The sequence below is a fragment of the Sturnira hondurensis genome, unplaced genomic scaffold (assembly GCF_014824575.4).
Source record: "Sturnira hondurensis isolate 20B ecotype Veracruz unplaced genomic scaffold, ASM1482457v3 Scaffold0013559, whole genome shotgun sequence".
Classification (NCBI taxonomy): Eukaryota; Metazoa; Chordata; class Mammalia; order Chiroptera; family Phyllostomidae; genus Sturnira; species Sturnira hondurensis.
In genome coordinates this window covers 7027334-7099422 of record NW_028086190.1, presented here as the reverse complement: position 1 = coordinate 7099422, position 72089 = coordinate 7027334, and the positions used below count along the sequence as shown (strand labels likewise).

At 37.5% G+C, this 72089-nt stretch overlaps 1 pseudogene; it reads right to left on the bottom strand.

Moving 5' to 3' along the window:
• Positions 1-56695: 56695 nt before the first annotated feature.
• Positions 56696-56828, bottom strand: LOC118998045 (uncharacterized; annotated as a pseudogene).
• Between the last annotated feature and the right edge of the window lie 15261 nt (positions 56829-72089).

The window sequence follows — 72089 nt, the reverse complement described above, 5'->3', positions numbered from 1 at the left end:
AAAATAATCCACTGACAAACTATTATACTGAATAAAAAATTTTCCATAGCTCCTGGATATAACATCAATATAAAAGATAAATAATATTTAATATACCATCAATAATTTAAAATACATAAGTCATTTCAAATGTAGTTAAATATTCAATTCAAAAGAGCAGTGAATATAATAAAATATATACAAGTCCTTCTGTTTGGAAAACTTAAAATTTTGCGAGGATCTAAAATAACACTAATATAGATACACTATTTCCACAAATGGAAGACATGCACGTTGAAAAGAAATTCAGTTTCCTTATTCTGATGGTGTTTTCATAGGACAGTGATGTCAATATTAAAATTTATATAAAATATTAAAGGACCTGGAAGAAAATTGAGAAGGAAACATTTCCTCCAATAGATTTAGAGATTTAGCATAAATTATTGCTTATCTAGTGATATGCCTTCTATTCTGTGAATGTTTCCCAGCCTGCAGCGGTCTCTTCCCATGTGATTCCAATGCATTCTATGCTTATCTCTGCACAGTATTTATCATAGAGTGTATCATAAGCACACTGAGATTTGTGTTGACTCCTTTACCTCTTACCTCCTTTACAAGGCTGTGATCTGACTATGTAGTGCATCTTTGTAGACCCAGAGTGCCACAGGGTCCCTGAATTATAGAAAAGAGCTAAGAAACATCCACTCCTTGCTCTCTTGTGTTGCCATTATTATTCCTTGGTAAAATGAGCTTATTGTTTCCATTAAGGTCTCATCTAGTCCCAGGCTTTGGCAGAGGACTTTAAGGTTTAGTCATTGTCCATACTCTACTACCAGGAGCTTGATTTCAAAGTCATTTCTGAAAGTAGCTACTTGTTACCACCATCATTTTTTCCCTTTTAACTTGAGTGTAGTCATGCAAAAGCATGAATTATAAAATTTCTTCACCTAAAAGGGACCTTAGGTTATATTCTCTCGCCCCGTCTTTTATAGATGAGGGAAAAAGGTCCCAGGGTGCTCAGGCAGATATTTCATTTAAAAAGGCTTCAAGTTATATTAAATCTATTGCACAATATTTCTACTTCCTGACATGTGTGAAATTAAATGAATTGAAATCTTATAAAGTGATGTATAATTCTGACAATAAAAAGAGCCAGGAAATTGATAATGCACAAAAGTATGTAGAAGCTAAAGAAATAATCAAGTACAAAACATGGTTTAAATATTTTTACCAACTATATTCTCTTCATTCTGCTTTACAGAGTATACTCACCTCAATAAAAGTTATTGGGAAATTGATTAATATACTTTGGGGACAGGTGAAGGAATTTTTCATCATGTACTCACAAAGCTTAAATAAAAATATTCTAAATTTGTGTGCAAGCAATCCTAAGGCAGTTGTTTACATTAAACAAAAAATTATGTAAACTTTTCACTTTAATTTTAGTTGCCTCTTTTATTAAAGACATAATTCTGAATGCCACTATTTATTTCCTTTTGGAATCTTACCAGGTGAAAAGAGAATTCAATTTCTATGTGTCTTGGCTAGCAGAAAACTTTGGCATTGGCTTTGAAATTTATACATCCTGTTTGTGTTCTTTCACACTGTGAGCAGATTTCCTATTTGCTTATACAATAATTCCTTCCACACCTACACCCCTCCTTGTTTTTCTTACGTAATTACAGTTTGCCTATTAAAAAATTCAGTTAATTGGCCACAGCCAGTACATTTTCCATTTCAACAGTAACATAATCCACTATTAATTTGATCAGAAAAAGGAATAACTATTTGATTTTTTTCAGACATGTTTAATAAATGAAAGCATTTACAGCCATAAGGTAGTTTGGGCATATTTATATCTGAGAAATCAACTTCAATGAAAAGAGAAAGTACAAGTTTTAGAGTACAGCTTCATTGAAATCAAAAGATCTTGCTATTGGAAATTAAGGTATAGATCTTCAAAGCATATGGTCAAAGGAGTTTGTGGAGTAAGAATGCAATGCTCAATATCATCATTCTGGATCAAACTAAGTGTGGACTACTATGGCATTGATGTGAGTAGTTACAGTTTGGGGAAAATTTGAATGATACAACAGGAAGTGACTTTCTTCCTCTAACAAACAGGATACATGAATGTTTCCCATATTAATTGAGTTCACGGGCAGATTGTCACTGGGAAATGTCCAGTCATTTTCCCTGTGGGAGGATTCATGCTTCTGCTCCTCACTCCTTTGTGAAGCAATGCAGAAGTTTAGAGACATGTTTAGCTTTGAAGAACGAATCTGTATTACATTAGAAAGATGATTTAATGAGAATATCTGTATCTGCCATATAAATTTAAGTAGCTGAGGGTGATATGAAATTAAAAATACAAGAACTCAAAAACATAGGGACAGGCATAAACTATGTTCCATTATGCCTCAGGTTTTCTAAAGGTCTGCAAAGGATATATGATAATATGCATGCATAAATAATTCACAGCAATCTATCTTCCTTACCTCTCCTCAGTAGGCAAAAATTATTCCTGTAACTGATTAACATAACACTAAACACATAAAAGAGCCTTTTTTAAAAAGCCAAATCTTGTTGCTCCAATTATGCTTGAAATTTTCCATTTCCATCTTTACTTTTGGTATTGTCATGTAAAGTCAGGGGGTCCAGTGAAAAAAGAACTGTTAGAATCATGCTCTTGCCAAACATTAAAGTTCTATAAAATGAGAGGATTTAACAGCAAAACCAAAAGAAAAAAGGGGGCATGTTCTGCAAAGGATGTGACACAGTCCTGATACACTTACGGAAGGAAGAGAATGCCTTTGGTCAGATGATTGCAGTAGGAAGACTACTTCTCTGCTCTCTCCCTTTCACAGGACTTCGAGAGGGTTAATATTTTTGGATGATGTTCAAAATGCACAAATTTAAAAGACTGATGATATAATTCCCATCACCTATAGTTTCATTTCATAAGCCTTGCCCAAATCAATGATTTTGAAAATGTACTTCTGCTGACCTATCAGTTTTTTTGCTCATCAGTTTAGATCATAACAAATGCATGAGTAGTGTATTCTTATTATTCATAGTAAATTTTACATTTATTGCAAAGGCCAATCTTATTCACATTTTAGAGTTGTTTAAAGGTTTTAAATTATTCTCTAAATACCATGAAATATACATAAATTTCAGGTATTTTTTATGTTCTAAATAGAGGGACATATTATTTCTTACCAGCCTGTCCCAAAGGCATGGCATTCTCTGCTCTGTTTGTCATAAGATCAACAACCAAAGGGGAGATCACAGATTTGCCTTATGGAGCTGACAGGCACTGCTGTTTGTTATTTTTTCCATACTCTTCCCCACTTCCTTCGAGCTTCTTTAAATTTTTTTCTACTTTTCTTACATGTTACGCTATCTGTATCAGTCTGAAGAATCACTGTGCAATTGTTTGTTTTGTGTGTGTGTGTTTTTTTTTTCTTTTTGGAAACTACCTTGCCCCGTTCAGCTGGCTTTTAAAAGTGTTTTAACTCCCTTAAGAAAAAAGTTGATCTTACTCAAATATTAAAGTCTGGTTTACATTGCTGAACAAATCATTTCAGTATAAATGGAGACCTGATGATGGGGTTATGCGTGAGCCAGACAGTGGCTTCTTGTATTTTCCTTCTTTTTCTGTTCTAGCCACAAAAGTAACACATGGTCTTAAAGAGGTTCTCTCTATGGTTGTGCTACAAGCGCTCCGAGGCTTTTTGATCCAGGAGGACACATGAACAGATAAGTTTCTATTTAGAATAATTAGAATAAGTAGCTAATTAAAGGCTTCCTGGCACCTAAGTACAGAGAGACCGGGCTGAAATGCTCTGCTCCAAGCTCTGTCATCGAGCTTGAAGTACTGCCAATGTGAACAGTCCAGACAAATTTGGATGCTAGGAAAGTGGTCACATTGGGTTCTATATAGGTCTGGGAAATAAGACTACCTTGCTTAGTAGGCTAAGCAAGAATAAATAGCAGTGTTTCATCTCTCTTGAGTGCGTGTAGTGTGCATCTAGGTATTTAAATTTCTATCTTTCTCTAAATTGTGTTTGTTTAAATAATATTAAATAAGTTGGTAATTCAACAGAGTTTTGTTTATACATGATACTTTATACCCCAAATGGATGAGATCATTCTTTTTTTTAATTTGTATGTATTTATCCTTTAGAGGGGAAGGGAAGGAGAGAGGGAGAGAAATATCAATGTATGGTTGCCTCTCATGCATCCCCTGCTGGGAACTGGCCTGCAACCCAGGCATGTGCCCTGACTGGGAATTGAACCATGATCCTCTGATTTGCAGGCCCGTGCTCAAGAGATCAGTCTTTTTAGCTTTAAATTCTTCAAGATCCCTGGCCTTTGATTGGTCTTCTAGGTACACTAGATAGACTTTGCTATGAACTAGTCACTGAGCTATTCAGGGTGGCTGATAATCCACATAAGCGGTGATGAAGTTGTGAGGGCTATAGAACCCTTCCAAACAAAAGCCTTAGTGGGGAAATCTGTGCGTTCACTCTGATTCTGAGGGTAGCACTGTTTGCAAAGGGAAGGAATCAAACCACAAGTAGCAGGTCCTTCCTCTTTTTGGCTGAAATCTCATCTGCAAGTTTGTGATTATCAGTGGATTATTCGTGTCTGCCTGATGTTATTTTCACTTACTCTGCCCCTTGCTCCAGTGTCCATTCCTGTCTTGTCCAGGGCTGGTTCTGCAGAGGTGGGCTGGAGAGAGAGCATTACATCTGATTCTACTTTAATATTTCCAGTTAATAGGGAAAGTCAGAGTTTTTCACAGAGGATGGCAAGTCTCCTGATTGTCGATGGCCTGCCTTTCTAGGTGATGCCCAGTAGTACTGAAAGAGAGAAGACCTGGCTTCTGCACCTTGGGGAAGCAGACTTTCCTTGCTCCTGGAACAAAGAAGAAATGCTTTTTCTGGTCCAGATTGGCACACACTACCAGAGGAAAAATCCAGCCCTGAGCAGGAACCTATAATTTTGGTGTGAAGCCGTCTTATCGCACTTATTAAAGGAAGTGTATACCTCTGTCAGGCACTACGGCCAGAGAAGGTTCTAGTGGTAGGAAGCCTAGCACTGACTACATTCATTGAATGCATAAAAAGTTAGTGATGACACCACTTAAAAAGTGAGACCAAAAGCTGGCAGTCATATCAGCAACAATATGGCAGGAGGCATTATTACTTCTTGGGACCAAAGACATCATGTGAGCAGCACCAACTGTAATGACCGGAGGGGTTGTCAAGGCAACAGTGAAGCAATAACACCATTATTTTGACGAGGAGAGACTGGTTGTTAATCAGGTTAATGCATGCAGTAATGAGAGTTTGTGAGTACCCCCAGCTCCATTCCAACCTGATCTGCTGCCCTGTTCAAACTTTTAAACCTAATTAGATGCCAGGGAACAGAAGAAACTGAGAAGAATGAGGGTTTCAGAATTTATTCTAAAGGGAATTTATCTGCAGCAATCTTTGTATGCCTTACCTTCGTTCTATTAACCACACCTATTCCATTTTCCTGCTCAGCGCTGTTGGCTTTCAATTACCTAATTTGCTTAGAGGAAAGTAGCTCAGTGTCTTGGACATGTGCACGGGTGCTCAAGTCTGAGAGGTCTGAGTTTGTATAAAAAAATTCTTGTTAATGCTCTCAAGCCTTGGTTTTGTCATCCATTAAATTAGAGTAATAAATGATCATAATAATAATATTCCAGCCTCACAGAAGGATTGTTAAAGTGAGATGTAATAATAGACACAGGAGGCTCAATACAACAGATGCTAGCTAACAAAATTGATTAGGTCTTTTATGTGTTATCAAACTCATGTTATTCCACGTGTGTCATTTCTCGTTACCTCCTGGCTGCAAGGAGAAACGAGGGGCAGGGTGTGCTGAGGTGGGGCGAGAGCGATGATTTATTGATTACCTACTCTGTGCTAGGCACTGCTGGAGGTCCGGGACCTGGCAGGAAAGAAAACCTCGTGCCTTCAGAGTTCTAATTTAAAGAAGGCCACCACTAAGAATATGACTGTGTGTATAATTCTTGCAAACCAATGATCAGCAAAAATATAATGGAATGGAAATATATTTGGCACTAATAGAAAATGAATACATAAAACCAAATTCAAATCATATTTAACAAGTAATAAAATAAATTTACATTATGGAAATGTATAATGCAGTGATTCCAAGCATTATATTGGGTGTTTTTAAAAAGGAGAAGAAAAAACATGTGCAAAGAGCAATGGTAGAAGCTGTGACCAAAAATCTTTTTTTCTATCAGGTACAAACCAGGTATTAAAAATCTTCTGACAACTAGAGAGCAGTTCCAGTTTGACTGAAGGTACATTTGATGATGTAAAGACATAGAGGAATAGATGAATCTTCTACTGCCGAGTGCACTCTAACAGCCTTTATTGCACCTAATGATAGATACGGAAGGCTGTGGGCACTGGTGCCAAGGCATACCTGTTTTGTATCCTGTATGACTTCAAGGAAATTAGGTCTCTGAAACCTAGTTATATAATCTGAAAAATGGGATAATAATAAGTAACAGGAGAAATGCCAAGAGTTTTAAATATGTATAGCTTGGTACAGTGCAAAGTATTGTACCCGATAGAGTCAATAAATAATAGAATTCTTTCTTCTCCTTCCATCTTTCTCTACCTGCTCTACTCACTCCCCCTACTTTTGCCATACCCCCGATAAGATGAAACAGCTGCCTCCTTACTCAATAGGAACTAAAGCCAAATCCTCCTAGGATCTGATCAAAGTAACACTTCCACTCACATTTAATGATACTCATGCTTTAGGATAATTGTTACAATACATTCGCGGAGAAATACCCATTGGCACATGGGCTGATCAGACTGGCTCAAGCTCGGGGAAAGAAATCTCTTTGTATTCAGTAGGCTAATCTATGAATATACAAAAGTGAGCGTTTAAAAAAGACACATTTCTATGTTTCCTTAGGACTAGCTTCACTATGTAAAATGATACTCTTTTAAAGTTTAATACAAATAGTCAACACATGTATGTAAATTGCTCAAGGGACTTTTAGTTCTACACAGTATTATAGCACTGAGTATGCTTCCTCTAATCAACAAGCATATAGTTTGAAGTGTGCAGTATTTGCTGTAGGAACATGGTTACTTCCCGAAGGGTGCAGATAGAATTATAAGGAAAAGTGGTAGAGGGGTGTGTGTGTGTGTGTGTGTGTGTGTAGAAAGAGAGAGAAATAAACAGACTGAAAGAGTCTCCTTTTTCCCCTTTCTCTTCCTACTAGGGATGGCAGAGCCTTTCATTTTTCTCCTCCTCCCATATTTCTTGGATAACCACATCCATTCTGTATTTGCACTACAATGCTAACAAATTCCCAGCTGTAACACCAACTGAATCCCGTCATCTCTATTTGCCGGCCATGTTTTTACCTCAAACTCTACATGCCTAAAGTAGAACCTTTGTGTTTTCCCCCAAACAACTCTTTCTGACATTAAAAATTGAAAGGGAAGTTCAAGTAATATATCCCAAACGCTCAGAAACTACAATGAAATGCCACCCACAGCAGTCTCAGAATTGGTCATATATGTACATTTTCAAACCTGAGGAGCCTATTACATTAAAAAAAATAATAACAAAGGGCAAGTTAGCACCTCACACAACAACCCTTTTTTTATCTCTAAGTGGTTAAGAGCATAGCACAGAGGTCAGTGCCTAACCTCAAATCTCAGCTCAGCCCCTTAGTAGATGTGATCTTAGACTGCTCAACCAACTTCCTTGTACTGTGGTTTGCTTATTTGTAAAACTTGTCTAATAACAGTGTCCATCTAATAGGGCTTTTGTGAGGAAGAAACAGATTAATACATGTAAAATCCTTGGCATAGTGACTGGCCTACAGTAAGTAGTAACTAAATGTTACTATTATTGGTATTATTCTAATTGTTATATAAAATTTTATACATGAAGATATAAAGAATTACGTGGTTAGCAGTCATGTACCCACCATCTAGCATAAGAACAAGCATGATAATATAATTCAAGTCCCTAACCTACTTTTCTTTTTTCTTGAAAGCTAAACTCTATCTTAAATTTGGTATTCAATATTTCTACACATTTCTTAGTAATTTTGTTATGTAAATATGTATATATTCATAAACAATGCAGAAAGTTCAAATACCCATTTCTTAACTTCATATAAATGCCATCATATGTTATGTATTTTTTGGAACTTGCTCATATTGCTCAGTAATTTGATGTGAGATTTATCAATGTGAATAAAATTAGCTTTACATCACTCATTATCACAGCTGTATTTTATTCCATTGTACAGATATATCACCCTTCATTCATTCAGTTTCCTATTGCAAAACTCTTAGGTTGATTTCAATATATATTTCTAACCAATATAAACAATGCTGCTAAGCTATTTAATCTCTGAATGTCAAAGAAGTGACTTCTTATCCTGATCCAAAATTTGCCTCCACAGAATGTCTATGTTTGTAGTTCTTCCCTATGCACACACATAGGATTCTTATATATCTTGTATTGTGAGGTCTTGCAACTGTGATTTTAAAATGAGTTTATATTATACCACAGTAAAAATTCTCACTTATTGACTTCCCTTTTGTTTATTAAATTATAAAAGTGATACATTCTTGTCATAAGAAGCAATAGGGCATAACTATAGGAAGTGGAAATGACATCCTCCATTTGCTAGTGGTTACTCCCTGTTAGAGTTTGATGAGCATTTTTTGCAGTCTTTTCACAGGCCTATACCCATGCATTAAATCATGTGTTCATATAGACTTCTTTCTGTGTCTGTCCATGCTCTAATCCCTTCTTAGAGAATGCCAGTCATATTGCATTTGGGCTCACACTGATGACCTCATTTATATTTAATTTAATTACCTCTTTAAAGACCTAATACAGTCATATTCTAAGGTAACAGGAGTTAGGGATCCAACATAGCATTTGGGGAATTATTGTTGAGTTTTAATACTATGTACACAAGTTTTAAATGAACACATGCTCATTAATTATTCCTTTGTAAACATTGTATTCTACATGGAAATTAATTATACAGCAGGCCATGGCACAAGCTGACTCATTTGGGTAATGGTTTGGAAGCGTTAGAGCTCGAATTCACAGAGTTCATTCCCTCAGTCCCTCAGATACTATATTTTTGTGCATTTAAAAAACAGATGTGAAACAAAAAATAAAAGCCCAGTGATTATAATCATACAGTTCAAACTTAAATTACTTCAATTCTAGTAGTTAGGGAATTTCTTATAAGGATAAGAATGTGAATTTAAAATTATTTGACCTGAGATATTTGAAAGTTGCCAGAATCAGTCCCAAAGAGATGAAGAGTATTGCAATTCTGAAATTTTATGCTACTTCATGCAGCTTAGTGTGAAAGAAATTTTTGGAAATCAAAATTTAATCAAATGTTTAATCAAATGTTGACCAACTATTCACCAAAATAAATAGAAAATTTTGCTTATTCTGTATATTGAACATGAATCAGTGAAGGGCATTTTTGACAAAGTCATCAATTCATTTACATAAATTAAAGCTTGAGGGAAAATATAATATTATTATTCATTCCTACAGCATGCCAATACATAGGTGTAAGTTTTACTCTTTTAAAATATTTGTTAATGCAACCCTGACTGGTGTAGCTCAGTGGATTGAACACGGGCCTGTGAACCAATTCCCAGTAAGGGCACATGCCTGCAGTCCCAGGGTTCAATTCCCAGTAGCTGGTGTTGCTCAGTGGATTGAATGCGGGCCCGGCAAACCAATTCCCAGTCAGGGCACATGCCTGGGTTGCAGATGAGTTCCCAGCAGGGGACGCACAAGAGGCAACCATACATTGATATTTCTCTCCCTCTTTCCTTCCCTTCCCCTCTAAAGGTAAATAAAATTAAAAAAATTATTTGTTAATGCAATAAGATCCAAATCACTTCTTTTTCTTATTTTGCACTGAAATATTTCTTTTACATTTAATTTTATTTTTCTCTCTACAGGTATGTTTTGACAATTACCATATTTCGCCATGTACAATGTACACCCACAGTTTTGTGCACACTATACATGGAATTAGTATACCCATGGTATGAAATCATTATACCCATGTGTAATGTGCATCTTTATTTTTCCCCAACAATTTGGGCAAAAAAGTGTACATTATACATGGCAAATTTGGTATTTGATTAATTTCATTTCATAATTATTACATAAAATAATTCTATCCCATGACAATTATTTTAATTCATTTCATTTTATGATTACAATATACAATAATTCTGTCCTATGATGTTTAAAAGATGATTCATTGTTTATGTCAAATATACTAGGTATCCTGCTGTACCTGGCTCACCTCACCCATTTTTTTACTTAGATTTTGGCCACGCCAGTGAGTAAACCCATGTCCTCTAGATAATGATTAGAATCAGAATTTCAGTTTCTGATGGTAGACACCACTGTAGGACATTATGATACGGTTTCACTGAAGAAAAATATTTATAATGAGTGCTGTGGTAGTAGAAAAATCAAATAAAAAAGCATCATATTTATGCTTATTAACCAAACACTGTATTTGTACAATGTGCTAAGAAGGGAAATCCATAGAAAAGTAAATGTTTGGGTTTTTTTTTAACTCTCCAATACTTCCTAACCCAGTGAGGAGGTAAAAGATGAGCAAATGAGAGAAAGAGGTACAGTGGAGAGACCATCTGGTACCGTGTGCAAGGACCTGGGTAGAGATTCAGTTCTAGTCCCTTCTAGTTTTATGACCTAGAGGAAATCACTGACCTTCTCCGTGAAACAGGGATAATGTACCTTACATGAACAGTGTATCTGCCACAAAGAAGAAGTCCAATGGCTGGTAGTTAAACATGAACAAGACATGACAAAGTAATCACGCAGCACATTAAATGTTTGATGCGACAACAGGTGACATGATGGTGTGGTGATTTCCTAATGGAAGGCACACATGGTATAAGAATTCAGAAAAGGTAAGAACATTTGCCACTGGGCGATCTCTACAGTTTTAGGCGCAATACGGGATTCAGAGCACACGCTGCAGAGCGAGGTAGGAATGCGGCCTGGAGGCATCGAAAGCAGCTTTGACCCAACAAACGGCCCTGCCTGAATGGGTTTAATTTCCCATTGGTTCCTCCTGCCTTAAAACAATATATTTTCAAAGCTGAATGAAAGCAACTGGGCACAAAAGATCATATACTGTTGGTCACCTTCATTTAAAGCACACAAAAAGTAATGCATTGTTACGACACAATTGAATCATTGTATTGTCACTTCACCTGCTTAAAGCAGTTGACACATTACTATCTCTGTCTAGCACAATTCCACAGGAAGACGGAGACACTTGGTCTCAAACATGTTTTTTTCTTTTTCTTTTTTTTATGAAAAAAATACACAAAGAGCAAAACTGATGTCTTCTACTATTACAGGTGGAGGGAGAGTACATGCCCTTGTGAGATAGACAGGTAGAGAACAGAAAGGGGTGGAGGGGATGTCCCTGGAGCTAGTAATGTCCTGTTTCTTGGTGAGGGTGCTGGTCACATGGAGGTCTTCATTTTTTAAAATCCATTCATTTGTATTTGTATTTGCATATTTTTCTTTATACATGGAATAATCTTCAATAAAAAAGTTTATATTATATAAATTTTCACTTTAAAATTTTTGAAAAAAACTAATGCAATCTATAGAAAAATAATTAGAAAAATGATCACCTATAATCAGAATTCGGAATAACTACTGCTAATATTTTGAAGTAGATGCTTCAAATATAATTGAGATCATCCTGTATATGCTACTTATAAACTTCTTTTTTCACTAAGCAATCATAAGGCAAGAAGGTTCCTATGTCAAAAAAATATTTCTCCAAAATATAATTTATGTATACACCATAATTTCCTTAGCCAATTTATTTACATTTTGATAATTAGCATATTTATATTTTTAAATATTTAAATATGATGATGAAGTCTTTTGTAATAAATATATTATATCTCATAGAATTTGACCATTAAAATAAATTCTATAAGTGAGAAACTTTAAACTTTTTGATATACACTTTTTCAATTTCCCTTCAATATTTAAATTCATTTCAAATTGTCAACAATATTAAGAATATATATTTTTATCTGCATATTTTGTAGTTGAGCATATTTTTTCTTTCAAATGGTATTTTTCTTTGTCCTCAGCTTGATCCTTGTTTTATGTTATTAGCTGTCTGTTTCTTTTATTGGAATGCCTCTCCCTAGCCTTGGCCAATTTTTTTATTTTATTATTATTATTTTTTATTATAGTATTTCACTTCTCTCAGACTTCCCAGCTTTGCAGCCTACTGTTGTCCCAACTCATTATTTTATTCAGACTAAAATTCCGGCTCTTCTTGCTATACAAACTAAGTTTGTTTTCATCCACTGGCTTGATTTTTCTCATCTGATCTTTATGTTTCTTTTTTGTTAAACTTTCTTCTGGGTTTTAGAAGCTTATAGTAACCATCCCCACCGTGGATAAGACAATTGCACTTGGTTGTAGAAACAATGGAGGCTATTTATTCAAAAGTCTTCCCAAGTGTAAGGTCACCGAACAGACCTAATTCCCGGTATTCTTCCCCAAGGGTTGCCGTACTTATCTATCTTAAATTATAATTAAAATTGTCTGACCCCAATGTTGTGGCATCATAGTTTTAATGGACTAAACTCTTTCTACTTTTTACAGAGCACCTGGCTTTGTAGATGAACTTTGCCATTTCTATTTTTTCTACAAGCCTGTTAAAACAAAAAACACATTTTAGATTTCCCTCATTGCATTAACACCCATTAGAAAAAAACAAAGTGTATCTTCAACCAAGCACAGATTGCCTGTAGTTTCCTCTTGTCAGGATTTGCTCTCCCTCTTATACAGTTGTGAGAAGTCAGCCAGTGGTCTGTGTTTTCGTCCTGTCTCTCTGGAAGATGACTTGGACCCTCTGCGGTGGGAGGATGCTCACTGGCGAAGTCCACGCTGGGAATGGCTCAGCAGGGCAGAGCAACCAGGGGACAGATGCCTTTCCTCTTTGATTCTCCATTTTTAGTGTGCCCTGTGGCAAGCCTCAGTTCTTTTCCTCTGTGGGTCCCAAGCATTTACCTTTATTCCTTTTGCTTACCCCTATTGTTTTTTTCCTGCTCTCCCTTGTGGTGGGCTTGGGGAATAATGTTGCAGGAGCATAGAGCTTTTGAGGGAAATGTAAATTGCAGGCGGCACTGAGTCCCGTCTGTTTTCTCATCGGAAAGCAGCATTTCAGAGAGTTCAACTGGCAACAGGGCTCTCTGCGAAGACGTGCAGAGTTGAGGGATAGTCCCTGTTCCCAGGCCCTGCCTGTGTAGAAGTGGGACTTTCTGAAGAGGGGGCGCTTTGGGAGAGCAGAGGAAAGGGGCATTTTGCGGAGCAGATGCTGCGTCTTCCTGTCCTCGGAAGGAAAGCTGCTGTACTCTGAGTTCGGCAGTCGCATAGACAATCCGCAGCTTTAGAGAGACAAACAAAACACAGAGACCCTCAGTCCAATGCTTAAATGTAGGAAGCCTGCCTTAAGTGGGTGTGCAGGATGCTAACAGCTAAAAATGTGATGCAGAGTTAAAGTGAGACATTGTTTAGGTTTTAATGAAGGCAACCAATTTCTAACAACAGAAGTTCTGTTGCTGAATATCCCCCTCCAACCCATCCACCCTACCCCTACATTCAGTTCCTCTGCCCCTGCACCTGCTTTCATTTTTGGCTTCTTGGCACTGATGTTCACAGAGACATCAGCTGGCAGCGGCAAACTGCTGAAAGCTCCCCTGCAATGCAGCTCTGCAAATGCCAGCCATTTACCCACTGGTGCGTGCCAGCTTCACGCAATGTCGCCCTTTCTCCCTCCAACCCCAGTCCCGGTAGCCCCCAAGTTTTACTTCCAAATGACAGTAAACGATTCAAGCCAAGCAGTGGTCTGGCCCTTTGAGTATCCATTAAGTGTGGCCGCATCTATTTGCTGCATTTACTTGCCGTGATTATAATATTTTGATCCAAAGAGTGTTGCAGAAATTTTAGACGACAATACTATTTATTCTATTCAATAGAGAGCTATTGGCCCACAGGCTCATTTCCCTCTCCTCAGCAGATGGTGGAATAGTTTCTTGAGGTCTCTTTGACTTGAAACAGCCTTTTTGTTTTTGTTGCTTATTGAGAGCCAGTTGCCCCAAATTCATTGAATAAAGACATCCACTTTTCAGTGTAAGCTAATCTCCAAGAGATAAATACTGACTTAGACTTGGGGGCTGATGGACAAGCTGGAAAGGCAAAGGGGCTGTTGGAAGTTAAGTATTCAGTACAAGGCTTCGCTGTTTCAGAAAGGATGGCTTTAAGTTCTCCATTCAGCACAGCAATTCAGGCTGTATACTGAGAAAGTGTGAGAAATCTGTGAGAAATTCGACATATATTTATTTTTCTTGGAAATTAGAGAATATCTTCACAGTGTACACTCTGAGGGCTTTTGTTTTGTTTTGTTGTGTTTTTAATGATCTAAACCATCTGGGGAGTTGATAAAGAATGTGATTTTCACAAGCTGAGCTAGCAAAGCCTATTGCTATATCCCAAACCTTTATCCAGTCTACAGATAAACCCGGGTGGGAGAGCTTCCCTTCCAGCTCTAAAGCACTAGGATCCCACGTACGCCAAATGCTTCAGTCTCTGGGTGGTAAGAAAAATAGAGAACCAACTAAGGGAGCCTGGCCCGAGCATTCGAAATGTATGGAACTCCTTTATTTTTAAGATTGGTGGAGGTCATAGATTTCCAGAAAATCTGTCTGAAAACACAGTCGCCATTCTATTTTATCTCGTGTCTCTATGGTCTTTCTGATTCAGGGATAAGAAGTAGCACTTGCAAGCATTTCTTAATCACACATTTCTCAAATCTGGAGTCCAAAACTCAGATGTGCTTTCTACGTGCTGCTAGAGGGAGCACTTTGATTGTGGTGGCCATCTTGCAGTAATCATAATCTTACATCAGACACCGTGTGACAAATGACCAGTTGGGCTCCTCAGGGTTTGCGGTCAGCATTTGATCTGACAAGGTGGGTAAGACAGAGGAGTCAGGAAATGTCCTTCCCGTGAATAGGCAGCACACTGGAGGTACAATCACATCATGGGATTCAACTCAACCCCCTCTTTCCCCTCAATTCAATTTCTTCTCTTCTGGTTATCTACTACAAAGGAACACAAGATCAAACTGGGACGTTATCCCAATACATTCAAACACATGCTATAAGTTATAACCTGCTTATGTGTGCACAAACATCTTTGACCAGAAGTCTGACAATATTCCCAGGGTATGGCCATCAATTTTTATTCTCTATAACACATGTTAATCAATTGACTAGTCAATCAATCAGTATTTAATAGCTGACACATGCCACTCATACTTATTCACAGTTAGGCAAATGTTGTCGGAAAAGGCATTTTAACACTTCTGTCTAAAATGCTTTCAGAATCAAGGATCCAGTTAAACATTCAGGGGTATCACACATCCCCTGAAAGGTGCCCATTCCCAGAAGATGGGGAACAGTGACACCGCACAAACCCGGGCAGCTGAAGCTGCAGGCCACTGTTGTAAGCAGTTCGCAGGAAACAAACACTGGGTAATACAAGTTTAAGTAATGGGGAAGAGTTTTAGTAATGATGCTTACTTCAGCAGTTGTTTTCTTCTTTCGTGAAGCCCGAGAGCTTCATCACCCCTATAACCCTCAGTTTAGCGACCATGCGATTTCAGTCCTAGAAGTGCCAGGATAATGGGAGTGGGGCAGGAGGGGGAACATAGGACAGGAAGTCAACCCCCCCCACCTAAGGCCTCCCTCGGACAATTCCTTCTAAATCCTCTAGCCCCTCTGAAAAAGATAAATCTATGGAATGCAAATCAGTCTCTTTTACTAAGATAACTTCAGGAAGAAAAGTGGGAGTGTATGGTGAAGTGAGGCCCAGTAGACCAAGTCCTGCTGAGTAGACCAAGGGAGGCTTCTAGGAAGAGACAGCGTCTGATCTCCTGTGTTTATTCAAGAAACAGGTCAATTGCCAAGTAAGTGGTATGCCAACTAATAGGCCCTACAGTTTCGATGCTGAGAAGCACCATGTCTTTGTCTTTAAAAGTAGGTAAGCCTTGAACATCATTTCAGTGAGAAAAACTCTCACTCGCTCCTCAATCATTGGTGCCATCCCATAACTATGAACCTTTCACAACAGACAGATCCCTTGCCTTCCCCTGCTGTCTGAAAAGGAATGTGGAACACTATCAGGGGCTGCATGAAGAGCTCCAGGCGCTGCACAGAGCTGCCGAGACCTTGGGAGAGGAGGCAGATAAGAATTACATTTCCAGGAATCCATGGGGAAGCCTCAAGTTTGGACGGAGGGAGCAGTGACCTGATTAGGACAAAACAAAGACCAAGGAGTTTGGCATCCAGGAAGGCCAGGAAATATTTCTGAATGACAATCGAAATCACATGCTGGCCACTAGACCTGAAGCATTTCTTTTTACAGGAAAAGAAAGAATATGCAACTTGGTCCCTTTATGTCTGAATAACTGAGATGAGCCAAGTGAATTCTAATGTCAAAGGTAGATATGTTGATTTTTCCAGTGATCAAGCTTGTGAGGTTCTTTTCACAGGTACTAGAATGTTAGGTCCAAAGACTCACCATTAGCAGAAAGGAATCCTTTGTTTCTGCCTAAATCCTTTTTATTCTGCCTAAATGATGCTCTGATACACTTCCTTTTACATTATCATGCATAGTTATTTACTGTATATCACAACAGTACTCCTCAAACAGCCGTTCTCCAGGGATGATAGCTCATGCTACTTTCAAGGCACTGCTAGGCATGGAGGAGGAAGCACAGAAATACTCCATAGAAACACCACTAGTGTGACACTTAAAAGAATTAAGGAGGTAAGATACACTCCTAAAATGATGACGCAACATATTAAAATAGGACACAGCATTTAAAAGTTATTGTACATGATAGACAATAACCCATAAACAAAGTGAAATGAAAACATTATGGGGGCAGGAAGAAGTGGGGTGGGGGCAGACTTTATGAAAATTGGGACTCAAATAATGGAAAGAATTTAGATAAAAAAGAACCTCAGGCAGGGGTACTCTAGGTCAGAAGAGAAAATCTGATAAAGATATAAAACATTAGCCCTGACTGGTGTAACTCAGTAGATTAATCACAGGTTGCAAATCAGGGGGTCACCAGTTTGATTCCCAGTCAAGGCACCTGCCTGGGTTGCAGGCCAGGTCCCCAGTAGGGGGCACGTGAGAGGCAACCACACACTGATGTTTCTCTCCCTCTCTTCCTCCTTCCCTTCTCCTATGTCTGAAAAATAAATAAATAAAATATTTAAAAGAAGATATAAAATTATTTTTAAAACTATTCTGTTGAAATTGGGGAACCTGAAGATTAACTACTAATGCAATTGCCAGAACATCTCAGTCTCTATGTCTCTGTTTTGGTCTGTCTGTATGTCTCTCTCTCTCTCTAGAAAACAGAAAAGCATGTTCTTGGGAAGGGTGAAGCATTTAAGAACATAAATGGAGGTAGCTCCAGATGAAAATAAAATCTTATTGCCAAAATGTCAGGGCTGGAGGGCTGACCCTAGGGAAACAGGATATAAAACAGTGATTATCAGGGAGCTGAACCTGGACCAACCACATTCGTTTGTTAATTCCAAAACTGATTAGTCATGTTGCATATCACACCAAACCAACATTTTGGTTATAAATAAAATAGCCGTGTGTCAACTGTAGCTCAGTAAAAGTGAAACCCTAGCACCGTTCTCAGATGTGTGCTTGAAACATGAATTGGAGTATATTCTCGGAAACAAATCGGTATTTCTACCTGTTATCATCGCAGATGAAGATTCTACCTTCATGGTTATAAATGTAAGATTATATAACATATATAATTTAGATAACTTGCCCGAGGTCACACTCAAGTCTGGGCCTCCAGAGCCCTGTGCTTGAAGTCACAAGGAGTTCCCATCCAACCTGTGGTATGCGCCAGCCCACAGGGAGTCTCTGTATGTAGCCTCCCGAGGCAGCCCTGACTGTTTAATCAGGATCACCACCGTGGGCTCAGGTATCTTGATTTTACAAATGTATTTGGTGATTTTGACACAAATCCCTGGTTAAGGTGTTCCTATCAACACTACAAGATATTACTATTATTAATAATACTACACTAACGCCCAAGTCTGTCACTGAAATGTAGCAAGAAAGAGAAATACTAATCTTTGTACTTTTCTTACTTTCTCAACCTTCCTTTAATTAGTGAGAAATGTTCACATTGCCTAAAGGAGAACTTGGATTGTAAAAGCAGGCATGTAGGAAAAAGACACAATTCACGTTCAGTTTTGGTTTCCCACACTCTCCAGAGGCTCTGGAGAGTCATAAGGAGTGACCTGGAGGAGAACAAAGCAGTGACCGGGAAAAGTCAGAAAGGGAGGGCCAATTGCTGCCCTTCCTCAGGTGTTTACACAAGTTGCAAGAAGGGGCACAAGTGAGACAGGTATCCAAAGAGCTCCTGCTAACGTGAAGCAGAATGAAACAAAACGCAGAGAAATGGGGGTAACATGCTGTCAGCCTGTGGAGGAAAAGAAGGTTAACTCTGCCTGGGGACATTTGAGAGAAGACTTGAAGTGAGCCTTGGATTTGAACATGATGGATACGGTTTTCCACAGATGGAGAGTGTGGGGAAAAGCATTTGGGGAATTTTAGTTAGGCATTATTAGATTAGAGGTAGACAGATTTATTAGGCTGAGCAAGGCAGATTCAAGAGGAAATTACTATATATCTAGCAGTTTTTAATTTGATTCTCTACCACACTGAAAGATAGTAAGAGATGTATAACATTACTTCAGTGATTATTGATTACCAAGGTCCTCATTACCTCAGCAACCTTATAGTTTGCCAAAGATCAGTAGGTCACTTTGACCTGGAAGGTTTCTAGCTAAGATGTCTTTGGTGGCTCATTTTCCCTCTGACACCCTCCTCTTCTCTCCCCTGGCCCACCACCCCTGATTTAACATGTTAGACCTGCTAGGTTCACCGAGCTACTCTCTGTTTCCAGGGACTCAAGTCACTAAGTTGAAAACACAAACATTTGTTGAGTTGTTCAGCGCATCATACTGGTGGAAGTATAGAGGTAACACTCCAATCTTGATGGCCCCACCTAGCAGTGCCTGTAGTTAATGGGGAAAATTTCATACCTGATATAACAATTGAGGAATAGATTATAAAAGTTAAAAGGGGCCTTAAGGATAACCTGACATTTTGTTTTTATAAACTGTTGATATTGAGGCCCAAAGATGTTAGATAATTTGTCCAAATCCAAAAGCCTCAAAAAGTCAGGAACAAAACTTGCACCAAAACATAGTCTAGTAATCTTCCCCCCAGTATCTGCTAAGGAAGGAAGGGAGTGTTCTGTAGCCACACTTAGGTAAGATTTATAGGTTGCCACTACTCCTGCCCATTTAATTTAGGGCTGACCATCAGTCTAAAATTGGTGACTTATATCGCCTAATTTGCTTTTCTACAGCAAGTAAAGTTCTTAATCCCATATATACCATACATACCAACTGTTGAAAAACAATAATTTTATGTTCCTTGAGTTTGTAATACTACACCAGGGACTGACTTCAGAATTGGGTAGGCTCAAATTTAACGAGGTAGATTATAATTGGCAGTAAGGGTCTTATCCAAGAATACATTGAAAATTGTTGGCAATATAAGGAATATCCCCTTCCCATTTTAATGCATTTCCTAAAGAGCATGAATTAGTGAAACTTGCAGATTTAGTGAAATTTGCAGATCTATTTTTAGAAAGTACAGCTATAGAGTCAGTATTAAAAAATACGTATGATTTAAAAGAACTGATTAAAAATTTGAATAACACATCCCAAATTATATATGAATACATTTATAAGTAGAGAACCATCAATACAATTAATAAAAAAAGTTATATCTGGAAAAAAGGAATAAAGTGAAGCTAATCTTTGCTTGATTTACAACATGATGTTACTGAAAGTGATAAGCCACATAATTTGGAACTGAGCAAGAAAAGTCAGTGCTGGGAGTTCAGACTCGATTTTCAGTAAAATGTAAAGAAAGAAGAGGTGATTCAGAACAAGAGCAATGGAGTGACTGTGCTATTTAAGGATGAATGTGCCTGATGAAGAACATGAACACTATGGCCAATGGCTTGGTGAGATCAAACCTGAAGTAACACATGACTAACAATCACAATAAACAGGAAAGGAGAAGTACAATGAAATAAATCTAAAAAGAAACTTCGGAGAAATTTCAGAAAATTTATTTATAAGTTACTATGAATGTAAAAGGTAAATGACTCACTCCGTTAAAAATGTTCCCAAAGACGAATTTGAATCCTGAAATTCTTAGTGTAACATGACAATTGTAATGATTACATTGATTTATTAAAAATACATGAGTGAACAGACCAATCAATGGCTATGAATCTCTCTAAAATTCAGAAATGGGGTTTGGTCCAATTAAATTGTCAAAGAACTTAAGCAATGAGAAATGTCTACTATATACTTTTTCTGATAATTGATAGTTGAAGAATATGAATCCAACAATAACTAACTTGAAAGAGAGTATTTTGATAACACTTGTGAGGAACTATATATTATTAGTCCAATGTTAGCACCTGGCTTGTCAATACTGCCTGTAGATGCTGACAAAAGGGGCCCCTCCTCTGGACTCCAATTGGGAGTGCCCAATTCTGGCCCTTCTGTGGCTGTGCCCCTATGCAAAGTCAGGCATCTGAGAGGCCAAGTGCTGTTCTTACCTATAGTCTATGGCTCCTTTTCTATACCATCTTCCAGGTACCCAAGGCTCAAGAATTTTCTTCCCAAAGTTCCATGAGCTCACTTCCATTCCTGTCTTGGCTCCCATTTCAGACCCTTCTCCTGAGAAGATGGAATGCACCACAGGACTTGGCCTTAGACCCAGGTGAGACCAAGAAGCAGCTGGATTCAGTGTGTAATAGGAAGAGAGTTGTAGAAAAAGTTTATGACCAAAACTAGAGTGTCTGCTTGTGCACTGGGACCATGGAGCAGCAAGAAGAAGCCCTGAGCAGGCTGCGGGGCATGCTCTCACTCCAAAGGCCACCATGTTTTTTGTAGAACTCAATGGAACCTAAGACTTGTAAATGTGAACCAGGTTTTCCAGGTTATTATAAAGATTTTTTTCAAGGTTGAATGATAGAACATTACTTTAAGTTATTAGGCTCAAGTTTCATAACTGAAATATTTAGACATACAGTTTGTGGTCTCGTCCCTGGCTTGCAAATTTCTAGGGGCAGGCCTGTTGCTTGCCCCTCCCAGGCTATTTGAGATCCCTGGAATCAGAGGCTATACTGTATTTCTCCAGTGCTTTTTAATCATAGCTGACAGGTGTTTCATACATGTCTGGGGATCCATAGTGGATTGAAGAAGGAAAATGTGGGCACACATGATCTGAAGGTAGTATAGGAGAGATGAAGCAAATATCTTCAGCAGTTAGACTTTTTTTTTTACCAGTCTTCCCCAGTTCCCTGCCTTTCACACTCCAGAAAAGAATATTTAGGAACTTTGCTTCGGACTTGGAACCTCTAGCCCCTGAAGAGTGCCGTGCCCACTTGGTTACCAACCTTGCAGTGTGTTCCATGCTCTGTCCAGGATGCTGTGAGACTTCCCTGAACATGTGGTTAGACATTCAAGGACAAAGAAGTCTGAGTTCTCCTTGGCTGGTGTATTTCCCCCCTGAAGGAAATCAACAGGGGCTCCAGAATTTTTGACTTCCTATTTTTGGACATTGCATATTTCAGGAAAAATTTATTTGCTCCTTTTATTGACATTTTAAAGGGCCGTTGATAATATCTTTTCAATGCACAGTTTTTACACTTTACTAAGGAAAATGGACTTTTTCCCCCAATGGCTTTTGTATGAGCCATCATTTTTTAACTGAAATTACAATGATTAAAATTCAGTTGTCATTTTTAATAGGGCCACACTTAACTCTCATCACCTTACATGGCATCTGTACTATGCACATCAGATTATTTTGTATGCATTATATGATTCCACAGAAGTGTGCTTTTCATCCTGAATTCACCTCAGAAAACTATTAAAGGGGAATGCCAAGTCTTTTGAAGGCCCATAATGTTTCCATGGGTGAGACTGCACTGCTGTCTGACTTCATTAACAACACCGCAGGCTTCCATCAGAGACTCTCTCATTGCAACTTCATCTGGAGAATGGCTGCTTGGAATGGCTCCTCTTTTTTTTTAATTTCTCATAATATTCATATGAAATTATAGGCATTGTCCAGATTTAATCTTGATTCCAAATAATTTAATTGTTTATTGACTGCAGATATAGAAGATGAGAACATAAAGTTGTTTCTCATTTTAATATATAATATTTTGCTTAACTTAATTTAATTTTATATTTAATAGTAATTCAGTAGAAGAGTAAGATTGATCTTCTGCATCTTTCTACTTTCTACTTCTATGCAAACTGTTGAGAGAGGGAGGGGAAGCTTCTATCCTGTATCTGTTTGTATATTTACTGTTTTTTAGAAAATTGAGTCCCATCTTCTCTCCTATCTAATCCTCGTCTTCTTGGATGGCTAACTTGTCAGCTTTGATCCCAAATAAAGCAGTCCTCTGTCTTTCAGCAGCAACAAGGAAATATACAGACTTTAAATTGGCTCCTTTTCTATACCATCTTCCAGGTACCCAAGGCTCAAGAATTTTCTTCTCAAAGTTCCATGAGCTCACTTCCATTCCTGTCTTGGCCCCCATTTCAGACACTTCTCCTGAGAAGATGGAATGCACCACAGTACTTGGCCTTAGACCCAGGTGAGGCCAAGAAGCAGCTGGATTCAGTGTGTAATAGGAAGAGAGTTGTAGAAAAAGTTTATGAGCAAAACTAGAGTGTCTGCTCATACAGACTTATGGAAATATACAGACTTTTAAATATACAGTATTTAAATTGGCCCACCTTAATAAAGGACCATAATAAGTAATATAACTCAATGTCCCTGGTTTTACCAGTCTGGGAACATGCACAGATGGGGAAAATGCAATGGACTCTTAAACAGTGTAGGGGTTGGAGGCAGCACCCCTACCCTGGCCCATGCGTGATGCGGCCTTTTATGTTACAGGTGCAAAGTGGGGATCCCACAGCACATGCACCAGCAGTCTTCTTGGGATGTGGTGCTTCCTTACTATCCCAGGCAGAAAGAAACAAGGAGACCCGTTCCTCTGGGCCATGAGTAGTTCAAGTTTGGTGAGAGCCCCTAATACACTCAGGAAGTGGACAGTAACACCTCTGCACTGTTGACTACAAAAATAAAGTGTTGATTGGCTAGAATTGCTGCTGCCTGCCACACGGTGTGCTGCCCCCACCCCTCACCCCTCACATCCTTGTCTCCAATCTTGTTCTTGGTTGTTCATTTACTAGTGCAGAGCAAGGCCAGAAGTCAGGATTATCCTGACAGCCTTAACGTGCCCCTAGCCATCCTCCCTGAGAGCGTGATATGTTCAGTAAGGTTTAGCATGTGTGAATAAAGTGTACACAAGAGGAAAAACAAGTTATATGTAGTTGGAAATCTGTGTATTACTTTTATAGCCTCCAAAACTTAACTACCAATAGCTTACTGTTATCTGAAATCCTTACCAATAACATAATCAATTAACACATTGTTTTTGTGTTATATGTATTTTATACTGTACTCTTACAGAAGTAAGTTAGAGAAAAGGTATTATTAAGAAAATCATAAGGAAGAGAAAATATATTTATAGTATTTATTGAAAAAAATCCACAGGTAAGTGCACCTGGCAATTCAAACCTGTCTAACTAACTAGACCTAAACAAGCCTAGCTTTTCCTCAAATTTCTTTCCCCAAGTATTTTTTGGATGCTCCTTCAGAAGTGCAAATCCATTCTTCCAATCTATTCTTACTGATTTTGGGGGGAATGTCTTGGGACATTACTCTGCTTAGGATCAGCCTTATTACCCAATAATAACTAATAGAAATTTTTTTCTAACAATTCCTACCCCTTATTAACCAGGATAACTTTATTCCAGGTTTCCAACAAGGAAACTTTTCAAAACTCCATAGTCAGATAACAGTGTAATTCTCAAAGAATGGGCTCTTCACCTAGGAGCCTCAACCTTATACTCTATATTGGAATTCATACACTAGCATGAGGTGAACATATGTCCCCATTTCCTTCTGCTGTCTTGTATACAATACTATAGCAAGAATGACATATACAACTCCTAAAAAAGAATAAATTTCAGAGATGGTAATCATCCAAATCCATATTTAGGAAAGAGATCATTTTCAGAATAAACTTAGAATTATACAGTCCACTCCTTACCTGCTGAGTCCTCCAACATGAGTCACCCTGTGAGAAGCTTGAACTTTCAGAGACCCATCTTCTCCTTTGAAAGAGAACTGGCAGAGAGCTCCGACTGTCATGTCTACGTATGGTGCCCAGCGGACAAAGTATGTTTGAATGCACTGTTGCCTCCCTGTCACAAAAGGCATTTTGGCACGAGGTTCTATAGAAAACTGGGCGCCAAATAGGCCTTTGAAAATCATGACCATCAAGAAGTGCAAGTTCTTCTCAGTCTGAACATAATGTGCTTAACCATTTATTTGTCAATGGATCAGGCTTTGTAAGACTAGACAAACATATACTGTAACAGTTCAAATATATGTGGCCCTTTCCTATTCAGTGTTCTTATTTGAAAAACAAAACCAAGACATTCTAGTCATGTGAAGAGGCCGAATGCTTTCTTCAGGTGAGCCAGTTTGTTGCTTATTTATCCCTAGTTACTACATATCATTGGAAGATTAGGAACTGAAGGAAATGGCACTGGAATAGGGAAGTCGTCTGAGTGTGTTAGGGAGGATTCATACCTACTCAGGAAGTTACACCTAGAAAAGGATAGTCTTGTGCAGGGTTGGGAAACTATGGCGTGCGATACAAATGTGTCTGCTAGTTGGTTTTGTAAATAAAGCATTATTGGAACATAGCCACACCACTCATGTATATGTTGCCTGTGGCTGTTTTCATGCTACCATAGCAGAGTTAAGTTGTTGCTACAGAGACTATATGGACCACAAAGCTTAAAATATTCATCCCTTTAAGAGAAAGATGGCCAACCCAACTTTTTTAATAAAAATATTTTACAAACTTTCTATTAAAGAAGAAGGCAAATATTTACCCCTATGAAAAGAACCTGAACTCTAAGATTCGATCATTTTGCTGAATTCATTCAGCTAGAGTCAATACGAGGATATGTAAAAACCTCAGGAACAGTAGTACAGTGTTGTTTGTGCATGTGTTCACGGGGCAGTCAAATATCTTACCTCAGTCTCTTGTGACCCAGTTGCCCCATGAAAATGCTCTTGGTTTCAGCCGTGCTGAAAGTGGAAGACATAAGGCCCACTGCTTGGTAATCACATCACCAGGAAAAGAGAAGAAAAAACTTAAATGAATGTTTTTCTCTACTCATCTCCCCCTTTAAGCGGATGGAAAGATATTAAAATAGCTGGAGCAGCCTATAGACGCTAGCTTAAAAATCAAACAAACCCAGCATGCCCTAAGTTTGAAAGTCCTATTGCATATTCACTATCACTCTCTCTATCCATATTTTATTTGACTCTCTGTAAATACTGTCATTGTAAAGTGCTTTGGACAGGCTAATGCATTGTGATGTTTTGGTAACAGAAACAGACAAAAGTGCAGAAGGCAATCCCAAAATGAAGAGGAGGAGGAGGCAGAAGAAGGAAGGGGCGGACTGAAGGCAGAGCCCGGGCTGTCTGAGCAAGTCCAGGCCAGGACACTGTGTGGAGCTGACTTCTTCATTAGTAGCACCTGGAACCACGCCAGACAATTCCGAAGGTCCCCACTCGACTTGAGGAGCGCCTCAGTTTTCCTCCCCCTCGCCCTCTCCCCCTCCTCCTCTCTTCCTCCCACTCTCTCTGTAAGCTAAAAAAAAGAGCACGTGATTTTATTTCCACATTATAATGCACTTCTTTCCATTAGAAAGTTGGTCTGAAGAAATGGCAGATTCCTTTTAGTTCGGGATAATGAAGGAGAAACTATCCATTTAGCCATCTCTTCTGTCAAAATAAGAGTTGTAGCCTTAAAGCTCTCCCTGTCTTCTGCCTTCCGAGTGCATGAAACTTGTGGGTCTAGCATGTGGGTGTCTATCTCCTTACCTCCTGTCACTCCTAAATAGCCGCCGCCCCCCCCCCCCCCCCCCCCCCCCCCCCNCCCCCGCCCCCCCCCCCCCCCCCCGCCCAAGGCTTCTGTGGTAGATTCTGGGGCACCAAATGTGTGGATTTCTATGCCTTTTTAGTAAAGAGCTACACTACTATTGTTTGAATGGGTAGTGTATTTTCTTCCTTTTCTCCCTCCCTCTTTTCCTCCTCCATCGCTCTCTCCCTCACTCTTTTTGTTATTGTTGTTGTTGTTATGTTTCCCACCGAAGAAACTGCCCCCTAGGACGGCCTAAGTCCACGCTGGCGGGCTCTGTTTGTGGTGCAGGTGTGCGGGAGCCCTCCTCCGTGTGGTCGCCACAGCAACCCGCCACTCTAATCTGCTGAATATGAAAGGAAGGAACAGAAAGAGAAAAGCCATCCACCCCCTTCTGCTGCATCCATGAGTCCAAAAGAAGGATATCGGTTCCAAGCATTCCTGATAATCCCCCAGCCATCGCCCTGGCAACAGTCACAGGGAGCTGGCGCAGGGCCTGTGGCGAGAGCAGTCCCCTCCCAAGTTCGCACCTCCTCCTCTCCACCCCTGGTCTCCTGAGGGCCCCTCGCACACACCGCACCCCACTTCTGGCCTCCCACCGGCCACCATACAGCCCATGGGTCACTGACCGACAAACAGGAATATATTTCACCACATTCTTCTTCTAATGGTACTGAACAATACCGGTGTGTGTATGCGCATGCATGTATACGGTGTGCACATGTGTGTGTTTGTGCCTGCGTGTTTAGGAGATGCTCATCTCTACTCACCTTTCAAATGAACTGTGTTTATGCGCTGGGCAGATTAAAATGGACAGAGAATTTTTCTTCTCAGAGCTAGGAGTATGAAACGGCCGTCTCTTGCAACTTGCATTAATTCAGCTGTTCCTGGGCTTGCAGCGCGTTTTCAGGGGCTGCTCGCTAGCTCCCTATCCCGCAGTGAAAGCTCGCATCTGTCTTGCCACCATCATGTTGATGCAGCTGGGTTTGACACTGCTTACCTCAGCACTTTTTTTTTTTTTTTTTTTTGGTTGAAAGACAGAAGGCTTCCTTGTGATCCCAGCCTTTTCCTATCAAATGACACTCAGCCATGGTTTGGGTGACTTATTTACTGGCACCAGACCAGGAAAAACAAAAATGAACGTTCACAACTAATAAATCCTCAAGCTTAGATAGCTACAGCAACAGTGGTAGGATTACATCAAAATGTTCAGCCTGATACCACAGAGCTCCCTGGCAGTGTGGAACCTGGTAAGTCAGGGGTAGGAGAGAGGGTAAAACAAGACAGGAACAGAGAAATTCATACCCTGGGTCTTAGACATGTTGTGTGCCCTGGGTGTGTCGCTGACGTGCTTTCCTGGTTGAGGATTCTGTGAGGGAAGGAGTACAAATACACTGTATTGTACTTGAGTCCATTGGAATGAGCGTCTGAACTAGCCACCTCTTTCTGTCATTCTTGAAAACTGAGTCAGACCCATCTTCACCGTGATGAAGGTGACCAGCCTAGACTGACTGGGCAGCAAAGTCACAGCTTTGTCAGCTGTACTGAGAGAAACTATTTTTATAGAGGACATAAGGTCAAGAATGTTTAGAAAACAAAATTGTATGTCATCCACTCCCAGATAATTCTCCAAGGACCTTCCCTCCAGGCCCTTATTGAAAGTGAAGGCATCTCTTTAAAGCTACTGTGACAATGTTTCTGTTTGTTTTGGAATTGATCTTCTGGACAGAGGCACACTTTTTTCATTAGTATAAATCCAGAGAAATCCAACCACAAAGCCCTTGACTTTGGCTGAAGTTTCCTCATGTTCTCCCTCTATGACCACCTCTAATTCAATAAGTAACTATACTTTCTGTGATGATTAACTCCACTGATTTGGCTTTATAGGCTAATGGTGGAGGCTTTCCATACAGGTTCAATCTTTGGGTAAAAATGTGAATAAAAACTGGGGGAAAATCTAACCATCACCCAGATGTTTAGTCTACACATTACTAAGTAGTTGACTATTTGGAAAAATAGCTCTGATTGATTTTACCCTTCCTCTTTAATTTTAAGTTTATTTTTGGGCCCCTGAGAAGAACACTGTTGGAGGACACTTACCTGATGACAGACGAAACCAAACTCACCCAGCAGGTCTGTGTGTTATAAAGCAGAAAAAGAGATACTACTTTTTGTTTTGTTTTTGTTTTGCTTTGCATTGTGATACAAGGGGGCTCTGATGCCATCTGAGTACCTGAAAAATACCTGTGGAAGTAGGTAATATGATCTACTTGCCTTCCAAAGCACCAGATAAAAAAAGCATTTTGTAAAATCCTGCTCTGTACAATTATTATCTGTGGAGGTTGTTCCATTGCCACCCTTTAAAAAAATGTCTGGGCTAAACCCAGATAAGGAAATACACAAAGCGTAGTTCTGCTATCTTAAAATATTCAGAATTTTCCCTGTCTCCATCCCATGAAGTAGCTATTTCAAATTCTCCCCTTAGTTCCCAGGAAAGTAACTGAATCTCTCTGTGATTGAATCTAGCTATACTACTCTCTCTTTCATAGAGATTCATCTACAATCATTGTCCCATAAGAGAATTGAGGATTGTCTCAATGCTGTTTTGAGATCCTTGGCGGGGGGTGGGGGGGGGGGGGTTATACATTCAAATCAAGTACTTAAAATTCTCTTTGATTCTTATAATCCTCATTTTTATTCCTTTTTATCCATTATTATACCAATATTTTGGAGGCACCTGATATGTGTCATACTCTACCTAAACTATATAGGATTCCAAGAGCTTCCATTGTAGAGGGGAATACAGAGCATAGTAAATAATGGCCAATTTTAGTGAGTGCTTATTATGTGCTAGGTACTGCTTTAGATATTTTATATTCATTAGCACATTCAACCTTTAAAACAACTCTATGGGGTAAGTAGTATTATTTGTCCCATTGTTGAAATACCAAGCCATGAGGAGGTTAAATTACTTGCCTCAAATCACATGATACCTTATTTTTAAAGTTATATTTGGAAAATACATGATTGCTTCATATTTATAACCACTGAGTTCAATATCCTCAATACTTAGTTAATGAGCAGAAGCCTACCAGATAGAAAAAGGGAAGGAGAACCTATTAGTTAGGGGAATTTAGAATGCCAAGATTAAGTCCTGACATCATTCCGACCTCAAACAGTTTCTAAGAACTTTTGCTTAGGTGTTGGAAAACATCTTCGATAAAAAAAATTTTGAGGATGTCTTTCAGTAGTGCCACTCATATATATTTTAACTTAGTCTCAGGAAAACTTTTTAGAATGTTTGAACTTAAATGTGTTAATATTTCTAAAGTGCTTAAGAGAACACATGATATATGGTAGATTTATGGTAAATAGATCAAATAAATGAACTTAGTTAGAGATGATATAACAATTGAAAAGGAATTTTAAAAACAGTTATAGTGTAGGTAGCACTGTAAAGGACTGAGAGAGAAAAATCACTCTGTGTGAAACAGGAAAGAGAATAGGCAGTACTACTGACAGGAGAGTTTTCCCTTAAGTCAGTAAGCGCTTCATCACAGTACATGGGTGACAAGGGCTAGATTGGTGGTCAAAGGATCGACTAAATACAAGAGCAGGGCTGTGACACTTCAGATCTGGGTTTCATTTAGTAAGGTAATTTCTGTAACGATGCAAACAATGAAAAAATAAGTTAGACAGCTGTGATAGAAGGGCCAGTTTGGGTACCGTTGCAGAATCCAGGTGATGGTTGCTGCTGCCGCTGAGGTGGCAAAAGCATTGATGATGGGAAAATCTGAAAAGGCCTTTAGGAGATAGAATCCACAGAGCGTTGTTCCTGACTGCATGATGAAATGTGGTCCCTCACAATGTGAGGGAACACTGTTCCTGACTGTGCGAGTGAAAGAGGACGAGTCCTTGATTTGGGGCACGGATGATTGATCTACGTTTACATTTACTAAGAGGAAGGTATTTAGAAGGCAAGGTGTTGAGCTGGTTTTAGTTTTGTTGAGTTTAAGTACTTACCATCTGAGGGAGCAGGTTGAGAGGCAGTTAAAGGTACAGTCTTATTCACAAAGAGATAGCCTATGGAGTCATGCATACAGGATTGAGTATTGTAAGAGATAGGAATAAATGGGAAAGCAGAGATGAAAAGATACGACGCCCAGAACAGAACAGGGAACCACAAATAGGGCCACTTGAAAAAATATTGAAATGATAAAACACGCTTGGTCAATTTTCTAAAAATCAAAATCAAAATCAAAATTGCCTTCTTTACTCAGAGGTATCATTTCTTCATAATTTCTTCCTGTAGCTTCCAATCTACCATCAAAGCAAATCTACATTTTCGACCCATGGATCAATTCATGATAATGTTGGTCTTGAAACTTCACAAGTTTAAAGACATCTTGGCACTGTCAAGCTTTTGAAACATAACTCAGTGCCTCAACTCTGTGGAGGTCACTAAGAACATTCTCCTGCCTGGAAGCCGTGGGTGCTATCAATCACTTATTTAAAATGTCATGTCTTGCAAAGACTTGCTCAGCAGAGGGGCTGAACACAGAATTGATGAGGAGAGATAAATGAATCCTAATTACTACCTTTGTTCTCCTAAGTTAGTTTCAAGAAACACAGAAAGACTACCTTCCATTTACTTAGCTCTCCTTACTCAACATTTACAGGAAGGTACTTAGGTGATCTATTTATAGAATCATTGAAGGCTGTAGTATACTTCCCTCACCAAGTGATTCCCATTGAAAAGTGTATCCAACCTCCTAAGGCACAATATTTAAAAATACAAAATAAAAATCCAACCTCTATCCGATATATTTATAATAGGCCAAACTGAAAGAAGTGTGCTAATTGGAATATGATACCCAATAAAGTTGTAATGAAATGAAATGCCCTAAAGAGTTTATTTTAGTTTATCTTTTAGCCTCACTAATAGAAGCAATCATGTGTTCTGGGTTAAACTCATGATTTGGGGCACATATTAAGTGGACCATCTTAGTTTTGTAAATATAAATAAGGTAAGCAGACTATTGGCCCAGTGGAAAAAAATATGTGCAAGTATATAACCTTTTGTTTAACTTAGTGAATACGCCCTTCTTTCTGGTATACAGACTGCTGGGAAGAAAAGAGGCCAATTTCAATAGGGATGAAGGTCCAGAAAACTCCCAGCCTCAAATCCTTGCATTTGATTTATACACTTTTATGAACTAGACTAAGGTGGCCCTTACTTGGGACACTGAAATAGTTATTTTAAGATAGTGACTCTCGGCTGAGGCTGATTTTGTCCCCTAGGAGACATCACGCTGTGTCTGGAGACATTCTGATTGTCGTAACTGGGGGTAGTACATTGGGATCTAGAGGGTAGATGCCAGGGATGCTGCTAAACATTCTACAGTGTGAAGGACAGTCTCCAAAACGGAAAAAAAAAAAAAAAACCCTATCTGGCCCAAAAGGTTAAGGGTACTGAGGTCAGAAATCCTGCCTTGCTAATAAGAAGACATAAAACCAACGGTCTACTCTTTACGTTGTCAGGAGAAAGAAAAGAGAACGCTGGCTTGAGTCCATGAATGTATTCCCCTGAAGACACTTTCGTCCTAGTGCTTTGGGCTGAAAAGTACCCTAAGCAGGAACACTTTGGGGAACATAAGCAAATGGTGAGTAAGGGCTGTCACAGTTGTAGGTAAGTATATAGGTAAGTACAACCAGAGGGATCCTACTTCCTCTGTGCTCCACACACAATCTTTGAACAGAACTTTGAAACTTTGCCATGAGGCCCCAACCTTCTACATTATAATTTACCTGGACCCTCTTGAGCATTGCTGGGTAGCAGATCCAATAATTACAAATGTTAGCCACTTGCTAGAGATCCTTTGAAAGTAATGCTAGAGAGCAGGGATCATCCAGTATCAAATAGGAATCAAAACCCTGCACAAGAACCTTAAAGGGGCCGCTTTGCTTCAGGCACTGCCCCAGGAGTGGGCACTGCCCACTTCCGTTTAGCAGCTAGTTCTCCTCTAGTGCACTGAGCTCACTGACAGAAGTTAGAATCAACCTGGAATCTCTTGCTGCCTCCTACTCTCTCACACCACACTCACCACCCACTTATATGAACATATATAAAGGAAAAGGTAAGGTTTACCATCTGCATTCCTGCGTGGACCCATATACCATACCCTATGACCTGACAAGGACATGTTATTTGTTTTTCCAGCATCATAAAGAAGGCTGGGTATGACTTATCCTCTACCTTCACATGGACTAAACACAGAATACTACCTTCTAAGAAATTAGAACCAAAAGCAACTCTAGAGTACATTTAGCCATTGTTTCCCAGGATGGGATGCTTATCTCTGGTGGCATAAAAGATTTTAGGTGGTACATGGGTATGACTTGAAACACCATTAAATCCACAGTAAGAGAGTTAATAATACATTCAATTCAGTTTTGATCATTCTGATTATAATCATGTCTCATAATACTGAGTGCTAATGGAGAAGTTAGAAGCAAAATCTCTAGGGTCTAGTTTAAATTCTGACTCTACAACTAATTAACTCATTCTGTGATCCAATTTCGACCAAACACAAGTGGGAAACTTATAGAGAATTCCAGGAGGGATTTTTCAACTTTGAAGCTTGCTCTTTAAGTGTCTCTGTTACGTTGCTTTACTGACCAAATAAACTCTGTGAAGGCAGGAGGACTCCATATTGTACTCCACTGTGCGTCTCAGTCTAGGCTCACTCCGAAGTGTTGACATTCTGGGCACTTAAAATGTATTTTTTGAATGAACAAATAAAAGGGTCATGTGAATAAATAACCAATGATCGTTATTTCATTTTTAATGATGGCTTTAGAGTGTACAGGAATTGCCCCCAGGCTTAGTGCTCAATCACAGGATATCCTCAGACATCTTCCCATGAAGTTTTTGGTTTTTGATAGATTTGTTGGAGTATGATACACATCATATACAATGTTTAAAGTATGCAGGTTGGCCACTTTTGATATATGAGTACACTTGCAAAACCATCACCACAATGAAGATAATGAACGTATTCATAATTCCAAAAGTTTTATTTTGTAACCTCTCCCTATCTCCTTACCTCTGCTCTCCAAGAACAGCTCATCCACTCTGTCACTACAGATGCATCTGCCCTGTATAGAGTTTTACAGAAATGGAATCTAAGAGTATGTACTCTTTTTATCTGGCTTCATTCACTCATCACAATTATTTAAAGATTTATTTGCATATATCAGTAGTTCATTCCTTTTTGTTATTAGCAGCATTTCAATGTACAAAGGTATCATAGTTTTTTTCTAGACCTTCAAGTTTTCTCAGTTTAGAGATGATAGGAATAAAATTGTATAAATATTCATATACATCTTTGCATGGATGTATGCTTTCTTTTCTGTTGGGTGAATACTTGGTAGAGTAATAGCTGGATAATATGGTAGATGTATGTTTAGCTTCACTGAAAACACCAAAACATTCATGTGGCTGTCCCACTTGCATTCTCACCAACAGTGTTTGGGATCTCCACGCCCTTACAGCACTTGTCATGGTCACACACTGATTCTGGGGAACATTATACTAAGTGAAATAGGCCACTCAGAGAAAGACAAGCACCATATGATTTCAGTCACGTGTGGACTCTAATGAACAAACTGAACTAACAAGCAAAATAGAGACAGACTCATAGATGGAGGGCCAGGGCGGGGAGAAGAAAGGGGGTTGAGGGATCAAGCAAAAAGGAAAATGGACAACAATGTGGTGATTATTGGGGGGGAGGGGAGTTTAAGGAGACTAAATGGTAATGGAAAAAATATATTAAAAAAAAAGAAAAAACCTAGTAAGAACAACAAAAAGATTCTAATCAGCATGTAATGGTATCTCATTTTGGTTTTAATTTTTATTTCCATCATAACTAATGATCTTCAGCATCTTTTCATCTGCATATCCTTTCTGGTAAAGTATGTCTACAAATCGATTTTCTATCTCTTTATTGGACTGTTTGTTTTTATTATCATGTTTAGATTTCTTCATGTACCAGTATTCTATATAGAAGTCCTTCATTAGGTACACACTTTGCACATATGTTCTCCCAGTCTGTGGTTTGTTTTTTATTATTTTAGTGTATTTGTGAAGAGAAGGTTTAATATTGATTAAGCCTGGTTTATTATACTTTTCTTTTAAAAGTAATTTTTTCACCCTCACCCAAGGATATGAATTAATTTTAGAGAGAGAAAAAGGGGGAGAAAGAGGGGAAGAGAGAGAGAAAAAACAATGTGAGGGAGAAACATGGACTGGTTGCCTCCCACATGCACCCTGACTGGGACCAAGCTGCAACCTAGACATGTGCCCTGACCAGGGATCGAACCAGCAACCCATCAGTGTTTGGAACAACACTCCAGCTAACTGAGCCGCCAGGAGAGGGCATATTTTTCTTTAATGGATCATGCTTTTGATTTTATACCTAAGGAGCTGTTGCCAAACTTGTGGTCATAGCGATCTTTCTCCTCTATTTTCTCCTAGAAGTGGTATGGTTTTATGATTAAAATATAGGTGTATGATCCATGTAATTTACATTTTATATGGTGTGAGATAGGAAACAATGTCCTTTTGTTTTGGTTTATGGAAACCCAACTGTTCCAGCATCATTTGTTCCAAAGACCGTCCTTTCTCCACTGCGTAGCCTTTGCACATTTGTAAACAAACCAAGAAACAATTGTCTCTCTACATACATGGCTTTATTTTTGAACTCTATTCTATTTGTCAATCTTGGTTCAAATATCACACTGTCTTTATTAGCATAGCTTTGTAATGTCTTAAAATTCAGTAGCGTAAATCTTCCTGCTTTGTTTTTCTTTGACAAAACATGGGCTTTCGCATTTGTATATAAATTTAGAATCAGTTTGTCCATTTCCAAAACAAACAAACAAACAAAACAAAACAAAACCCCCACTTGCTGTGGTTTTGATTTGGAGTGTGTAGAACCTATATATTTACCAGTATGAACACAGGTGGTAACCAGCTTCCCCAGGGTTATGTGGAAATCACTCAAATCCTTCCCTCATATGGTTATTGTGCAGTTTGTATGAGTAAATGTATCTGGAGCACGTAGAACAATGTATGGCCTGTGGTAAGTGCTTAATGAAGGATCCTCTTACTCCCCTTCTTTGAGCCTTCAAAGGCAAACTGTATTGACTAAAAACACAAGCTCCCAAACCTTAACATTTCATCTACTATGCATCATCCCTGGATAATGTTTTCCTTTCCAGACTCACTTAGCACCACATTGGACACGGCCTCCCGTTCACACCAATCTACTACTATTCCACAAATTTACCATGTTGCTTATCATCTCTGTACCTTTTACATGCTCTCTCTGCTTCTTGGAAAGTGTACTTTTCTTCTTAAAATTCAATTCATCCTTCCAAATGCACATCAAATATTGCCTCTCCTATGAAATTGTTGTAAGGCACACTAGTCAAAGTTTACTGTTTCTCTGAGCTACAATAGCATATACATTGTATTATAATTAGGTGTTTGCATTCCTGTCACCTACCTGCACACACTTCCCAGGAGTGAGTGTGAATATTTTTATAGCAGGAACCAGTGTCATTTATTTTCACAGTATTTGTCTCTGACACACAGGACCTAGTATGTAATGGGTATGTAATGAACATATAATGAATAACATATAAATTATCATCCCATATGTGGTACCATTGAAAGTTATCCTTGATAAGGATTTATACTCACTATGAATTTTTAAATAAAATAAATACTACTTCTATTTTTGTATAAGCATGAGTTTTATTTGTGTTTTTTTGTCACTAAATTTTGAGCTGGAGGGGTCGTACTTTGGGACATTAAGAAGTCCTATCCTTTGCCCAGTAGAAAAACAGAAAGACAGAACTGTAAAAGTTCCTGGCACAAAGCGAAAAGGGAATCCCTCTCCTCTGCTCTCTTGGCTGCAGCAAACATGGGGGTATAGACAGGAGGCAGTGCAGCAATAACTTGCCCTAAGGCATTGCCAAAGAAGCCCTTAAGAAGAGAATGGGCTCCTTGTTAGAGCAACACGAAGGGATGTGAGTGAAACTGAAAGGAGGCACTCACATAATTCCCTGTGCAACCTCAATGGGACACCACAATTCCCCTGTGTTTAAGAGGACCCCCACATCCAGGAAAAAAGATTCCAGCTTGTGGAAACAGCCCCTAGCCAGAGGCCTGAGTCTCCCCATGGGAGGGACCAGCAGGAAATGCCTCTTTGCCTTGCAGTGGAGTTCAACACTTCAAGCTCCCAGAGATATGTGTTTGTGGTTTACATAAAGGTGGGAAAATTCTACTTTAGACCCACACCTTAAATAATTAGCTTTCCCAATGGCAAATTTTGCAATTAGACCATATGTTTACAGTCAAGTATATGGCCCCTATACTTGACAAGAGAAATTTTCTATAATTCGGGTCTAGAAAAATTATCCTTAATCCAGATGTGAGCGAAAATAAATTGAGAACATAAAATATTTTAAGCCTAGTCCCATGATAGGCCAAACCCAATATTATGGTGAGCCAGGACCCCTCTTTGGAGCAAAGTACTTTCCTGCACGAAGTAAATAACTTCTTCCTAAGCATGAAATGTTACTCTCCAGAGGGTATTTTAGTTGCCTGGAGTTTCTGTACGATTGAGATTGTTTAGTAAGTTTGAGCTGAATCTTGTTTCTTTTTCCATCTCTCAGGCTCTAGTCTAATCTTTGGCCAATGTTTGCTTTTCTTTTTTTTTAAATAACAAATCCCATTCTACTGGATTCTTCATAAATTATGCAAATTATCTCACTGAAACAAACAAACAAGATAATGTTTAAAAGACAGTTAAAAGTTGGGGGGAGCACCCAAATTTTAAAGGAGGTATTAAAATAGGAATTGTTCCAAGTGTTTTAACAGTTAGGAAGTTTGGGTTTATTTCCACCCGCTGTGTCTCACTGGGAGAGAGAATAAGGGAATGGGTGCGTGGAGGGGGTGAAAAGGCTGTGCTACAAATTGCCTCCCGGAGAGAACATTCACCAGCCTCCAAAGAAAGCGTTACCCACTCATGTGCTTATGCTGTTTTGGTGAGGGATATTCAGAGGGAGTTAAGAGTTTGCAACTACAAACTCCATACTTGTAGGATAAGTGAGTCATGAAACTAAAGATTTCTGCCAAATTAAAATAAAGATTTTGCTCTATTTAGAGTGTGAGTGGAAGGAAATTAAAAAGTTAAGCATATAGATGTTTCATTAGGATCCCCAAATATAGGTAACATGGTAAATCAAAGAAAACAGCATTATTTTTCACAATAATTAAAGTTATTCAAGTGAATATGTTTTCCTATTTGTTAAAGTTTTCCGGAAGCTTAGATTCATATTTGAAGAGCGTCCAAATTTGAAGTTTATCCAACACACATGCTTCACATTAGTTTTATTTAAATTATCATTTTTTGTCTACTCCATCTGTCAGTTATTAGAAAAGTATGTCAGATTGAACTAGGATTGCAGATCTATCAAGCACTCTGTACTCTGTATAATTTTGTCAATTTTGCCTTATATATTTGGAGCATACATTATCACATGCATATAAGTTCAGAATTATTATATTTTCCTAATGGATTAATAACACCTGACACATTAAAAAACTTACTATGTAATCCACATGATCTAGCTATGTTACATAATTAACTGCTTTTAGTTCTTACAATAACTAAGAGGGAGATATTATTATCTCCATTTTATAGTTAAGGAACAAGTTTAAGTAAGTTTGAAGAGCTTAAATAAGTTACCCCAAGGTCACAGTCAGTAAGTGGCAATGCCAAGATCTGCACTTAGAGAGCTGGCTCCTACAATTGTGCTTTTGAACCAATATAACAAACTGTCTTTCTCTCTTCTGTTACTACCTAGAGGCTACTACGTCTTCATCAGCAAGAATGACTTTTACCATAGTTTATGTTATTGAATATTACTACAGTCATGTTAAAAAAACCCAGAATTTGGCAGCCCATGGCTGGTAAGGGGATTACATGGGCATCTACAATCAAATTTCTTTTATCTTTCTGTTCCACCACTTGCAACCACAAGGAGAACTCATGGTCTAGGAGAGCCAGCGAAACTCCAGTCAACACAAATATACTGCATCTCAGAAGAAGGAAGAAAGACAGAAGGGCAAACAAATGCTTATCTCTCTTCAACTGTGCTCTCTACTGTAGTATGTAATCACCAGCTCTAAGTGATTACTGAGCATCTGAAATGTGTCTAGTCTGAACATGTGCTGAAAATGTAAAATACACACCAAGATTTGAAGACTTCATACCAAAAATGCATGTAAACTATCTCATTGATAATTTTATATTGATTTTGTGTTGAAATGATCATATTTGGGGTATGTTGCATTGAAAAATGTATATTATTTAAAGTAATTTGCTTGTACCTTCTTATTTTTTTTTAAGTGGAGCTACCAGAAAACATTAAATTATATATATATGGCTCTCATTTTGGCTTTTCTTAGATTTCTATTGAGTATAATGATATAAAGAGCTCCCTTGGAATTCCCAGCCAATAACTTCTGCCTATATTCTACTGGCAAAGATTTGTCCCATGGATAACTAGTCAGGGAGACTGCAGAGTACAGTCTTCTGACTAAGCCGATTGCCACTTCCAATTATCTCTAAGGGAGCAGTGGAGAATGGAGACTTGGGGAGACAACTGGCAGCCTCTTCTCCTTTTTAAGAAACTGCCTCCTTTATGAAAAACCGCAAACTGTTTCCAGAGTGGCTGTACAGTTGTGCATCCCCACATCCTCACGGCACTTAGTACTGCCTGTGTTTGAGTTTAAGCATTCTAAAAGGAATGTAGTGGTATCCCACTATGGCTTTAAGTTTGATTTCCCTAATGACTAATGATGATGAACATTTTTATATGCTGCTTTGACATCTGTATCATTTCTTTATTAAGAGTCTTTTCAAAGCTTCACTTGTTTAATTTTGTCATATTATTTACTTGTAATAATTCTTTATAATTTGGGATATAGGTCTTCTTAAGAGAAGAGCTTTGCATATATCACCTCCCAGTCTGTGGTTTCTCTATTTATTTTCTTATCAGTATCTTTTATGGTTTTGTGTTTCTGATAAAGTTTAACATATCAATATTTTTAATACTGATGTGCTATTTTATCCTAAGAAAACTTTGCCTAACCCTAGATCACAAAGCTCTTCCCTTGTTTTTTAATAAAAATTTTAAGTCTTACTACTTATATTTAAATCTATGTTTTTAGTTAGTTTTTTATATGATAGAAATGATGGACCATTGATTCACTTCATCACTTGAGTCTAAAATCTTATGGAAGGTTCCTTCCATGTCCAGGTGCTGCCTAGAGATAAAGAAAAGATGAGGAAGAAAAGGTGAACACTGAATATTTATGTCAAAAGTCTGAATTAAACTGGAAAAATGTTCATCAAAATTTAAATTCAAAAATGACTAATTTAGCCCTGGCTGGTGTAGCTTAGTGGATTGAGTGCAGGCCTGCAAACCAGATGATTGCAGTTCGATTCCCAGTCAGGGCACATGCCTGGGTTTTGGGCTGGTTCCTGGCAGGGGACCCACGAGAGGCAACCATACATTGATATTTCTCTTCCTCTCTCCTTCCCTTCCCCTCTAAAGATAAATAAATAAAATCTTTTTTAAAAAGTGACTAATTTACTCGGTTGGGAAAATTTAAACTTCTTTCCATAACTAGGTAGATATATGAGCTTATAAACAAGTTAGAGTTATAGAAAATGAAATTCTCTATGTAAATCTGCTATAGGGCATAGATTTTAAACCTGCTATAATTAAATCAATATGTTAAGAAAATATGAAGGCTGTCCTGAAATAATCCAGCCATTGTTAATATAATGAGACTGGTTTGCATGACATCAATGTTACCTGGTAGCCAAGGAGAGCAGACTGGAATACACATGAGTGAACAATGTTGACATCACTGTACTAGGCAGTGGGGGTGGTAGACACTGTTGAATAACATGTACACTGTGTGGCTGTTGCATTCAAAATGACTGTGTGAGTAGAGCACCAAACCTGCAGAAAATTTTGCATTAAGCTAGAACATTCCTCCATGGACATTTTTCAGATGATTCAGAAAGCTGCAGCTATGGGCAACTGGAGAGTGGCAGCTTCATCATGACAACATGCCAGCTCATGCATCACATCTCCTACAGAGTTTTTTGTTGAACATCAAATCACCCAGGTGACTCAGACCCCATACAGCCCAGATTTGGTACCTTGTGACTTCTTGACCCAAAACTAAAAATCACCTTTGAAAGGGAAGGGATTTCTCAGACTGTCATGAGATTCAGGCAAATATGACAGGGCAGCTGATGGTGATTGGGAGAACTGTGTGAGGTCCTAAGGTATCTACTTCAAAGGGGACTGAGGTGTTATTGTCCTATGTACAATGTTTCTTATATCTTACATCTTCTTCAATAAATGTCTCCGTTTTTCATATCACATGGCTGTGTACCTTCTGGCTAGACCTCATGTCTGTTTATAAGACTCATATTTATATCTTTTAATGAGAATTTTTAAAAGAAAATGCTACTTTTCTTATTAATATTAAAAAGTTAAAACTAATATATTCCCCAAAACCATCTTGGTTCCTCTTAGTAAGGAGGAAAGGTGAACAGCATTCATCTAGGATTTCTCTCTCTCTCCAGCCACTGTTTCCAGTATCATATTAGCCACCAGTGGGAAAAACTCTCCCTTTAACACTGCACAGATGACCATTCCTTTAATTTTCCATAGACTATCTAACACAAGGCTGTGACAGTCCATGCAACTTCACTGATGTCTTAAAGATAGCAAAAGAAAATTAATAATAGAGTCTCGGCAATCTGGGCTACAGAATCGGGCTACACATGAAGCCAATTTTCTACCCACAGGCCCTTTCCTTGTTGGATTCTTTATGTGACAGATATCCTTTTTAAACTCCCTAGCTAAGCATTCCTTCTTGGATATACAGACTCTTTAGCGTGGAATACAAGAGGAAATGCCTATGCTATTGTCTCCCATTTCCACAGATGTTGCCCACCATGTTTAGTTCTGGTGGGAGAGCCCACCTGCTCCATGAGTTACTGAAGCTGAGACTGACCTCACCCCTTAGGAAACTGAAACTATTTCAACAAAGCAATGCTCCTCTTAATAACCATGTATTAATAAAGTAGCTCACACATTCCTAAAGAAGGAATTGTGTCTTCACACGAATCATGGACCAAACATTGCTTGGGCAATAAGAAATTTTCAATACCCAGTTCATGTCCTCAAGGAATTTACAGTCTACTCAGGGATAGGAGGTACCTAAGCACAATAAACCAATAATCCAAAGGACGTGGCATATTAGTTCATAGCACTTCAGAAAAAATTGGACATCATTGTGAAAAAGGTTGGGCTTAAATCGGACCTTGAGACATCAAAGTGAAGAAAGGAACTTCCAACAGGGACACTGTGCACATACAGGGACGGGAATGATCTCAATGGACTGCTCATAACATAGTGAGTGTGCCTAGAGAAGGAGCTATAAAATAAGACTAGAAATGGAAAGGTAGAGCTTGAACTTCCTCTTTTGGGAATTGGGGTGCTAATACAAATTTTCTGAGAAGTATGGATTCATGATGTAAAGCATGGTTTTAAGATAATTAATCCAGAAGTGAAGATTGGGATGCAGTCTGGGGAGATCTTGAAGACAGTCAAGCCAGTTCCGAGGCTGTTCATTGTAATGACACATTTCTGAAATAAGAATTTGATGTAGGATAATAATTAGTGTGATAGTAAGAATAAAGGAGATGGAAACCAAAGAAATCAGAAGGAAACCTAAGATTCATGAGAATTGCGGTACTTGACTGCTGAAAACCTAGAAGGTTATTTTCTTTTTGTTTAATTTTCCTTTCTATTAAGTGTATTGAAGTCACAGTGGTCAATACAAGTACACAAGTTTCAGGTGCAAATATATTTAAATTACATTTACTGATTTATCCCACGAGGGTGTGTCTTCGTAGTTCGTGATGTTTTTTTAAATTCTCTGAATTTGGCTAATTGTACAAATGCATATAAGTCATGCAAATATAAATCAGATAAAGTGATCACTTTATCTGAAAAGTGATCTTTTTCACTTTAGGTACTAAAAGTGAAACTGAGCTAAATAACAATGCTTAAAGTGAAGACAACCTATAGCAGAGACCCATCTGTCACTTCCCCACCACCCTTTTCCTTTGCTTGAACTCATCTCAACAAAATCTAGTAATTGAAGCTCCAAAGAAGGTTTTAACATAGCAAATTTTTTCCAGATAATTAAAAACTAAACCAAACCACTCAAGCCATCTCACAGTACTGACAGGTCAGTTACATCTTGGCCAAATGTTAAATCTTGATGCATATTTCACTACCAACAACAATGGATTTGCCACTAGGAGTCAGATATTGCAAATACTTTTCACTGTGGCCTACAGGGTCTCAACTTGAAGCAGAGGCTGTGAATATAGTACTTGGCATGGAATTCCCCCCACTCGTTTTCCTCTTCTCTTTATTCATGAGAATGTCAGGTAAGCAGGTTTTATCCTGGCATTTCAAAGGGCAACAGTTAATTTCCTTTCAGGTGGAAGTTTTGGGTTTTTTTGAAACTTGGTTTTCTTTTGTTTTAACTGTACGTTTTGCTGAAAGTGCTTTTATGTCAGTGAAAATCTAGACAAAGAAAACTTTTATGGAAAATAAACCAAATAAAATGCACTGAGCCAGGATTTCTTTGCAGGACATGTTCCTTAGGCTATTTCTGAGAGGTTATTTATGGACGGCTGTTTATACCCTGGAGCCTGACTTCATCTCTTCGTGAAGTGAAATGACTCTGTGTTTAGTACATTGGTCTGCCACCCCTGGGAATGGCTGGATGTCAAATATTTACCCCTGTGGGGCTGAACAGAAATCAGAGATGTACAGAGAAAATAGAAATCAAATCCAGTGTCCTTGGGAATTAGACAAATTTCAAAGTAAATGAATGTTTAAAGGACAACATTTGAAATAAGATAATAGCATGGTACAACTTTCTTTATTAGAATGCAGGGAACCTTCTGAAATATAAAGTTATTTCAAGCAGAAGCGTATTTTCATCTTATGCCTTTCCCAGTGGCCACACCCACCCCATCCCCTCACCTGGCTCTGTACCAGGCCCAGAGGGAGAGACTTTACGTTTTCATTTTTTTAATTGAAAACGGATGCTGCACCTTGTTTTTCATGCCTGCATTTTTCATCAGAAAAAAAAGAACACCTAGCCAAGCATTAGTTTTGTACCTCTGCAACCTCATAAAACCCAGGAATCAAAATTTGGTGCTCAGCTTTATAGACTCACACTGGAAACATGAAGAAACTCCCAAATACGTTTACTGTCTTCTCGAGACATTTCAAATCATGTGCCTGCCTCCTGCACCTACCCTCTTACAGAGTTTTCCTTTGACATTATACTTCCCGTATTGTCGGAAACAAAGCAACATTTAAAAGGTTAGTCAAGTTAAGCCAGCTACAAAAGGACTCATAAAATAATCATAGTCATGAATGGCAAGGAAGGAGGACAGCCCCTAAAACCATAAAGGGAATGGCCCTGCTTTTTAAGTCAAGTTCACGTGAGCTATGTACCACTAGATGCTTTTAAAATTCAGGGGACAAAGTACAGGCATGTTTGTGCATTTCTCTTTCATTTGACAAGTTTAGTTTTTTAAAACTAGATCTTTAATTTAATTAGATTTGATTAGTAGGGCAGCATACTCTCCTGCTTCCACACTTGGAGTTCGGAAGCTTGCTCTGGTGGGTTCCATTTTCAAACCTGTGCTCTACTAAGGGGCAAGAGCAATTCTATCTCCCTTCTAAAAACCAAAGAGACACCAAATTCCAGCCTGATTTGCTCAGTCTCAGAACCAGCATCCATCTGAAATGTGGTCCAAGCAACTCACTAGAACCCTGGGAAGGCAGTAATCACAGGCTGCCCCGCCCTCTCTGGAAATGACAGCATTGGGAAGGCTGCTGGGCACGCGAGATTTCAAAGTAAGTGTTTGGCAGCTTTGGAGGTCCTCAAGCTTGGCAAGGCGAATATAATCAACCAAGGGGCATTACTTGCGATAGCATTTAAAAATATAAGTCCTGGCCTTGGCCACGTAGCTCAGTTGGTTAGAGCATCATCCAGATACACCAAGGTAGCGGGTTTGCCTTTCTGGACACATACAAGAAGCAACCCGTGAATGAATAAACAAGTGGAACAGCAAACACTGATGTACGTCTCTCTCTCAAATCAATACATCTAAAAATAATTAAAATATAAGACCTTGCGGACTCAAGGCCTGCGTGCTCCGAGAGGCCCTTGTGCTGTTTGCTTCTCTGCACCAAGAAGGGACATTGCTAACACAAGCAGCCTTTGTTTTAATGAGCGCAGCAAGCAGCCCTCCCATCACTCTCTCCTCTCCTTTCAGTGCGCCTTAGTTTACAATTGTCCTCAACCCCCTCAGCTAAAAATTGTTACTAAGAAAAATTCCACAGAAACCAAAAGAAAAGAGCCAGGCCGAGAACGGGCTTTTAAAGAGCTTTTCCAGACCAAGTCGGCAGAGCTGTCTGCAGGGAATGAGAGGCTGAGCTATTATTACTTGAACGGGTTTCAGCTCCTGGGATGTCCCCGAACATTAGCAAGATAGCTCAGTTAAAAATAACATCACATTCTTTCTTCTACTCCTTATTCCAAAGTAAGGGTGTCACATTTAAATAACTTGAGGTTGAAAGTGACAAAAGCCAGAAAATTCAAAATTAAGGGAGGTTTGATGCTCTATCTCCGAGCTCTGTCTTAAGAGTGTGAAAAAAACAGTCTCGATGGAGCGAGAGCCAAGGATGACTGCCAACTTTCACCCAGGGTTAAAAAAACTCGGTGCCTTCGTGGGTGCTGAAGTGGTGGATGTGGAGGAATGCTGGTTACAGGGAAAAAAACAAGTTAAGGTGGGGGTGAGGCATACAAGGTATGAAATTATAGCCTCTGACCAAGTTCTTCAGATTTAGCAAAGGAAAGCATTTGGTTCTCATGCACTTGGCAAAAACTTTGTTGTGTGATTAATGGTGCTCAGGGTTTTCTGTGTTCCATCCTTTCCCTTTTTATTTTCAACATTGCAAACACACACAAATTCCATTCTTCATTTTCATGGAAACCTTTTCTTTGAATTAAAAAAAGAGATGCTCAAATGGAATATCAATTTGGGTACAGTATTTGAATTTTGTAGTTCATGGGCCACTGTATTAAAGCAGCTGTGAGGATGTCATTAGAGGCTGTGACTGGCCAATGGCTGAGCGTGAATCAACATTACACACTAATTTGGAGAAGGAAAGAGGCTATCTCTGGACCTACATTCATAGCTTCCTTCAAGGAGTGCAATTATTTTGATTACGTACTTTTCAAACTGTGATCTTTAAGCCAAAGTATTTTCAAGCTAAAACTCACAAAATGTTTACAATGTCAAGCTACTTTGATTCCATTATATTTGTGCATATTTTTACAAATCAAATCTAAATTTAAATTACATATAAAAGCGTCATGTTCTATAGTATTAGTGCCATCTATACTCTCATGCAATGTCAGATAAACTTCACTTTTTTCCTTTCGAAAACCAGTCTGATTTCCAGGCAATTACCAATGTATCTCCACGCAAACCTTATATTTCTTGTTTGCCTCCTCTGACTCTGGTTTGTTATACACAGCTCAGATTGAGTTTTTAAGCTCTCTAATCTCATGCTGACACTGGTATCCATCCGAAACTGGATGGATAGCCACCAAAACAACTGCCCCACTAAGGCCAGGTCACTCACAGAGCTCCATGCTTATCCCTCTGTGTCCCTTACTGAGGGACCTAACTTTGAAGTTTTATGTAACCTTGTCCTTCCCACACAAAGATGATGGCACTGACCAACAACAGCAGTGCTCTTACTTTAGGTTGTGTGTGTGTGTATGTGTGTGTGATTTTGATGCATTTCACAAAGCCATCTAGTGCTTTGGTATCTCTTAACAGCACATTTTAAATGGTAGCCAGTGTCTAAGATTAGAGACCCAATCCGTAGCTGGAGGAGAGAAATCAACAAGTCCACACATGAACTAGACCTCTGATATCTGACTTCCCTGATGTCTTCAATTTAAGAACTAACCAGCCACATGGATACAAATGTGCTGCCATCTTGCCTTTCGGGGAGAGAATCCCATTCTGAAGTCCTAGAAGTTGGCAATGCAGACACTAGTTGGGTCAGCTTAGGGGGTAGGAAGTAGGTGGGCTTCCCCATCTGCCACTGCCACTTCACTAGCTGTCTGGCCTGAGAGGGTGAGCCACTTATTATTCTTTTAAATTTGGGATAAGATTGACCTTATGAGGTAGTTATATAAGACAGTGAAAAAGGTTTTTATTGGAGTGACTGACAAAGGACTCAGTCAGTGGTAGCTAGAATGCTTATGGTTATTGTTATTTCATTCTGCATGTGTTCTCTATTAGTTTTCACCCAGCTTTAAGCAGTATTCTGCCTTTTAAATTCCCTACCATTAGAATTTTGGAAGGTTTGAAGGAAGAAGCAGCGTAAAAGCCCCGGTTCTTCTTTCTTTTCATAACCAGGGGTGTCCAACCTACTTTTTGGCCTCTCTGGGCCACACTCAAAGAAGAAGAGTTGTCTTGGGCCACACATTAAATACACAAACACTAATGAAAATTGATGAGCAATATATATATATATATATATATATATATATATATATATATATAGTGATATATAGTGATATATATATATATATGTATGTAATTTTATGATTTGTGTTGGGTGCATTCGTAGCCATGCTGGGCCGCATGCAGCCCACAGGCCATGGATTGGACACTCCTGGACCCACTGAAGAAATCACTGAAGTGTCCTGATGAGGAAGGCAGGAGGGACACCTCTGTGTAGAAACTAAGTTGCCAAAGGAGAAGCCCTGAGAGCTGTGTGCCCTGCCCCTGAGCGTCTCCACCCCAGGAAGGAGGGAGAGTAGGGTGTCCCAAATGGGAAGGGGAGGTGTAGATTGAGGCTAACTTCACAATCAGGCGGAATGTTCTTGTTTGTTTGTTTCATTTATAACAGGCTAATAAATCTTAATTCGAAAACCCAATTGTTATTTAAATGCCAATTTCAAAGATAACAGATCAGAAGGGGATGCTTAGAACTGGGTCTGGATTCTGTACCTTCAGTGGCTGACTCCCATAGGCAGACACAGGGTCAGAGTGACTGAAAATTAGCTATTCTTCAGGGACTGAGGGCTGGCCATTCTCCTAGTCACGTCGCCTCAGATAGCCACCACCTTTTCTTCCTTTCCAGAAGCAAAAAGCCAAGAAATCTCAGATGAAGACTAAGCAGAGCTGTGTGACCCTGAACGTGCCCCTTAACCTTGTAGCTTTTTTACTTGAAAATGAGGTTAACAATGCTCAGTGTTCTGAAGACACAAGGGTTGAAGCAGAAAACCACTTCCAGGTTTTTTTTTCCCCATGTTAAAAGCTTTATAACATAAAAATGAAACGAGGTGTTTGTCTTTCCTGCTTATTCAAGGTGATGAATGGGTATAACTTATATTTTTCAATTCACTCATTTTATGGACATAAGTTACATTTTTAATATGTGGCTCTACACACTGTATTCAGACACACAGAAAAAGTGGTGCCATAACTCAACTGTGAGTTTCCTTCCTTCAAGACAGAGAGCAATCAAATTCACTAAAACAAACTGAATCATTCTCAGTCTGCATGTCAGGTTTGGGAGTAAACAGGCACTACAATTTGATCCTGCTGAGAATTAGGTTTCTGATAGAAGTACAACGGAAACACTGAGTTAAGTCTTGGTTGTACTTTTTATGATCAGCTTGGAAGGCTTTTGTCTTAACAACTCGGAAAGCATTTCCCCCAAGTATTCCATTTTCTAAAACAGACCTTTACCCACTTACCCATCTCAAATGATCTAATCCTTTGGTTCGTGAGATGTTTTCCAAGGAACTCCAGTTTCGTGAAATGTTAAAAGAAAGTATGTAAAGAAAAACAAACAAAAAAGCTTTTCCTCATCAAGTATATGTTGGGTAAACAAATCAGTCCGTTCACTATATTACAGTACATCTTGGAAACTTTGTAACATCTTAACACATACTGTGGCATTTAAGAAGACGCTATGCTGTATACCATTTCCCAAATTTATTTTACCAAGAAAATATTTGTTTCAAAGAACATCTCCTAAAAACACAATGGGACAAACTGGAAAAAATCTGTCTGGGAACAAAGCACTTTTTAAAATCTAAGTTCTTAACCTTAAGACAAGTACAACCCCCGGACCCAGGCATCAGTTAGACAAATGTACCAGTATATTCTACACAAAACTAGAATGCTTAAAAGAAATAGTCAATTTCCCCCCCATCAAAGGGGAGCTGCCTAAGGACAGCCAAAGCTTCACATTCTTTTTTGAAACATTTTTTTTCATATATAAAAATGACATGGAAAGTCATTTCATATGGACATGGAAAGTTTGGCAGGGGGAAGAAAAAGGAAAACAAAAATCATCCATCCCCTGTTGCTCAGCTATTTGGTGTATATCCTTTCATTTTTTTTCTTCGTGATATGTACAGACACATACATCTTTGTATATTTTGTACATATAACTTTTCCATTGTTTTCCATTTTATTTCAGCTCATTAGAAGTCTCCATTCCTATTTCAAATTACAGTTTACAATGGTTACAAAGTATTTCATCATATGGATATATATAGTTAATTTCTGTTGTTCAATCTTTATGCTGTTTCTAATTTTTCACTATTATAAATAGAGCTATTGTGAATATCCCTACACATAAATCTTTGTCTGTATTTGTTTATTTCCTTAGGATGGATTCCTAGAAGTGGAATTATTGTGTATAATGGCATAGATTTTTCCAGGCTCTTTATACACTGAAGCCTGAGAGCTTGCCAGAATATTTATGTCAATCTGCACTCCAGTGGTGTATGAAAGTGGACAGTGGAATCATGACCATGGTAGTTTAGGTATACCTAAATAAAAATACCCAAAGAAATTCTTTATCCTGAATTTTCTGAAGATAAAGCAAGAATTTGTAGAGAAATTATTATACTCACATTCTATGTTAAAATTCTATCCATTTTTATTATACATGTGTATGTATATAATGTCAACTTATAGTTTTGGCACATAAAGAAACTTAATAATTTGAAAGTAAAAATAGAAATAATTAGTTTTCATTTGGATATTACTTATCTTTCTCCTTGAAACTATTTTCCATAACTGGCTCTAAAGTACAGTTTCATGTTCTAAGGCTATAATCACTACCTTTAGGTTTTTATTTATATATTTTCTAAAAATACAAATAGGTATTATACTTACCTTTAACTGTTTTGATTAGTTGGTACCCTCTCCTGTGTTCATATCCCTAATCTTGTTGTTTCTAGAATACACCCTTGTATTTACTGTTTTCTCTTTCTATAAATTCTTTCTCCATTTTTTGTTCATTGACTATTATTTATACATCTATGCAAATGTCACCACTAAACAGCATACTCCCTGTCTCCCTCTTTTTCTATGTCATTTTTTCTAACAATTATTATTTGACTTCATAATTTTTTTAAATTTGTATATTGTTTCTTTCCCCCTCCCAATAAGAATGCCAAATCCATACAATCAGAAACTATATCTGTTTTATCTCCTAACATGCCTATAGTGTCTGGCACATAGTAGCAGCTCAATTTATATTTGATGAGAGAATTAATGAATGAAGTAATTTTTCCTACATCCAACTTCCTTTGACAAAAACTGTTCAACTGCTAAATTTGCTAATGAAAACGTCTGTGTGATTGTTTGTACCTTTTTCAAAGTTCAGTTGTTATATCTGCCTTCTTCCTGGACCACATATTTTCTACTGTGGGGTCAGAGATTTTAGTCACAGGCAATGTTAAAAGAAAGAGCTCTTAAACACTATTAAATGAGAAGAGTTATTTCCTGCCTAACATCTAATCTGTGAATTGATCTGCTACTAAGCAGAAATATGAATACTACAATGCTTTCTGTTCAATGATTTTTACATCTGCCTGAGCTCAGGGGTGTTATTATTTTCTTATGTTATAGCTGATATTATGAGACTGGGCAAGAATCTAGTTCTTAAATAGATTTGTGGTGACAGGTGTACTGGTGCGGGGGTGGGCAGGTGTGGGGATCTGGTTAGTATGAAGAATATTCTCATTTTTGTAGTAATTTTACCATTTTTTCTCTCTCTCCTACTTTATCTCAAGAAGATCTCAAGGAGGTCTCAAGAAGTGACCTCCTACTTCTATGTTGACTGGAAGGTCGCATTTCGCTGCACCCCTCACTTATGATTAAAGACTGAGGAAATATGGCATAAAGTAATGGTGCAGGGTTAAACTTATGAATTCTAGTTTCATTGCCTCTACTTGGGAAACTGGTAAAAATCACTTAATTCTTCAGGGCCTTAGTTATTTCATCAGAAAATGAGAAATAGGATAGATTGTCTCAGAATTTCTACATTCTAAGATTATGATCTATGGCAGAGCTTTCCAAGTGTTATGCACAGAATTATGAGCTTCAGAAATGTCCTTAGAAAATGCACAGGTCACAGGGGTTCCAGGGGGCAAGGACAAACAAGTCAGGGAAAGTCCAAGCATCATAATCCCTTAAAAAATGCAGGTTGCACATGAGCGTATTCAGCATTGGTTATTAATTATGTTCCCTCTATATCCTATTTACAGACTCAAGATTCCCAATCTTTCACACATTAGTTCTTAGAAAGGAGTAGCACCATTTCCTTGATTATTTTACTTTTTCTTCTCTTTACCTTCTTCAGATAAGTAATACATTTCTTAAAACTCAGTGGTTGAAATTCAATATCTATTTAAAAAGATGCATCATGATTTGAATATGCACAGGACAATGTTCCTGTGGTTTCATACATAGTTTCTGATCAAAATCAAAATGTGATCTCTATCAGTGGCAGCAGTAAAAATGGCTCATGGAAGAAATGCCTTTGGGGAACATCTTCAGACACAACTCTTAAAAGGTTTTTTCTTAGAGGGTGGATCCATGCTGACAGAAAACTCCCAACAAATAAATTTTCAGGACCAGATAGCTTCTCCGGTGAATTGCACCAAACAATTAGAGAACTAACACCTATTTTAAGAACTAACACCTATTTTCTCAAACTATTATAAAAATTTGAAAAGGAAGAAAGCCTTCTAAACTCATTCTACAAGGCCAGCATTACCCTGATGCCAAAATCAGACAGTACATCAACAACAAAAATAAAATTGCAGGCCAATATTCCTGGTGGATGTAATTGCAAAATTAAAAAAAAAACACACATTTGCAAACCAGATTCAACAATACATTTAAAAAATTACACACCGTCACCAAATAGGATTTATTCCAGGGAATCAAGGATGGTTTAATATCCTCAAATTAATTCATGTGAAACACCACATTAACAAAACCAAACATAAAAGTTATGTGATCATTGAAGTAGATGCAGAAAAAAAGCATGAGACAAATATAAACATGCAATTATGAATAAAAAACTTTTTGACAAGTGAGTGTAAAAGAAACAAACCTCAGCATAATAAAGTCCACACATGACAAATTCACAGCCAACGTCATACTCAATGGTAAAGAAGCTCAAAGCTTTTCCTCTAAGATCAGGAACAAGGAAAGAATGCCAATGCTCAGCAGTTTTGTTCAATATTGTATTGAAAGACCTAGCTACAGCAACTAGAGAAGAAAAATAAATAAAAGGCATTCAAATTGAAAAGGAAGAAGTAAAACTGTCACTATCCATAGATGGTATGACACTATATATAGAAAATCCTAAAGACTCCACCCAAAAACTATTAAAACTAATAAATAAATTTGGGAAAGCTGCAGAGTACAAAATTAATGTACAGATATCTGTTTCATTTTATATATCAATTAAAAACTATTAGAAAGAAAAATTAAGAAAACACCTTTTATAATCAAGTCAAAAGGAATAAAATACTCAGGAATAAATTTTACCAGTACAAGTATAAACCTATATTCTGAAAACTATAAAACACTGAGGAAAGAAATTAAAGATGACACAAACAAATGGAAGACCATCTATACCATGCACATAGACAAGAACAATCTATTTAGATGTTCATACTCCCCAAAGCAAACAACATATTTAATGCAATACCTATCAAAATGCTAGTGGCATTTTTCACCAAATAATCCTAGAATTTATAGGGAACCATGAAAGACCTCAAATAGCCAAGCAATCTGGAGAAAAAAAGAACAAAGTTGGAGGTATCATATTCCCTCACTTCAAACTATATTACAAAGCCATAGTATTCAAAGTACTGGTACAAAAACAAAAACATATATCAATGAAACAAAACAGAGAGCTTAGAAATACATGCATACTTATTAGGTCAATTACTCTGTTCAAAAGGAGCTGAGAATGTACCAGGGGAAAAGGACAGTCTGTTTAATAAACGGTGCTGGGAAAGCTGACCAGATACATGTAATAAAATAAAACTGGATCATTTCTTACAAGGTATACAAAACATCCCTTCAGAATTGATTAAAGTTTTAAATGAAAGATCTAAAACCATTAAATTCCTAAGAAAACATAACTTTTTACACCAGTCTTAGAAATATTTTTAGACATGTCTCCCCAAGCAGTGGCAACAAAAGTAAGAATTTAAAAGATGGGACTGCAGTAATATAAAAAGATTTGTACATTGAAGGAAACCATCAACAAAATGAAAAGACAACCTAGCGTATGGGAGGAGAAATTTCTAAATGATATATTTACTAAGGGAATATTATCCAAAATATATAAAGACTCACAACTCAACATCAAAAAAAGTGGAGAATCTGGTTAAAAAATGGGCAGAGGACCTCAGTAGCATTTCTCCAAAGAAGACATACAGATGGTCGACAGACATGAAAATATTCAGAGCGTCACTCTACACCAGGGAAATGCAAATCAAAACTGCGATGAGGTAGTACTTCATACCTGTCAGGATGGCTATCATCAAAAAATCAACAAACAACAAGTGTTGGCAAGGATGTGGAGAAAAGAGAACCCCCACAACCTGTTGGTGGGATTGTAAACTGGTGTAGGCACCACACAAAACAATACGGAGTTTCCTCGAGAAATTAAAAATTGAACTCCCATACAACCTAACAACATACAACCTAACAATTCTACTTCTGGGTATTTTTCTGAAGAAAAAAAGCACTAATTTGAAAAGACACATGCACCCTTATGTTCATTGCAGCATTACTTTCAATAGCCAAGATATGGAAACAAGCAAGGTGCTCATCAATAGATAAATGGGCAAAGACAATGTGGTATCGATATACAATGGAATACTACTCGGCCGTAACATGAATAAAATCTTGCTTTTGTGAGAACATGAATGGATCTAGAGGGTATTATGCTAAGTGAAGTAAGTCAGACAAAAACTAATACCTTATTATTTCATTTACATGAGGAATCTAAAAAAAGAACCAAATAATTAAACAAAATATAAACAGACTCAAAGATACAGAGAACACACTGACGGTTGCCAGAGGGGAGGGATGTGAGGGGAATGGTGAGAAAGGTGAAGGGAACTGAGAAGTAAGAGTTCCAGTCATAAAATAAATGTAATGAGGATGTAATATACAGCACAAACAATATAACTTTGTACAGTGACGGAAAGTTACTACACTTACTGTGGTGATCACTCTGTGAGGTATATAACTGTTGAATCCCTACACATAGCTGAAACTAATATTACATTGTATGTACACTATACTCAGAAACAGAAGGTTCTTGCAGAGCTGCTACCTCCCTTAAGTGTTAGTCTCCATCTTCATTCTGCCTCTAGATTCTATTCCATAGGCCACATGCGGCTCAGGAAGGCTGTGAATATGGCCCAACACAAAATCGTAAATTTACTTAAAACATTATGAGATATTTTTTGTGATTACGTGTTTCAATCTATTTAATGTGTGGCCCCAAACAATTCTTCTTCTACTGTGGCTCAGAGATGCCAAAAGGTTGGACACCCCTGATCTAGACAGAATGAATAATTTCCTCTTTTATCTAATATTCCTTTAAAAAAAGGAACTTACCACTAGAATTTTATTCTTGGTCAGAATAAGCATCCTAGGTCATTTACTTCAGAGGTAGCAAGTCGTTGGCCTGTGGTTTCGACCAAGTTTGGAAGGCCCTGGCTGGTGTAGCTCAGTGGATTGAGCATGGGCCTGCGAACCAGAATATCGCAGTTCGATTCCCAGTCAGGGCACATGCCTGGGTTGCAGGCCAGTTCCCAGCAGGGGACTCACGAGAGGCAAACATACATTGATATTTCTCTCCCTCTCTCCTTCCCTTCCCCCCTAAAGATAAATAAATAAATAAATAAATAAATAAAATCTTTAAAAAAAAAGTTTGGAGACAGTTTGTCCATTCCACACAGGGATTTTTGTTGCAGGGTTGCTTTCATTAATTGAGTCGATACGTGGAAATTGGGTGATTTTGCATAAATACCCACATTTCAACTTTCACTGGAAAAAATGAGGAGTCTGATAGCCTTGGGTGAGTACTCCTACACTGCAATAATTGCTAATGGTGGGTGGTGCTTGCCTTCCTTAGAATTAGCCTTAGTTTTCTAGTGTGTCACAAATAAAATCATTCTCTCTGTGTTTTACCTATCCTGAGCAGACTTCCAGTTTTTGTTTATCATTAGGCTTGTGCTGTTTTATTTCATTTTTCCCCTGGTAGCAGAGAAATACTTCTCCGCCACTGTTTCATTCAGGTTTTTTTTTATGTTAGCAGCCCAAAACTGTAAGTGCTTGCATGCACAACTCATGCTTTAGAGCTTGCCCAGGCGACCTAGTTTCAAATCCTAATTCTCATCACTCTCTGAATGAGGCTTATAGCCTCTCTTTGCTGTTTAAATGGAACCCATAATTGAACCCAGTGTTTTTGAGGTTGTCTAGCCACAGTACAAGTATAGTCAAAGATTATTTCTATGGTATTAAGTTGAATATGAAATAGAATAATAAGTCTGCTCAAAAAACTACTGTATTTTTTGGACCATAAAACACACTCTCCCCCCCAAATTTGGAAGGAAAATGGGGGTGTGTCTTACAGCTCAAATGTAGCTTTACATTTACATTAGTGAAATATTATGTTATTTATGTCATTAAATGTTTTACCACATATTTTGCTTCAAAAACATTTTCCTATTTTCCTCCTCTAAAACCTAGGTGCGTCTTATGGTCTGAAAATATGGTAAGTTATTTAAAAACATGCTGCACTTAAGCCAGGCTTGCCTCATCCAGTACTTGTTTACATGGAGTTTAGCCCAAAGAGCAGCACCTCACATGTTACAAGTCACCTGTGAGAGGTCTGCTATTTCAGCAGTGAGGACTGGACACAAAGGAAGAAGAAATGGAATATTCTCTGAGTTCTTCCACTTATCAGCTATGTGCTCTGGGTTATGCCTGTGTCTGATGGGCCTCAGTTTCATACCTTTTTTTAAAAAGTGATTGTACTGTATCTCTATGACTCAAAATACATTTGTCCTAAAAAAGTGTTCCAATTCTGAAACTAATTTAATAGCTTTAACAGAATTATTTTGTTTTTGCACCCTAATTTCCCAGTGCTTTAGCATATTCCAGAGTGTAGTCAATCTGACACTTTCTTAAAGGTTTATACCATTTCTAGCGTCTTCCTTGTTGGAAGCCTTCCTGGTCACCCTTTGTACACACTTCTATTCTGAAATTATCAGAGAAATTGTCTTGTTTTATATTCTTCTATTTCCTTTCTTATTGTGATCAGGTGTGAAAAAATGGTTAGGATTTAAATTTTGGACATATTTTTAATATTATCTACCAATTTTATTTTGGAAATATTTTTAGGCATGGAGGTAGCCCTTTGTGTGTGTTTGGTTTGTTTTGACTTTTTCATTCCTAGTCTCCTAATATCTAACATGCCCATTTCATATGCTTAGTCCCACCCCCACCTCCACCCCTGGATTATCAAGGATACTACAGTTCCTATGGCATGTTATTCCCCAATCTACCAAAAATAAGATTTAAACATTCAGGTCATTCTATTTTCTTCAGCTTTTGGTCTAAAAATCTTAAGCAAAGGCAGCTAGGAACTTGCCAGCTGCTTTGCTTTTAACCAAATTAGATTTCCAGTAAGTGCTTCTGATCTTTCCTAGATACTCTGATTTTAATGAAATGCTATTACATACTCAAAGGTCGATCAACGTGAGCTTTAAAAATAATTAACAAACTATAGAAATGATCCCTGAAAGTATAGTCTTAGCTTTAAAAATAATTAAAAGAAGGGGTAGAGTCAGAAATTATAAGCCAAAAGTCTAAGTTTAAAGAAGAGATTCAACATACAGAAAAACAGAATGTTCACTTTCTTATTCTCATTCATTCTAAGCCCATGTCAGAGTAATAGAAATCTGAATTGTGCCTGACTGGATCCAAGAGTTGGTTTTAAGAAACCCTGAAGTGACAACTAACCTATGTTTTGGCCATTTCATCTTGTAATCCTTCCTATCCTTGTCTACCATGTGCTCTTTTGTATGACAATTAATAAATCAAGGCTGTAGCTTCCTAGAAGTTCGGTGAAAGTGTTGTCTACACCTAAGCAGGAGCACAGGGAACTGTGAATCACACTGGAACTCACAGAATCAGAAATCTACTTCTTTTGCTACTCAGATGACTTAGACTCAGGGCTGTAGCTGGTGCTCTGAAGAGAACTTTGCAAACTTTGGTCCTTTCTATCTCTCTTCAGGCAGTGGGGAGATGGGCAGAGAAGGAGATGAGCAGCGAAGAGAAAGTTCTGAAGACAAAGGTCCAGCCTGAAAATGTAAACTTTGTGAATTTTATTTATGTACTTGCTTATCAAAACATTTTTAATATGCTCATTAATTTTAGAGCGAGAGGAAGAAAAACAGCAATGTGAGAGAGAAGTATTGATTGGTTGCCTCTGAAATTCACATCCCTACTGAGAATCAAACCTGCAACCTAGGTATATTCCCTGACTGGGAATTGAACCCTCAAACTTTTGGTGTGTGGGACAATGTTCCAACCAACTAAACTACACCAGCCAGGGAAACTTTGTGAATTTTAAATCCAAACACATGAAAGGAGAAAGCATACCTCTGATTTTCTCCTTTCTTCATGCTGTTTCATGACATTTTCTTACGATAACTAATCTAGCTTCCCTTATCACTCTTCTCTAAGTATCTAACCATGACGCTAGTGTGTACTGCAATGTCCAAGTGCCTGCTACTGCTCAGCAGGGTGTAATTGGGCTGCAGCCCAATGGTCCCCTTGTCCTGCTCCATTCTCCAGGGCATCTCTGCTTAACATTGCTAATCAAGGGAGACTTTCCAGTGACCAGCAGACAATAGTAGTTTGTATTGTAAAACATGACCTAGTAGACAAAGCACATGTCTCATTGCACAGCATATTAAAATGTTAATTATTTGCTGTTCTTAGTCTTAATACATGAAACAAACTGCCTAGATTAATTGAAATACACTTAACAGACTCAATAGAAAAAATTAACATTTTATTGCTTCTCAGCATTGCTGTATTAAATGTCAAAGCGAGTTTTCTTTCTTGTAACCCCATGCATGAAAGATGCTACAAGTGCATCTATCACAAAAAAAATGTGTTTATGTTACTGTGACCACAAAGCTATTCAAAGTTGAAATTAATCATTTATCACACATTAATTCTCTTTTCAGGCATACTATTTTACTTTTGTTGTGAAATAATAGAAACGAACATATTGGTAATTTTTAAATTAAATCCACCAAATCTTAGTTTTCTACCATCTCAGTTTTTAAAGTTTGTTTAGAAAAAAATATGAATTTGAAAACCATTTTAACACATGCACATGACTAACATGAAGACGTCTTAGATACTTTTCCTTAGGTTTTAAGGCAAGAAACCTTTAGGGTACAGATTCCAGAGTTTGTATCTTTAACTCAAAATGGGGATAAATTTAATATTAGATTAACAGGTCGTTCCTTGCTTAATGATGTAAATTTCCAGTAAAAATCATGGCTCATGGAACCTTAAAATATAGTTAACACAACATTTTGAAAGGTAGAGATTTTATTTTCCTTCATGGACACTTAGAAATTATAGTTGAATGAGTTTGGGAGTATAAATAGAACTTTTTCTCCTGACTAGAGGTGTTACCCTCCATCTGGCTAACTTCCCACTCAGGTAATTACACTAGGCCTTTTGAAATTACCCCTGAAGTTCTAATTAGACACAATCTTCTTTGCTTCCTGTTGTAAACTGCTGCCTTGAGTCTTGCTCTGAAGTGTGTTTCAAGTCCGTGCCACTCCCCATCTCCCTGAGTATTCCCGTGACTTTGCTAATTAATGCTCAAAATAACACGATGCGATCTGGAGGGGGAATGGAAGTGCCAACGTTTTATCGTCAGCTTCGTCACTGACACTTCACAAGGGCTTCTGCAGTTAAAGAAAGTGAAGTTGGGGTGGAAACAACAAACATTCCGTGACAACCGTGGTAATACTGCTTGTTCTCTCCCCTGCATAATTCTCTAGCACCTATCAGGCCCTCTAGAAGGGGGAGCTTTGAACCAGAGGCTGAATCATTTTGCAAGTGTGAATGATTAGGTTATTAACAGTTCACCGTATAAGGGCAACACCTGCAGTGGTGAAGTATCTTAATCAGCCTAATAGAATGTTTTTAAAGATGCCTCAATGAATCTCCAAGACCAAGAGAGAAATTTCCCTTGAAATGTGAGGAAGAGGAACAAAATCATAAAATATACATATTCTAAATTTAAAATGATTTTACTGCAATATTTTTTCCATGAGGGCTATTTAGCTATAGGCTGTACTATCCTAGAAGCTTACAGAAAAAAAAAATTGGAAATGTATGAAATCAGTATGTAAACCCTTTGTAGAAACTGTTTTAAAGTCATTATCTAATGTAGATGTATCTTAGGTTAATAATTTTAAAGCAGCCCCAATGAGGGATAATATATATCCATATATACAGGGTGAGGCAAAATAGCTTTATAGTTGTTTGTATAAAAATAATATAATAATTAATAAATAATAATTCAAGAATAAACTGTGTTTCACATACAACTGTAATCCTGCTTTTGCCACATCATGTATATATATTCATCAAAACTATTGAAAAATCTTCATGTTTTTTAATTACTTTTGTTGTTGTTATTATTGTTCAATTACAGTTGTCCCCATTTCCCCCTCATTACTCTCCCATGCCCAACCAATCCTGCACCTTTCACTTTCAAACATCCCCCTCTGTTCTCTTTGTCAATGGGTCTTTTATACTTGTTCCTCGACCTAATCCATCCCCTTCTTTCCACTGTTATCCCCCTATCTCCTTCGCCCTGTTCGCTTTCTGTTCTTTTTTGCTCACTTGTATTTTGTTGTTGTTGTTGCTGTTGATTAGCTTCCACTTATAGATGAGATCATATGGTATTTGTCTTTCACCACCTGGCTTATTTCACTTAGCATAATGCTCTCCAAGTCTATCCATGCTCTCCATGCTATCCATGCTGTCCTGAAGGGTAGGAGCTCCTTCTTTCTTTCTGCTGCTTAGTATTCCCTTGTGTAAATGTACCACAGTTTTTTTGATCCACTCATTTACTGATGGGCACTTAACACTGATTCCAGAACTTGATTATTGCAAATTGTGCTGCTATGAACATTGGGGTGTATAGGTTCTCCTGAATTGGTGTTTCAGGATTTTTAGGGTATAATCCCAGCAGTGGAATTGCCAGGTCAAAAGGAAGTTCCATTTTTAGTTTCTTGAGGAAATTTCATACTGTTTTCCACAGTGGCTGCACCAGCCTGCATTCCCACCAACAGTGCACTAGGGTTCCCTTTCCTCCACAATCTCTCCGGCACTTGTTTGTTGACTTGTTTATGTTGGTCATTCTGACTGGTGTGAAGTGGTATCTCACTGTAGTTTTAATTTGCATCTCTCTGATGGCTCTTGATGCTAAGAATCCTTTCATATGTCTCTGGACCCTCTCTTTGTCCTCCTTGGAGAAGTGTCTGCTCAGGTACTTTTTTAACTGAATTGCTTGTATTCCTGGTGTAGAGTCTTGTGTGAGTTCTTTATATATTTCAAATGCTCTCTATTTGACAGTCTAAAGAATTCTGCTATTCTTCAAAATTATATGTGTCTGAAGAGAAAAACTGAGGAAAACTGTACTAGAATATGCTCTAATTGAAATTATATCTCTGAGATTTTTAGAAATGGTTTAAATTATAGGGTGGAGATAGGTCAGAACAAGAATTTTTTAATCTCTATTTTTGGTAACTGGCTAGGGTTTGCATTGTTTTCAACTACATTTTAATAAATTCCAACTTTTGGACATGAGCATTTTTATATAACATTACTGACAGAATTAAACACACACCACAGAAGGAGGTAATTTAGCAATTTAAACTCTTTTACAGGGATAATGAAGTGAGACTTTCTGGGAAAAAAATATCTGGCAGATTATTTCCTTTCCAGAAATATGTCCTCTCGCTTGGAGAAAGATCTAAACTGTTAGAGGTTTTCATTTTTCATTCAATATGTGATTATTTTTCTAATTTTTCTGCTGGGGAAAAACTGATGGGCTATTCCTCAGTCCCCAAGTGGCCAGTGAGGGATCCAAACATGCCCAGGTCAGAACTGGTCATCTGACAAGAAGAAAGTTGTAAATTATAGACGCAGGTTCTGAGAGGCTGGTGTTGAGTATCACAGTGTAATTACCAGCTCTATTCTGGTCAAGAAGGGAAACCCACAGAAAATAAAAAGGGCAAAAACATCTGAGCTCCGGTGTGCTGTCATCAGACATGGGAAGTTTGTTCTACTTTCCTCCTCTGTCCTCAGAGCCGGAGGTTCCAAAACCAGGACAAGAACTGGATGGTTGCTCTGGCGATCTGGCGCACACTTGTAAATATTTACATCATAAAATTCAGAGCCTAACATTTAGCTATGATGTTGACACTCTAGTATGACATTTCCAAAAGTTTCTTCAGATGGGATTAAGGCAAGTGATAAAAAAAAAAAACTTTTCTTGAAAAAAATAAAGACATGATTATAATGAATTAAATGCTTCCCAGCATCTACATCAAGCAGGCTTTTAATTCGCAACATTAAAATCTCTGGGCAGTTAAGGATCCCGGATTTCCCTGGAGAAGGCATTTGTCTCCTTGGGAGGCAGCATGATGTAGTGGAAAGAACATGATTTAGAGGCTCACAGACCTGGACTCACATCCTCGCTCATCCACTTAATAACTCCATAAACTTGGGCAGTTACTTCTCTCAGTTAGTTTTCTTATTTTAAAAACAGCTATTTTGTACTGTCTTTTGAGGACTGGACACGGTGATAGAAACTACGTAGCAGAGTGCCTATTATACTGTGTCAATTGAGAATAACATCAAGTTGGATGTTTTCTCTTAATTAACTATTTTACCTTCTTGCTTGAATTAATTTTATTTATTAATTCCAGCAAGACATTAATATATCTAAATAATACCTATTAGCGAGAGTACCTCACACAATATTTAAAGCAAAATAGTATTTCAATTAATATTCCATTTCAATAGATATCTTCACTTCCCTGACTTTCTGCCTCACAGTCCAGGTTCCTTCCTCTGTTCTTGGTATAGAAACTTTAATGATGCTAATTTAACAATCTTACTAGATAAGCTTTACAAGAGTAGGGACTATATTGGTACTGCTCACAGTTAGCATGGCTCAGTTAATGAGTACTTAGTGAATGAACAAAGGCATTAAAAGTTCTCCTTACAATGCAGTATATTAGCCTAAGAATGTAACTGATTGTAATGTATAACGATGAGTTACATAGGTAGTTTTTGTGTGTCTGTCTATCTATCTATCTATCTATCTATCATCTTAGAGAGAGAGAAACAAAGAAAAAAATTAAAGTTAATCTCCATGACTAAAGGAAGAAGTAAACTAATTGGCTAAATTATTTTACCTTAATATTATTTAAAAAATTTAAATATACAGAAGAGTAGAGGGAATAGTATAATGACCTATAAGCACCCACTGTCTAGCTTCAGGAACCAGTGTCTTCTAACTGATTTTAACTTTTCTTACTTCAAAACAATAAACACAGCCACCATGGACAAAGCCAAAGAGGCTAGGATGGAGGGTGGGAAGTGGGGATGGGTGGGGCAGGGCAGAGTGGTGGGGGGAAATGGAGACAACTATAGTTAAACGACAACAACAAAAAAGTAAAAAAAAACACAAAAACCATGAAACAGAAAACCTCTCTAAAGGGACACTCTCCCAGCCAGGTGGTCCAGGTATTGTGAGGATTAAATAAGTGAATACATAGCTCCACTTTAAATTACAAATACACAAAGGATCAATCATCTTGAACATGAATCAACAGATTTAAAGAAATCAAGTTCATATTCCCAAGAAATTAATATAAATTGTTTTAAAGATCATAATTAACAGTAATAAAATTATTACACACATCAATTAAGGAATTGAGAAAGGCAGCTTGTAGGAATCAGACATTCTAAAACACAGAGTAAAACCAAGAAAGATAGAAATGACTTTGAGAGAAGAGGGCCCACAAGTGGAACAACAGTGACAGTAAGATTTTCAAGAATTAAGAAAAACAAAGAATCCTTATATTTAAGGAGCACAGCAACTTATGTAGGATAAGTAAAAATTTCATTAAGATTTTTGAACAGAAATGACAAAGGGAAAATTATAAATGCAATGAGAGTAAAAAAGATAATTCTCAAAGGAATGTAAATTATAGAGACAACAGCAATAGAAGCCAAATAACAATTAAATTGTTTCTTTATTGAGCTGAGAAAAATAACTGTTGGCTTGGAATGCCCAGCTAAATAATCGTTTAAGAGCAAGAGTAAAATATATTCTCATACAAACACTGGGAGGAGTGCACTCAGACATTTGCTGAAAGGACTATTCCGCCATCTAATTCAAAAAGGTGGAATGTAAACTTGGCAAGGTATGTCATACAAAAAACAATGCTAGTATAATAAAATGATAAACATATGGGTTAAATCTGAATAGACAGAAAATATATGTTATAATAATTATAATAGTGATGACTAGTTTGGGGGAATAAAATAAAAATAAAAATAAAAGAATAAAAAACAATAAACTGGAGATCAGTAGAGAGGTAACTGGGAAGCAGCTATCCTAACCACTACACTATCAACACTGGGGCGAAAGGGAGGTCATTGTTGATATTAAAGCATTTGAGACACCATCGCACTGAGAAGTTGTGCTGTCTCTTGTGTTTGCCTCAGGTGATACAATTACTACTCTTCTCGACCTACCCTATGTCCTGGAAGGCTGACCTGAATGCATTGCATCATGGTGATCCTGAGCCCTCTGGCTTCTGATTAAGTTCAGCCAGTTGCCAAAGATCAGAGGAAGGGAGGGTGGGGAAGTAAAATAAATGCATTCTGATTGCTCTTCTTCCTGTTGGTTCACCTAGGACTGACGGTACCCTCCAATACGGTCATTGCTGGAATCAAAAAATAGGAGACAATTCTTCCATGCTCCCGTGACTTCTCCCTCTGTTCTTTGTTTTGAAACTAGACAAAGTGTTATTCCAGGTTCTGCCCGCTCCTGTGTGAAACTCTGACCTCCCTCATCTTTGTAAATAGCCCTTCTTCAGTCAACTTGCTTTCCTTTGACCCTTGACTCTAACAGAAGGAAAATGCATATATAAAATGCATACTTTTTAAAGTTAAAAATAAAAATTTCAGAGCAGTCACAAAAAAAAAAAAAAGCTAATGATCAAGTTGCCAAGGAACGGAGGAAAAATAAAGAAGACTTAAAAATAAAACTCAATCCAATAAAAAATAGTACACTGAAAACACAAAATAACATTGTGGATAACAATTAAGTCAGAATTCCAGTGGTGGTCATGGTGAAGTAGCATATCTTAGGCTTAGCCTTCATAGATAAAAAATAATAAATGTTGGACTTAAATCACCAAAACTAAAAGAAAAGGAAAAACCACACCACAATACAGCACAATAAAAACACTCAGTTTTTTGAAGGCATTAGAGAATGCCCAAAGCAATGACAAAATGTAGAATGTATAGTTCTTCTTTAAAACTTTTATTGAAGGTACTGGGATGACACTAATTAATGAAATTATATAGATTTCAAGTGTACAATTCTATAACACATCATCTGTATATTGTGTTGTATTCTCACTATGCAAACTCATGTCTCTTTCTGTCATTATTGATTCCCCCTTTACTCTCTTCTACTTCCCCCCATAACCTCCATTTCCCTCTTGTACTCACCATACTGTTGTCTGTGTCTATGAGGGTTTTTTTTTTTTTTGCTTAATCTCTTCACTCTTTTCACCCAACCCCTCAACACCCTTGTTGTCTGACTGTTGTCAGTCTTTTTTCTGTATCTATTAGTCTGTTTCTATTTTGTTTGTTTATTTTGTTCATTAGATTCTATATACCAATGAAATAATATGGAATTTGTCTTCCTCTGACTGGCTCCTTTCACTTAGGATATAGTTCTTAAAAGAAAGGAAGTTTACTGGGTGAGCTCCACATTTACCTGGTCTTCCTTTGAGCGTACTTTCCAGTTCTCAAGGAGGCAACTTATTGTGCTAGAAAGGCCAGGAATTTGGGGCTGCCAGAGAGACTTGAAATAAGTGGGAAGAAAACCCTGAAGAGGAGAAAGTCAAAGGAGGGAGCCCCAAACCTACACATACACATGCCCTCAAGTTGTCTGCTGACCTCTAGGCTGTTTCAAGGCCAAACTTTGAGAAACTCAAAGTGGAAAGCAGGAACAGGGAGGCTAAAGGGCTGAAGAGAGATCTGCAGCTGGGGTGACAAAGTTCAGAGTTCAAGTCCCAATAAGCTTAAAGAGCATAGGAAGCATTTCCATCATTTTCCTGGGATTCCAGAAGGCCATGTACCAGAAGTAAGGGCAAAATGAGAATACACAAGATGTTATGCACAACCTTCTACAGTGAGGTCTACAGACTACGCCTATTTTGTAAATGAAGTTTTAAGGAATCATAGCAACATTTTATATATTGCCTGCAGCCACTTTCACACTAGAACAGAGTTGAGTACTTACAGTTTTTGCCCACAAGATAGGCTTAACAGATCTGTTATCTGATCCTTTCCATACAGGAGCTAGGAGATCCACTAGTGCCACATTTGCCTGCAAGAAAAATTAACCTTCATTGGAAGAAAATAACATCTTTAAGAGCCTTAATTTTTCATCCACATTGACATGACATCAAAAATCACGAGGCATGCTAACCGAGCACAAATTGACTGGAAACCAAGAAAAACAACTAAGAAGAGAACAAATCTTGTTGTTGTTGGATTTAGATGCTTTAAGTAAGTGACTAGTATTTTATCTTTTAATCATTTCTATTTTGCTGTATTATAGACTTTTAAAAGTCGCAGAATAATCCATCGAGTGGTCTCTTGGAGTTCTCATTGATCCTTCCTCACTCCTCTTTCATTCTTCTTTCCTCGATGGGACCATGTCATCTTACATAATCATGGCATAATTTTCTAAATCAGAAAATTAACAATGAAGAAATGTTATTAACCTCAGACCTTATTTGAATTCCGCCAACTATTCCCCTAATTTTCCTTTTCTGATTCAGGATCCCCTCCAGGATCCCACACTGCATTTACTCTTTATCTCCTTAATTTCCTCTAATCAGGGACAGTTTCTCAATGTTTCTCTATCTTTCATGACCTTGATACTTTTGAAGTACATGGCTAGACATTTTTTACAATGTTCCTCAATTTGTGTTTGTTTGATGCTTTCTTGTAATTGGATTGTGGTTACACATTTTTGCCAAAAATATCACAGAAGTAATGTTGGGCCCTCTGCATTGCATCATATCATTAGGTGCAAGAGGCCTTATTACTGATGATGTTAACTTTGATTGCTAGATTAAAGGAATGTCTGACAGTTTTCTCCACAGCAAAGTTATTATTTTTCCCTTTGTAATTAATAAGGACCATGTGGGGAAATACTTTGGAACCATGCAAATATCCTGATCTCATCATGCTTTCACCTACTAATTTCGGCAGCCATTAATGATTTTTATCTGCAACAATTATTACTGTGTTCTTGGCCAAATGGAGATTTTTTGTGATCACTCCCTCTGCATTAATTAAATGGGATTTTACTGCATGGAATAGTTGTCCATCTCACCACTTATTTATTTATTCAATTATATATATTCAAATATATACTATACATACATATATATCAGTATGAACTCATGGCTATACACCTTAAAGGTTATAATCTATCACTACCACTTCATTATTTTTCCCTCAAATCTCACATTTGGCCATTGGCAGCTACTGATGTCCTTTTGAAATGTCCCCAAACTTGGGGGGCACTTCCTTACTTTCTGGCACAGAAGATGTGCCAAGGTTATCTGAATGCAGGTAAAGAGGAAATATTCACTGGAGAGACAAAAAGATTAAAAGAAAGAACAGAGCCTCAGAGACATGTAGATTGTGGACAATTTTGGTTTAACACATGTAGCTGGAATCTCAGGAGAAGATAGAAAATGTGGCAGAAGTAGTATTTCAAAAAAATAGAATTGAAGATCTAAAACAGATGATAGAAATCCATCCACAGATTCCAAAAAAAAAAAAATGTCAGGGCAAACTAAGCTGGATAAAAAGAAGGAAAAAAAAAACACACTCAGAAAAGCATACAAAGAAAAAAGATATATTACCTTCAAATTAAAAACAGTAATTCTAATGGCCCATGTCACAACAGAGATTATAGAAGCCATTACTCAATAAAATGACATTTAAAAAGTATTGAAAGAAAATATAAAAACTACCAAAATATAATTATATGCCTTGCCAAAAAAAGCTCTTACACTGAAATCAAATTAAAGTGCTTCCCCACAATAAAATCTAATATAATTTATTGCCAGTAGGTACACATAGCAAGGATAAGCAAGTTTTATAGGCTGAAGGAATATGGCCCATGGTAGAAACAAAACTGCAGGAAGCAATGAAGAGCAACAAAAGTGGCAAATATGGGGGAAAGGATAAAAATGCAAAAGAATAGTAAATGTTTAAAAAGCAATTAGAAATATGTCTAGAGGTGTTTGCAACATATAGAAATGCAAAATGAATGATAAAAAGGTACAGATTGTCATAGTAATATTCCTGTATAATGTTATAAATGTTAAAAATTATTAATTCAACTCAAAGCAAGAATGAAAGAAGTAATAGATATGAGAGAATAGATATAATTCTTTAGAGAAGAGTTATAAGAGGAAATCAACAAAGTCAAAAGTCGATTCATTAAATAGTGTGATATAAATGAATTAATACAAATAATATAATAATAAACCCTTAGTAAGATATATCTCACTTCAAGGAATAATGAAAACATAAAATTAACATTAATAGAAATGAAATGGCAAACATAACTACATGTCCTGTAGATATTAAATAGAATAATAAAGTGCTATTATCAACTAACATATGCAAACACATTTATCAATGAATTAAGAGTAAAAGAAACTGCCTGTAATCTGATAGAGTTTCTATTTTAAAAAGTTCAGTTAACATCATACTTAATGCTGAAATACTGAATGTTTTCACCCTACATTTGGGAACAAAGTGAAGGTTTCCACTTTTTACTACTTTTATTCAATATTGCAATAGAGATCTTAGTACAATATGGCATTAAAAGACAAAGACTGGAAAGAAAAACATAAAGTCGTGTTTTACCATTTTGCAGAAGATATAAAATAGTCTATAAGCTGTTAGAATACGTGAATTTAACAATATAGATGCATACAATGTTATATAAAATTTAAATTAAATTTCTGGTAACAAAAGTTAAATAACACATTTACAATAGCATTGAAACATTTATAGACATAAGAATAAGTATAGCAATCTATTTAAATTGAAAAATTAAAAAAAGATTCTACCATGAATATAACAAATCATTATTGGAAAAATTAATAAAAGGCCTAAATAAATGGAGCAATATTTTGTGGTCATGTACTGACTCAACTCAATATTATTAAGATGTCAGTGCTCTCCAAATTGAATGCTAGATTTAATATAATCCAATCAGAATGCCAGGATGTTTGAGTGTGTATATAAATTGATGAGTTAATTCTAAAATTTGTATAGAAACGCAGAAAATTTAGAATAATGGCCCAAACAATCTTGGTATAAAAATGTAAATATTTTGACCTTATGCTAAACTATGTCAAGATTTACTACAAAAATTTACTGTATTAATACAACAAAATGGTAATGTCACAAAGAGGACAGATACTTCAATGGAATAAAATAGAGTTTGTAAATGGGCTCACACTTAAATGACCACTTGGTTTATAGCAAAGGCACTAATATATTTATTGAGGAAAAATTGGTCTTTTCACTAAATGATGCAGAAGTATAGGAACCCATATGAAAAAAAAATCTTAAGTCCTTCACACTATTTATAAAAGTCAATTTAAGGTAGACCACAGTTATGTACATAAAAATAATAACTATAAAGCTTCTAGAAGAAAACATAGGAAAATACTTTTATAAGCTTGAGTAACTATTTTTAAATGTCACACAAAAAGCATTAATTATAAAAATAAAAATGACAAATAAAATATTATAAATATTAATAACCTGTGTCATCAAAAGGCAAGCCAGATTAGCATTAGTAAAGGACTTGTCTTCAGAATATATGACTTCTATAAATCAATTCTTAAGAAGACAAATTACTAAACTTTAAAAAGCAAAGGATTTGAACAGACACTTTACAGAAAAGGATATCTTAATGCAAGAGTAATACAAAGATTTTTCTCTACATCATCACTCCTCAGAGAGGAGAAAAAAATCTCAATGAGACAACACTACTATTCACTAGAAAAGCTAAGATGTGAAAGCCCTGGAAGATGTGAATGAACTGGAGCTCTCCCATATTCCTGTTGAAAGCCAAAAATGTTACCAACACTTAGGAGAATTGATAGCTCCTACCTAATGAAACTATACACTTTCCATATGACTCAGCAACTTCACTCTTAGGTATATTCCCAATAGAAATAAGATATAAAAAATGCCCACCAAGGGCAAAGTTGAATGCCTATAGCAGTTTGATTCAAAACACATCCAAACTGGGAACAGCCCAATTTCCTACCAAAAGGAGAATAGATTGATGATAATATAGTTACACAATGAAATACTACAAAAATAAAACAAACGAAATAAAATCGACTAGTATAGGCAACAATATGAATAAATCAGACAGACATTATATTAAGTGAAAGTAGCCAAGCACATAAGAGTATCTATTGTATAATTCTATTTGTGTGAAATGAAGAGCAGAGAAAACTAATTGATATCATAGAAATCACATTAGTGGTTAGCACTAGAGGAAGTAGAGACTTAGATAGAGCAAGAGTGAGTCTTCTGAAGTCCTGAAAATACTCCATATCTTATGAGTAATAATTACATACATATTTGGAAATCATTAAACTTTACTTAAAGTTATATGCTATATCTCAATTTCTAAAGAAATGAAAAGAATCAAGTAATCTCAGTAAATATACATGGACCAATTCATAACTTAAAATATTAATTTTAAATGGATATTTTATATGTGATACTTGTTATATGACCAAGAGAGAAAGTATCCTCTATATAAATCATCCATACTGAAGAAAAATGTCATTTCTATTACATAAAAAATAGTTAAAGGTAGGCAAAACACCATATCTCACATGAAGTGAGCCCAGTAGAGGAAGGGGCAGATAGGATGGAAGTGGCTGAGTTTATAACTGAAGGCCATCATGAGGAAAAAATTTTGCAGTGAAAAGAGGAAAGGATAGGACAGTGGCATGTTGTGATGTTTATTTGCAGAGGTGGAGCAATTTCAGGTGATGGCAGCATCTAGAATATGACCATGGAAGTAGGTAGGATTTCCAAATTGGAGGAAAAGCCTCTGGAAAATGAGAAAGCAAGGACTCATGCAAGGATACAGTATTGATTAAGTCCTCGGCACAAGCATTTGGTTGATTCTGATAAGACCAGGAGATTGAATATTACTCATGTGTTAAAATCTCGAGTGAAACATGCTAGGGCAATACCTTGAGAAATTAAATAGACTGTGGTGCCATTCCTTGATAAAAGGAACAGATATGAAAAAGGGTAAGCCTATCAACTCAGATTTGGATACAATGAGTTTGAATTTGCTATGTGGAAACAAAATATATCTGTCCAGTAGGCAGCTGGTCAATTAGACTGGAAAGTTAGAAGAATAAACTAGATGTTATGAATTTATATGTAATAATTTAATAAAATGCAAATAGAATAAATCAGGCATATTATAGAGATTAATTAAGTTCTGTCAAAAATTCATATGTTATGTATCAGTAATTGCACTATTATAATGTCTAAAATTATTGATTATAATTTTATATGGATTTATGATTAGTATATTATATATTTTTCAATCTTGCAAATGTATTTATTTAAAATATTTCTTTGTAGTTGGACACCAATGTTGTTTTCAGGAATTTAGATTTTTTAAGATTATATTTTATTGATTATGCTATTACAATTGTCCCAATTATCCCCAAATTGCCCACCTTCACCCTGCACCCTCCCAGTCCCTCAGGCAATTCCCATACCATTGGTCATGTCCATGGGCCATGTGTATAAGTCTTTGGCTACTCCATTTCCTATACTGTACTTTACATCCCTGTGGCTGTTCTGTAACTACCTACTTGGACCTCTGAATCCCGTCACCTCTTCCCTCATTCTCCTACACCCCCTGCCATCCAGCAGCAATCAAAATGCTCTCCATGTACTTGATTCTGTCTTCATTTTTCTTGATTGCTTAGTTTAATTTTTAGATTCAGTTTATGATAGGTATGTATTTATTGCCATGTATGGTTCATAGTTTTGATCTTCTTTTTCTTAAATAAGCCCCTTTAACATCTTGTATAATAATGGTTTGGTGATGATGAACTCCTTTAGTTTGTTGTTATCTGGGAAGGTCTTCATCTGCACTTCAATTCTAAATGACAACTTTGCTGGGTAAAGCAACCTTGGCTGTAGCTCCCCGCTTCTCATGGCTTTGAGTATTTCTTGCCAGTCTGTTCTAGCCTGCAAATTTTCTTTTGAGAAATCAGCTGAAAGTCTTACGGGAAATCCCCTTTAGGTAACTAATGTTTTTTGCTGCTTTTCAGACTCTCTACCTTTAACCTTTGGCATTTTACTTATGATGTGTCTTGGAGTGGGGTTTTTTGCATCCATCTTGTTTGGGACTCTGTGTTTCCTGGACTTGCATGTTTACTTCCTTCACCAAATTAGGGAAGTTTTCTTTCATTATTTGTTTTCAAGTGGGTTTCCAACTTCTTGCTCTTTCTCTTCTCCATGTGGCACTCCTATGATGTAAATGTTGGACTTCTTGAAGTTGTCCCAGAGGCTGCTTATACTATCCATGATTTTTGGGTTCTTTTTTCTTCTTGTTCTGA